Source organism: Sorex fumeus, unplaced genomic scaffold (genome assembly GCF_029834395.1).
Source record: "Sorex fumeus unplaced genomic scaffold, SorFum_2.1 ptg000045l, whole genome shotgun sequence".
NCBI classification, from domain to species: domain Eukaryota; kingdom Metazoa; phylum Chordata; class Mammalia; order Eulipotyphla; family Soricidae; genus Sorex; species Sorex fumeus.
The window spans coordinates 21248981-21320763 of NW_026606102.1; the positions used below are offsets into that span (position 1 = coordinate 21248981).

The window sequence follows — 71783 nt, forward strand, 5'->3', positions numbered from 1 at the left end:
GTCCCTGTGAATCCTCCTTCAGAAGCAGACCAGAAGAAGGGGTGTGTGGCTGAAGAAAAACCTGGGGGGGGGGGGAGAGAAGGGGTGAAGCGGAGAGTGAGAGATTTCCTGCTGAGAGCTGGGGTGGGGTGGGGGTTCCATCTGTGGACAGAGGGTGAGACCCCCTGGTTGTTTGTGTGAGTGGATCAGCTATGCAGGGAACACAGATTTCAGCGGACTCAAACACCGGCCTTGTGAGAAAACACAGCTTGGAAAGCCTGCCTGATCCTCCGGCACCTGGGGGGAGGGGCAGGGCAGCACGGGAAGGAGGCCCAAGCAGAGTCTGCGCAGAGCCCTTGGAGCGCCCTCGGCCTGCCCGGGGACCCAGGACTCTGTTCAGGTACAGGGTACGGGACTGTTGGGCCGAGCTCCCGGCCACCCGAACGGTCGACAGGTCTCTGGTCACTCAAACGTTACACTAGGCTCCCGGTCACTCAAACATCAGACCAGACTGCACCCAAGCGTTAAAGGTTAGGGTCCCGGTCACTCCAGTGTTAAACGTTAGGGTCCTGGTCACTCCAACGTTGCAACCAGGTTCCTGGCCACTCCAACGCACACCAGCAGGCCGGTCAGCGGGGGTGTGGGGTGCGTCACTTCTTCCCTTTGCCCTTGGCCAGGGCGGGGCCGGGGGCGGCCGCGGTGTAGGGCGTGTGGATGAAGTCGTGCAGCTGCCGGGCACTGGCTGCGTTGCCCAGCACGTCGGCCAGCTGCGCCTGCGACAGGCCCGCCAGCTCGGCGATGCTGCGCACGCGACTCATGAGTGCGCGGCAGTTCTTGGCGCTGACCCCGGGCATGCGCAGCAGGAAGTCCTGGGGGCCCGGGTTGTAGCGGTCGGACTCGGGCAGAGTGTCCGAGTCAGCAGTGACGGCGGCGGCAGCAGCGGCGTCGGGCTGCGGCTTGTGGCGCTTGAGCTCCTCGAAGAGCTCAGCGGCCGCGTGCGGGGACTGGCACCAGAGCAGGCGCAGGCGGGGGAAGTGCAGGGTCAGCAGGGCCAGCTTGGCCGTGACGTCGGCGCCGGACAGCTCGGGCTGCGGTGCGCCGCGCACCCCCAGCGCCAGGGACCGGCCGGGGTTGAACTCGATGAGCAGCAGGGGCCGCGGGTAGTAGCGGCCCATGGACACGCACTGACCGTACAGGCGCCCGTTGTTCAGGGAGCCGATGAGGTCGCTGAGGGTCTTGCGCTCCACGCACATGTCCGGGCTCAGGATGTAGTCGCCCACCTCCAGCGTCACGGGCTCCACGTCGATGCCCCGCCGGTGGATGAGTGCAGGCAGCTCGCTGCGGAACTCGCGCAGGTCCACCACGATGCTCTGCGTGGGGCCACCCTGGTCCTGGCCACCTGGACAAGGGTCCCGAGCAGGTCAGTCGCTGCCTCCCGGGGGAGGAAGGACGCACAGACGCAAGCGCACGCGTGCATACGCCTGCGCGCCCATGCGCCTGCAGGGGACCCAGGGAAGTGAAATGGAAATCCCTTTTTTCTTTTATTCCCCTAGTTTGGGGGCCACCTCCAGCGGTGCTCCTGGCTCTGCACTCCTGGATCACGCCTGGCGGGGCTGGTGGGGGAGCAAGTGGGGTGCGAGAGGCTGCAAATCAGGACTTCACTTTCCCACATCCAAACGTACCCCATTTCCCCGCCTTCTCCCAAGATCTATTCACCCAGCAGAGCGGGGCACTCTCCCTGAAGCTGAATGGAATTCAGGGAGAAAATGAGGCCCTGGAGGTAATTCTCCTGAGTTGGCACCCACTACCAGGTGCCACCCTTTCTCCCGTGGTGGCATCTCTGTCACCATCTCACCTGACCAGCACATCCTTAATTCCTAGAACCTGCCATGAAACAGACACTTAATAAAACCAAAACCCAAAACAAAAACCACCTGCTGAAAGATTTGGGTGATTTTGGAGGCACTGCCGACTGTATCTAGAGCCGGGGAACTGAAGGTGCCAGGGAACTGAGGCCTGGGAGGAGAGTGTGAGCACAGCGGCAGGGCACCCGGAGCTGCCTGGGGGCGGTGGGAAGTAGGCTGCGCTGGCTTGGCACCCTGGGGACCGATGCCACCGACCCAAGGAGTTCAGGTCCAGGGCATTCGCTCTGGCTCCTGAGTCCTGGAGGCAGGAGCTGGGAGTGAGACATCAAGGGGAGAGACAGGAAGGTCAGAAGGAACAGTGAGGGAGGGGGAGGAAGAGAAGGAGGGAGAGGAGGAAGAGGGAAAGGAGGAAGAAGAGGGGGTGGAGGAGGAGGAGGGGGAGAGGAGGAGGAAGGGGCCACAGGCCCAGGCGTGAGGTGGCTTCTTAAAGCTGGGCACTGGGAAGTAAGGGTCCCCCCTTCTGCTAGAGCCTCCAGCAGGGCCACTCCCACTGCCACTCTGGCCGGCCATGGCCAGGTGAAGCCCTCCCGGGCCGGGCACTGCTCCTGAGCAACTGAGAAACTCGTGTTTCAGTCACCAGTCTGTGGCCCTTTGTGACCGCAGTCGTGGTAAGGGAACAGTCCCAGCCTTAAGTGGCTGACTGCTCCCTTTTCAGAAAAACAACAGAAATCCCCAAACTGGGTGCCCCCCTGGAAATCGGCCCCACACCATGGGCCTTGGAGTCACCGCGGCGCCACTCACCCGCTTTACGCGTGTCGGGGGTGACATTGCTGGATGTGGAGCCTCTGGCCAGATCCAGGTTTGTCTCGTCGCGGCCTTCTCGTTCCTCAGGGATGACCATGCTGGCCTTCTCCCTGGGGTGGACAAACAGGTTGACACGTCTGCCAGACTCGTTTCAAACTCCTTGCTTCTGAGAACGCAGGGTGGGAAGCCAGCGGCGTGAGTGCACGGAGGAGGGGGGCAGAGGGGCAGAGCCGCGGGGGGCGGGGGCAGAGACAGTGTCACCCTCTGACCCTGGATCTGTCCCCTGGATCTGCACACGGATGGGGGAACTGGAGGGGGATGATCAGGGCATCTGGTGAGATGTGCGGACTCCCAGGCCTTTGGAAACCATCTATGTTCCCCGAAATGCCATCCTGGGTTGGGCTGGCTCAGAACCGAGGACAAGAAAATGCAGAAGGTGGCAGGGGTCTGGGTCTGATGCCCAGCAGATGAGGATGATCCCCTGAGCACTGCCAGGTGCGCCCCAAACCAAACAGATCAACACACACGCGCTCACACACATGTGCGCACACACGCGCATACACGCATCACACACATGCACGCGCGCGCGCACACACACACAGACAGACAGACAGACACACATACACACACAGAGCTCTTGATGTTAAGCTCCTTTAAGCCCCTCTCATCTTTAAAGGAAAAGTCAAGGTGAATGTAGGGAAGTAATTCTTTTTTACTGAGAATGGCTCGGCTCGGCTCTTCACTCGCTACCTGTCTGAATGCAAGGTTCCGTCCCAGTGGGAAACCTGCAGGACCGTACTACTGTTCAAGAAGGGAGACATCCATGACATTGGCAACTATCGCCCGATCTGCCTATTGTCTGTCATCTACAAGTTGTTCACTCCAGTCATCCTAAATAGGATTGGCAGAACACTAGATGAAGGACAACCATGCGAGCAAGCCAGGTTCCGCAAAGGATTCAGCACCATCGACCACATCCACACGATAACCAAGCTCATTGAGGTTTCTCCGGAGTTCAAGATGCCGCTCTGTCTAACGTTCATTGATTTAAAGAAGGCCTTTGATTCTGTTGAGATGGAAGCGGTCATTGAAGCCCTAGCCAATCAGGGCATTCAAGCCCAATACATCAAGATCCTCCGTGAGCTGTATTGCGGATTCATTACCAGGATCTCACCATTCTACAAAGAAGTAATCATTGATGTCAAGAGAGGGGTTCGGCAGGGTAATACCATTTCACCGAAACTCTTCAGTGCCACCCTTGAGAATGTCATGCGACGACTGGAATGGGAAGGAATGGGAGTGAAGATAGATGGTTGGCAACTACACCACCTCTGCTTTGCTGATGACATTGTTTTAATAACACCAAACATCAGCCAAGTGGCACAAATGCTGGCCGACTTTGACCGTGAGTGTGGAAAGGTTGGACTACAGCTGAATCTTACGAAGACAATGTTTATGAGAAACAGCCTCATCCCTGATGCCCCATTCGCTCTCAACGGAACGACCATCTCCGAATGCAACAGCTATGTGTACCTAGGTCGAGAAGTCAACATGACAAATGACCTGGCACCCGAGCTGCGTAGGAGGAAGAGAGCGGCTTGGAACGCCTTCAAGAACATCGAAAAAATAGCCAAGAGGACGAAGAACCTCCGGCTCTGGGCACATCTCTTTGATTCCACTGTTCTTCTTGCATTAACATATACCTCAGAGACCTGGGCCCTACGCAAACAAGATGAGAACGCTATTCAGGTCTCCCAAAGAATTGAAAGAGCTATGCTTGGAATATCACGTTTCACTCAAATGAGAGAAAGAATCCGGAGTTCTGACATCTGTCGACGATCAAGAATCAGGGACTCTGTCTCGTTTGCCGAGGTGTCAAAAATCAGATGGGCTGGTCACGTAATGAGATTTAAAGATGACCGCTGGACTAGAGCTGTTACCGACTGGATTCCACGGGATGTCAAAAGACCGCGTGGCCGCCCACCTACCAGATGGTCAGACTTCTTCGTGAAGATCATGAACGATCGGTTTGAGGCTCTTCATGTTCCTGGAGCAAACAGACGCCATTGGGCTACACTAGCACGCGACAGGGACAAATGGAGACGTTACTGGCGCCTGCTCGAGCAAATTGACGACTAACGGAAAGTTAAGTGATTAAGTGACTGAGAATGACTCCTCAAAAAACTTTAAAAAAATTATTTTGGATCACTGTAATTTATGAGGTCAACGGGAGGGTTCCCTGCATACTACATTCCAACACCCCCCCCAGCACCTCCCCCTGCACCAGTGTCCACTTCCCTCCTCCACTGCCTCAGGGTTCCCTCTCAAATCCTCACCCCTCCCCCTCTTTGGGTGCTCCCTGAGGGGACGGTGCTCAAGCCTGTGTGGGGGGAGGTCAGGGTGGGGCATACAGGGGGCCTCTGGACCGCATCTGGTGATACTCCAGGGATAGCAGTGGAACCAGGACTCAAACTTGGGTCACGCACCCTGACTGCTGTACTATACCTGCCAGGATCCCCCACTTTTCCTGGTGCCGTGGACAGGCTCCGGGGCCCAAGGCAGGGCCTGAACTGCCAAGTCAGTTCCCCAGCCCTGGGGGATTTGTTCTTCTGCCGGAGCACGGTCAGGGGGATGCTCGGATTCGGGTCACCTGGAGTGGTGTCTCCAGGTGCATGCACATAGCTGTCCCTGGCTTCGGGCAAGCCCAGTGAGCCCCTACCTGGGACTGACTAATCATGAATGAGAGGTACAGTCAGGAGGGACAAGCACGGAGAGAGAGATCATTGGTGTCAAAACAGCCAGCTGGGCCACCAGGATCTGGGCCTCCGGGGCACCCCGGGCTCTGCCAACGAGTCACGGAACAGTAAGGTCCAAACCCAGCACCTGGTTTTGTGGCAGGAAGATGAACCGGCACACCTGGCTTCTACCGCTCCACTGCAGGTAGGAGACTGTAATGCCCTCACCTCCAAGGATGATGATGTAATATGGGAGATCGTGATGTCCCCACTTCCAAGGATGAGGATGTAATAGACCCAAGGCGCATGCTAGCACGGTGCTGGGCACAGAATCAGCTCCGGGTGGGTGCACGTGAGCTGCCGCTATCACGAGACTCTTCCCCCAGGAAGGGTGATTCACTCCCTCACTATCCACGATTAAGCTCTAAACAGATGCAGCCCTAGAAGATGTAGCCTCAGACCATTCTACAACTGTTTCAATTAGCAGTTATATAAAACTCCTCCTTGACCACAAACACATTATGACTACAAAGTCTGACAGGGGGGGGGATACAAAGAGACTCCTAAAATGAAGCCTGAGCTGTGGAGAGCAGGGTTGGGCTTTCAGAGCCACTGAGCGTGATTAACCAGGATGGTCCTTAATGACCCTCAGCCCCTGGCTTTCAGCATCATTACTTGGGTTAATCCTGGGGAGCTGGGGGTGGGGGCGGCAGGAGCCAGAGCGGCTGAGCACGTGTCTCGCATGTGAGGGGCCCTGAGTCCCGGGTCAATGCCCAAAAGTTACCCCACATGGGGCTGGAGCGTTAGCACAGCGGGTAGGGCTGTGCCTTGCATGCGGCCAACCCAGGTTCAATCCCCGGCATCCCATATGGTCCACGGAGCACCGCCAGGCGTAATTCCTGAGTGCATGAGCCAGGAGTAACCCCTGAGCATCGCCGGGTGTGACCCAAAAAGAAAAAAAAAAGTTACCCCACATGAGCGACACAGAAAAAAGATGGGAAAATTTAGTGTTTCCATTCCTATTTCCATCTAAAGCAGTGCAGTTTGGCCTGGAAAGATGATGCAGAGGGCAGGGCGCTTGCCTTGCACGCAGTTAGATCTCGGGACACCCCACTGGGACCCACAAGCCCCACCAGGAGGGATCCCTGAGTGCAGATCAAGGAGCCCTGACTGTTGCTGGGTGAGCCCACCTGCCCCTCCAACAAAACCAAACAAGAAAGTCGCGCACCTATTTGTTCCACTTTGCTTGGAGCGTCTCTGGTGACAGGGCCTAGCTTGGATGACATGGTGAAGAAGCGAGACCGGGATGTTTCCTGCTTCATGGGGGGATCACATTTTCTAACTGCAAAATTCCAGTCAACCCAAACCTCTCCTTTGACAGGCAGCTACCTCTGCAGAACCCCGCCAGCCCGGAGAGATTACGGCTGATGTTTTCTTTTTCTACCCCGGGAGGATTTTCTTAGCGCTATTTGCCAGCACCAGCCTCTTCCTTCTCTTGCCCTTCCCTTCGCTTGCCCACACGTCATCCACTGATCCCGAGTAGCAAAACGACCCTCGGGCTACCAGTCTGCCCGAGCTGTTCCTCTCTGGTGATCTGGAAAGTGATGCGCTGTGTTTGTTCTGAAGGTTGCTCAATGGGCAGTTGCAAGCTCTCTGGCTCCCACACCGGGCAGTGCCCTCGGCACAGCTCGTATCTGTGCTGCTTTTCAAAACAAACAATCTCACACTCCCCCAGGTCTCTGGGAAAGTCAGAACCGGCTGAGTCCCAGTCTCGGCCAATGGCCCTGGGCCCGGGAGATGCTGGTTCAGAGGAAGGCAGGCGCTCACCGAGGTATGCGGGGCCAGGGAGAGGATGTTCCAGACTCTAATCTGGGAATGATGGGATGGTCGGTCTCTGCCCCGAATGTGCCTGGCTTCTTCACCTGCTGTCCCTGAGTCACTGACATCCCCTGGGCACGGCCGGCTCCTCGCCCTGGGGGTCTCGTTTCTCCTGTGTGACCCCCAAACCAGACAGAAACAGGCCAGACGAGGGAGGACGGGCACGCGATGCTGGTCCAGCGGCGGGCACTGACGAGGCTTTCACCCGTGCCCTGCGCTTCTCACCACCCACCTTCACCAAAGGTCTCCCACCCCCACTGGCTCCTCACTTGGAGGCCCTGTCTCAGTCCACCCCACCCCGCTGCGTCCCCTTCCCTCGGGAGCCAGCCTAAGTGGACAGTACTTCTGTGAGGCTGTCCCCAGCCCCAGATGGGCCTCAGGGCCCCAGACCCCAGCGGGTCACAGCCTTCCTGCGCTGCTTCTCAACTTGATATTCACAGCCACTCGGCCTTTGCCTTCCCCCTCACAGCAGGGCCCCGGGAGGCCAGGGCTTCTCCTGCATCTTGGTCAGTCCTGGCAGTGCCAGGGGCCCAACAGATGCCCAGTGCGTGTCTGTGGACCAAGCCCGGGGTGGTGGGAGGCTAAGGGACACGGTGCCCAACACCTTGCTGGCCGTCACACTCATTCTGACCATCTTCCAAGAGGCAGCTTATCCAGGGCTTCGAGGGGCCAGAAATTCTCTTTGGCGGCCCCAGGGGAGGATTTTCCCAGGGAACATCCATCCCCTGGGCAGAGCTGTGAGATGGTCAGGACGAGTATGATGGCCAGCAAGGCACCGGGCACCATGCCACTGTGCCACGGAACAGTCGAGTCTGAGATGTATTCTGGGCGGGGCAGACAGCTGGAGGGGGGGTGTGGGGGTGAGGGTGGGTGGGTAGGGGGCATGCTTCAAACTCCCAAAGCTGGAATTCAATCCCTGACACCTCACAGTCCCTTGAGCATACCACCAGGTAGGATGGTCCCAATGTATCCCATGCCCCTCCAGTCCTACACCCAGGAAAAAAATACATACATATATATATATATATATATATATATGTTTTTTTTTTAAAGACATTTTTCTGGGATCAAAGGACTGCCCAATCACTGCACGACCAGCGGCACGGAAAACCTCAGAGGCCTCCTCTGTCCCGGGGTCCCATGGTCCTTCCCTGGGGCTGAGCACCCTGCTTCTGGGAATGCTGCCTCTGAGTGGGGCACACATGTTTCATGCCCATAGGGTTCTCACAGCCCGGTCTGGGGGATGGACGCTCCCCGGAAAAATAAATCCGTCCCCAGGGCTACCAAAGAGAATGTCTGGCCTCTCGCAGCCCCCAGCAGGCTGCCTGTGAGGCCGGAAGGAAGCGTGGTGCGGTCGGAAGCCCAGTGCAGCCAAGTCATCCTTGATTCCAGGTCGGGGCTCCCTCCGGCCAGGCCTCTGCACCCCAAAGTCCCTGCCAAGACCGGCCCTCGCTTGCAAGGCCCCACAGGGACCCTCTGGGCCATTGCCCCTCACCAAACTCCCAGCTCTTGGCTGGCATCTTGGGAGCTGGGCAGATTCCTCAAACACGCGTTCTGATTCCGGACAGAAAACGCATTCAGGGCACCAAGAGTTGAGTAATTTGCACCTTCTGGAGGGTTCCTCTGCCCTTTCTATCCCCTCTGCATGCGCAGACAAACTTTACACCTTATGTCTGAGGGGTTCTCTCTGGAGAGGGTGAGCTGAAGTGACTGCAGCAGAGAAACGTTCCCCAGGAAACAGGTCGACAGTGGAAATTTTTACAAGCAAAACAAACGCTTAATACAAAGGAAAAGGAGAAATCTGGGGTATGGGGGGCGGGGTGAGAGGCACAGCAAAGGAGGGAGACAGAGGTTTTAAGAATCTATTTCTTAGGAAAAGGAGCGCTTGGTTCTGTTCTGTGCCTTCACAGTCTCAGAGGCAGGGAAACTGCTGATGGGTGTGCGGGGGCAGTGGTGGGGGTGAAGCAAGACCCACGCCCCGCTTCCTCCCTTCTCATCTTCCTCCCCTCAGATTCTGTGATCTTCCCTGGCCCCAATGGAGCCTGTGCCCCCCTTCTTTTTTCGTTTTTCTGCTTTTTGGGTCACTCCAAGCAATGCAGAAGGATTACTCCTGGCTCTGCACTCAGGAATTTCTCCTGGCGGTGCTCGGGGGACGATATGGGATGCTGGGAATCGAACTCGGGTCAGTTGTGTGCAAGGCAAACACCCTACCTGCTGTGTTCAACTCCAGCCCCCCTTCTGTTTGTTTTTGCTTTGGGGCCACACCCTGGTGGTGCTCAGGGCTGACTCCCAGCTCTGTGCTCAGGGATCGCTCCTGCCAGGGTATACAGTGGTTGACCGTGCACAAAGCAAGTGTCCTACCCACTGGAGCCTCCTTCCAGACCCCACGGAGACAGACTCTAGCAGTACCAGATAACGAGGTCACTTGCGTGTGACCACCAGCCAGGGTTTCACAGAGAATCTTGACGTCATTCCAGACACCCCATGTCTTTTTTTTTCTTTTTGGGTCACACCCGGCGATGCACAGGGGTTACTCCTGGCTCTGCGCTCAGGAATTCCTCCTGGTGGTGCTCGGGGGACCCTATGGGATGCTGGGAATCAAACCCGGGTCGACCACATGCAAGGCAAACGCCCTACCTGCTGTGCTACCGCTCCAGCCCCCTTCTGTGCCTTCTGATGTGCGCATCCTGAATGGGTTATTACCTAATGAGTTTCTCAAATGCCTCTTTCTCCTTCCGCAGGGCGGTGAGGTAGCGTTGCTCCTCGGTCGACCCCCCGTAGATAAGGAAGTAGACCCTGTGAGAGAAGACAAGACTCCTTCAGGCCCGGGCAAGAGATGGGGAGTCCTGGAGAGGAACCGGCAGCCTCCAGAGTCCCAACAGTAAATATTTGACAAAGGAGAAAAGGTTCCATTAATCACAGGCTTAGCTGAAATGCAGGGGCCCAAACCCCCACCAGTTCAGGGGTCTCGTTACCACACCGGTGTCATGTTTTATTTGTTTCTCCCCTTTTGCCAAAAGGAGGAAGAGAGTCAAGGCCAATGCTGAAACGTAACTAAGGGGACAGAATAATAGTTTTCCACCTAACTATAAACAAATCAGCAAACAAGCCACCTGGGCCGGTTTTATCTCTGTCTCTTCAAGTTTTTCTTTTGCATCTCTGCCAAACTGTCATCTCAAGTGTTGGCGTGTGGTTAGAAGGACCAGCGTATGGGAGTTTCGTGTTTGTGAAAAACCAACAAAAGGAATCTAGCCACATGACCTGTGTCTTCATGCATTATTTCTCTGCGCCTTTGGATTTATGTCTGAACAGAACTCAGTGACCAAAAGTTTCTATCACTCTGGGGACATAGGGAGCCACGTGGGGCCAGCCTCCCGCCTCCCGCCGCCACCGGCTGGTTCCCTCTCCCAGGGTCCCGCTTTCCGGCCCCCTCTGGCTGCTGAAAGGCGGGAGGTACCGCCTGCTCCACCCTCTGCCATCACCTCTAAGCTGGGGCCGCTTCCCTCCATGCCTCCTCCATTGGTCTCTCCATCTTCACTAGCCCAGTTTGTATTTCCTGCAAGCCTGGGCTGGGAAATGCTTCAGGCCCAGACAAGGTGTTCAGAGACCTCAGCTCTCCCCTGTGCACGCTGCTGTGGGCAGTCACGGTCTCTGGTCACTCGGGGGCCTCTGTCCCACTGAAACCAGGATGGACTTGACTCCTGGGTCCCTGGACTCTGCAACTGGATGGAACCTGAAAGCGCCTGACACGCCTCGATTCGGTCACCCGATACTCCGGGGCCTCAGACCAGCGGCTCACAAGCTGATGGGCAGCAAACAGCGGCAGGTCCACCAGCCTCTGATTCATGATGGCTCGACCCTGAGTTATTCGGGCCCCTCCCCCAGGCAACCCTGCGTTCGCTCGACAATGCCAAAAGGTTTCTCTTGGCTCCGGGTCTGGTTCATGCCGAGTTCAGGATATTAATTTTGCTGTTTATTTCCCCTCAGACTGCCGAAGAGCCAGAACACTATATTCTCGGGGACTCATCGTTTTCCTATCTGATATTCCCAGAGATCTTTTTCATTTGATGGTTTCTCGAGAAAAACAGGGCGCGATAATTCTCCCTGTGCGTTAGTTTCCTGAGCTGCAACTTGGAATTTCTTTAAGAGAAGGGCATTTTCTCGGGCTGGAATTACTTCTTTTTTATTTCTTTTTTCTTTTTAGCTTTTGGGCCACATGCGACGATGCTCAGGGCTGACTCCAGGCTCTGCAGCGCTGGGATCACACCTGGCAATGTTCGGGAGACCCTATGGGACACTGGGGATGGGTGGAACCCGGGTTGGCTGTGTGTAAGGCCGGCGCCTTACCTGCTGCACTATCTTTTGGGCCCCAACGGGCTGGAATGACTTATCTGGGTCATAACGACAGGAAACAAACTGCTATGTATTCAGACCGTAGAAAGTTCCCAGGGCTGGGCAGAAAACTTCCGTAAGATACAAGTGGTGCACACGAGAATCTGCACACCCAGATTCAGTGCTGCCTCAAGAGCCACCAGCCCCCCCAACTCATCCCCAAACCCCACACATCGGGAAGGACGGAGCCCTCGGGGGCGGGCGTGGGGTCCGGGCTAAGACCCCAGGCGGGGGGGCCAAACGAGGGGGCGCCGCCACTTGCCTCAGAGGTCGGCCAGGTCTACTTGCCCTGTAAATCTCGAGCTGCCGCACGAAGGTCAGCTCGGCGTCGTACAGAACCACGTATCTTGGCTCCAGCTCGTACAGAACCCTGGTCAGGGCATAGGGGTCGCTGCACCCCAGCAGTGGGTGGATGATGGTCAGGGGGTCCCTGAGGAGGCCATAGGCAGCGTCCGACGACACGTTTACGGTGAAGTCCTCAGGCGTGGCTTCTCCCAGGCAGCCTTCTGGGCTGCTGCTTGGGTCTCCAGCGAGGCCCACTGGGGCCTCCCCTTTCCCTTCCGGCTCCTCAGCCTTGGCCACCATCTGCGTAAGGGTCAGCTTCTTCCTCTTCGCCGTCTTCTCTTTGGCCGGGGCCAAAGCGCGGCCCTTGGGGTCCCTGGGTCCTTTGCCGGATTTCACTCCTCTCCTGGTGCCGTCCTCCTTCCGGAACCTCGCCCACTCCTCCTCGGCTGGGCCGTCCTTCTCCTTCTCGAAGGTTTTCTGGTAGAGCCTCAGTAAGAAGGCCTCAGCGCCGCAGGACAGATACTCCCGCAGTTGGGCACACGTCCGGTCGTCACTGGCGCAGATGAGCACCTGGCCTGGAGTCAGCACAAAGACCAGGGTTAGGTGGCTGCCCCGCCCTTGCTCCCCCCTCCCCATGCTCCCGGAGCCACCCACTCCCCCGAGCCTTGAAACATAAAGAGCATTTCCCATTTGCTCACAAAGGGTCTTAGGGGTTGCATCAAGCGCTGGCCTCTGGCAGGCAGGATCATGCAAATCTTTTAAAGTAAAGTTGAAGCTAGAAATACTTAAGTCTCCTGAATGGAGGGCCGTGGGCCACGGGGGGCTCGCAGGAAAAGCTCCTTTGATTAATCACTCCCCACCCCAGAGGATCTTATACACCAAAATAAATTTCAAATGGATTACAGAGTCAAACACTGCCTATGAAATCACAGAGAGAAAGAGAGAAAAAAAAAGGGGGGGGGGAGATGGAGATGGAGATGGTTTTCTTGGCCTAAAAGCAAGGGGAGAAATCGCAAAGAAGACTAACGTCTAGAATCTAAGATTCACTTGACAAGGATTTGAAAATGAAATGGAATATTGCAGTGAAACAGCTAAAGCCAAAAGAAGCAGGGACGCAGCTTAGTGGCAGAGTATCAGAGGCTCAAGCTGAGGTTGTTCCTGGGGAACACACACACACACACACACACAGAGACAACCTCCCCATACAGATACACACACACAAACACACTCACGTGATACCCTCCCCCCACACAGATCCACACAGAGAAAACACTCTCCCCCATACAGATACACACACAAACACACACACACACATCCACACAGAGAGAAGACACCCTCCCCCATATACACAGATACACACACACAAAAATGCACACACCCCCTAACATATATAAATACATGCACAGATACACACACGCACACACATACACATGACAAAGAACCAATGATCAGTATTCTATCCTTAATACATAAAAACTCGATACAAACTGAGAATCCAGCCTATACCCGCAGAGAGAACCAAGACGGCCCACCAGGAGAGCAAATGCGTCTGAGAAAATGGGGGGTGGACCCCACTCCAGAACTAAAAACAGGCAACACGCTGCTCCCATCAGTCGCCAAGAAGGCTGGAAGCATCTCTCTGCCCACATTCATGCAAATCATGCAAAACTCTTCTTTTTTTTTCTTTTTGGGTCATATCCAGCAATGCACAGGGGTCACTCCTGGCTCTGCACTCAGGAATTACTCCTGGTGGTGCTCAGAGGACCATATAGGATGCTGGGAATCGAACCTGGGTTGGCTGCGTGCAATGCAAACGCCCTGCCCGCCCCAATGTGCTCTGTCTTATGAACTGTGGTCCATAACGTGACTCTGGCAATGTGATACAGAAAATACGTGAAAGAAAAACAAGGTGGCCAGGGTGGTCCTGTCCCCTTCTCTCTTCTCTTCCCCTCCACCCTTTCTCCGAGGTGAGACTACTTGACTCTGGGTCCCTCCATCACAGCACCACAAGTTCTGGAGTAACATCACCAGCATGTTCAGTCACATGAGAATTGTGGGCTTGCCGTTTTGGAGAAGTTCGAAGATGCAAGCCATCATTTGGGCAGGGGTGGGGTGTGTGGGGGTGGGGGGAGTGGCGTTGGGAGTGTTTGGGGCCACACCTGGCAGTGCTCAGAGGCTATTCCAGGCTCTGTGCTCAGGGGTCACTCCTAAAGATGCTTGGGGACCGGATGTGGTGCCAGCATGCAAGGCAAGCAAGCATCCAACTCCTTGTAACTAGCTCTCTGAACTGCAAACCATAATTCTCTTTTTCTTCTATCTAGTTTTCTTTATCTTTTTTTTTCTTTTTGGGTCACTCCCAGCAATGCACAGGAGTTACTCCTGGCTCCGCACTCAGGAATTACTGCTGGCGGTGCTCAGGGGACCATATGGGATGCTGGGAGTCGAACCCGGATTGGCTGCATGCAAGGCAAACACCCTACCCGCTATGCTATTTCTCCAGCCCCTTTGTTTATCTTATGAATTCACAGATATCTGATTTTGGCTCAGGATTTTCTCCTAGCTTTGCACTAACAGATCACAATCACTTCTGTCATGCTTCTGTCATGCTCAGGGGATCATGCAGTGCCAAGATGGAACCCAGATAGGCTGTGTACAAGACCTGAGCCCCAGTGCTATCGCTGAGGCCTTGGTTTGGCCGTGAAAAACGAGTTTGTGTCTTGTCCACTGTGCCCGAGGTGGGCACGCTCATGTTTGACTGCAGCAGCCTGAGCAGCCTTTCCTGGGACTGGGCAAGGTTATGGCACTGGGCAGTTGTGGTGATCACAGACGACCACTGCTGGGGAGACATATGCAACGCTTTTCAGCATCTGCTGCTGGGACCCAGACCGGAGGCCCTGTAAACAGATCACTTGATCACTTGACTTCCCGTTAATCGTCGATTTGCTCGAGCGGGCGCCAGTAACCTCTCCATTTGTCCCTGTAGCGTGCTAGTATAGCCCAATGGAACACAAAGAGCCTCAAACCGATCGTTCGGGATCTTGATGAAGAAGTGTGACCATCTCATAGGTGGGCGGCCACACGGTCTTTTGACGTCCCGTGGAATCCAGTCGGTAAGGCTCTAGTCCAGTGGTCGTCTCCAAATCTCATTACGTGGCCAGCCCATCTGATTTTTGACGCCTTGGCAAACGAAACAGTGTCCCTGATTCTTGATCATCAACGGAGGTCAGAATTCCGGGTTCTTTCTCTCATTTGAGTGAAACGTGATACTCCAAGCATAGCTCTTTCGATTCTTCTTTGGGAGACCCAGATTCCTCTCTGGGCTCTACGAAAACAGGATAGCGTTCTCATCCTGTTTGCATAGGGCCCAGGTCTCTGAGGCGTATGTTAATGCAGGAAGAACAGTGAAATCAAAGAGATGTGCCCGGAGCCGGAGGTTCTTCGGCCTCTTAGCTATTTCTTCGACGCTCTTGAAGGTGTTCCAAGCTGCTCTCTTCCTCCTGCGCAACTCAGGTGCCAGGTCATTCATCATGTTGACTTCTCGACCTAGGTACACATAACTGTTGCATGAGGAGATGGTCATTCCGTTGAGAGCGAAATCAGGAACACATAAACATTGTCTTCGTGAGATTCAGCTGTAGTCCAACCTTTCCACACTCACGGTCGAAGTCAGCCAGCATTTGTGCCGCTTGGCTAATGTTTGGTGTAATTAGAACAATGTCATCAGCAAAGCAGAGGTGGTGTAGTTGTCAACCATCTATCTTCACTCCCATTCCTTCCCATTCCAGTCGTCGCATGACGTTCTCAAGGGTGGCACTGAAGAGTTTCGGTGAAATGGTATCACCCTGCCGAACCCCTCTCTTGACATCAATGATTACTTCTTTGTAGAATGGTGAGATCCTGGTAATGAATCCGCAATACAGCTCACGGAGGATCTTGATGTATTGGGCTTGAATGCCCTGATTGGCTAGGGCTTCAATGACCGCTTCCATCTCAACAGAATCAAAGGCCTTCTTTAAATCAATGAACGTTAGACAGAGTGGCATCTTGAACTCCCGAGAAACCTCAATGAGCTTGGTTATCGTGTGGATATGGTCGATGGTGCTGAATCCTTTGCGGAACCCTGCTTGCTCGCATGGTTGTCCTTCAACTAGTGTTCTGCCAATCCTATTCAGGATGACTCAAGTGAACAGCTTGTAGATGACAGACGATAGGCAGATTGGGTGACAGTTGCCAATGTCGTGGATGTTTCCCTTCTTGTACAGTAGTACAGTCCTGCTGGTTTTCCATTGGAACGGAACCTTGCATTCAGACAGGTAGCGTGTGAAGAGCTGAGCCAGCGTATTGATGAGTACTAACGGCAGGTTCTTCAGGGGTTCAGGTCTGACCTAGTCTGGGCTGGGTGCTGTTCATTTCTTTACTGATGAAATGGCGTGTCGGATTTTGGAAGGGAGAACATTGGGAACGACATATCCATCCTGTGGAATTTGGTATGTGGGCAGGTGGACGTGGCTATCAAAGAGATCTGAGTAGAAGTCTTGAATAATCTTCTCCATTGCCCTTCTGGAAGATGTGCTAGATCCATCAGGATGTCGGAGGGCAGTCATCTTGGTCTTGTAGTTGGCGAAGGACAGGCGGGCGTTACGAATGCTTTTCCCGGCTTCTGCCACATCTACCAGTACTTCTGCTCTTCTCTCTTTGAGGTCTTCCTTGGTCGCATCTCTGCACTGCTTTGTGAGCTCGGATCTTCGCTTGTGGTTGCCTGAGGCATGTGTCAAACCATGTTGTCGAATAAGCTCAAGAGTTTTTAAAGACAGGCATTTTTTTGTGGCTATCTCTCTCTTGGCGTTCCTTGCACAATCGTGGAGGTGCTGAACCAGTTGATTGTATTCCTCACCAATGTTGTCAACAATGGCATCTTCCCATGTTGCAGCATTAGTGCCAAAGAGCTCCCAGTTGGTGGTCGTTCTGGGAGTTCTCTTCTTAAACTTCGCAGCCCTTTCTCCCCGCTGTGTGAAGTAGAATTTTGTACGAAGGAGACAGTGGTCCGATCCCTTTTGGAATTTTGGGACAATAGCGACATTGGTCAGGCAAAACCGTTGATTGAATATGATGTAGTCTATTTTGTTGTAGAACCGTCCACCGGGAGACTCCCATGTCCAACATTAAGATTCAGCCTTCTGGAACTGTGAGTTACCATGGATGGTCTTGGTTGACATGATGAACTCAGACAGTCTCTCACCCTATTCGTTCCTTTATAGGCCATGGGTCCTAATCTGGAGCTCTTCAGCTGATCTTCTTGGTCCTATCCTGGCATTAAAATCAATGATCTTGTAGAAGGTGTGGTCTTGTTTATAGAACAGATATGTGGGGATTAGATACATCTCTAAATAGAAGTTCTAAGAACACAACCAGTGGAATAAAAAAATCCCAAACCTGCTGTTGTGAGTACTTAATGATTCAACCTGGAGAAGGTCCCAGCCAATGGATGGCTGGGCACACGGCTTAGCAGCAAAGCTCATGCCTTGTACATAGGAGAAGCAGAATTGAAGGGCAGGGAGGAAAAGGAGGGAGAAGGGAGGAAAAAGGACAGAAGGAAAGAAGGAAGGATGGATGGAAGGAAGGGAGGGAGGGAGGAGGGAAGGGAGAGCGGGAGGGAAGAAGAAAGGAAGGATGAAATGGAGGAAAGAAGGAAGTAAGAAAGGGAGGAAGGGAGGGAGGAAAGAAGAAAAGAAGGGAGGAAGGAAAAGAAGGAGGGAAGAAGGAAGGGAGAACGAAAGAAAGGAAAGAAAGAACAGAAGGAAGGAAGGGAGGATGGAAGGGAGAGGGAGGAAGGAAAGAAAGCAGGAAGGGAGGGATGAAGGGCGGGAGGGAGGAAGAAAGTATAAGTAAGCAGGCCTCTGTGAACAGGAAGAAGGCCAGAAGGCTGCGAGGATTTCAGAACCTGACATTTATCCTCCGCGATGCAAGAGTAGTCTGGCAGGCTGGAAGCTCCGATGACACCACTCACTCGGGAAAATGACTGTCACCCGCTGGCTGCCCTACCTGGACCCCCCAGGGCTTCGCTCTCCTGGTTCTCTGCCTCGATTTCCTTCAGCACTTCCGTCAGGGCTTCCCACTTGGGGCTGCTCTCGAGGACCAGCTCCCTCTTTGTCTCTGAAGGGAAGGAAAGGTGAGCATGAGCCGCCATCCCGGCTAACACCTGCTCCAGACGCTCAGGCCACTGAGCTCCCTGCCGTCCCCACCAGCGTTTTCCCCATCCACAGAGGAAGCCACTTTCTTGGAAAGGGTCTCCTTGCGGTCTAGGTCAGATAGATCAGAGGCTCCCAGACTGAGCTAGTCTACTGCCCCCTCTCTTTTGGGAGTGGGGGAAATCATTCCGTGTACCCCTGGAAATTCATCTTTAAATGAACGGAAAGGTCCTCACCCCACCCCACCCTACCCCACCCCACCCCACGGGTGCCTGAGGCTCCTGCCGCCCCTCAGGATGGTCCCCACACTGCCCACCATGGGGCAGGCACCCTGGTGTCCGGAAAGACTGGCCTGAAGGTGGCCACTTGGGCCAATAAGGGCTTCCTCACCTCAAGTGAAGGGGTTGGAAAAGAAGGACGGTGGCTGCCCACCAGTCCTCAGATCCCAAGGTTTCCACAACCTTGAGCGTGGAACTTGTGGAGGTGGCCACTGATTTCTCTCTCAGAACTCAGAGCCTTTCCCCACAGGCCGAAGCTTCTGTGACGGCCAGACCCCATCCCAGGCCCTAAAAATATCTGACTAATTTACTGCACCTACAAGGTATGGGGGAGAAAGTTCTTATTTGTCTCATTCTACTACGTTTCTGTTCCCTAACAAGCTAAAAGGGACATTAAGGCACTCCACTAAAATGTTAAGTGCCTAGAAATTACTATCAAGTGGGAAGAAAAAAAAAAAACCCAGAATGATCACCCTGCAGTTCCCATGGGAACAGTCAGAATATTCTAGATGGGCGCTGGGCACTGCTTACTTAGAATAGATGCTACGATGTGCCCGACAGCATGTACCTGACATAACAGCACATATGTTACACAGAACACTCAAGCACACATTGTATGCATGGCTGAAGAAAATGTACGAATACAGTCATCTTCTGCATGCTACACGGTTAAACCAAAGACGCAGTGAGAGACGGGCGCCTACGAGATACCTTGCTTTTCTTTCATCTCCACTTTTTCTGGTATCTTGTCCTTTTTGTTCAGTTTGGTGTCTGGAATACGGTACACCCGTGCTCGAGCATTCACAAACATCGAGGAGCTGGCATCAAGAAATAGCCACCCTGGGAGGGAAAGGAAAGCCAAAGAGACTGTTGAGGGCCGGAGAGATAGCTCAGTGGGTAGTGCACTTGGTTTGCATACGAGGTTTCATCTCCAGCACCAAGCATGGTCCCTGAGCCTGCCAGCAGTGATTGTTGATCAGAGCCAGGAGTCAGCCCTGAGCACTGCTGGGTTTGGCCTTCCACTCCTCCCCTCCAAAGTCAACCCCCCCAACAAAACAAAAAAAAAACACCCTGGAACAAGTATGAATATTTATCATTATACGTAACTGAAACCAAGGAGGAGGAAACACTTGGCATCAAATAAAACCTCTATCCCTGTCCTCTGAGCAGGACCCGGATCCAGAGACTATCCCGGTGTTCCCCATCCCCGGGGCTCTGGCAGAACGCAGCGCTGTTGTCACACCTGCTCCGTAAGGGCGGGGCTTTCAGCTCCTACCTGAATTCTGGCCAAACGCCTTCTCGGTCGCCCTCAGTGACTCCAGGAGGTTGAGGAAGGTGACGCAGTCATACTGAGAGAGATATAGCAGCAAGGTGCGTAGGATCTTCAGATCCTGAACCAGGGACTTGGTCTTGGCTCCCAGCTGATGCCACAAAGGGTCCAAGTAATGGCGGATGGTCTGAAAGAGGATGGAATTCAGGAACTCTAGGCTCCATTCAACCAGGCTGGTCATACAAATGATAAACCTCTGGCCACCGTTACCCTGTAAACACCCTCAAAATAGTTCCCATTTTATGTTTATTTTATGCTTTATGTTGTGTATATTTAGTCACGATAATAAAGAAAACCAAAAGAAAAAAACAAAACACTAAGAAAGAAATCCCAAACGTTATCCCCCGAGGAAATGAAGGGAAACAATAAAAATCTCATTTCATTAGATTCTAACCCCAGTCTTTACATTTTCTCATGTCAAGCAGAGGGCACTAATACTGGATCCTTCCGATCAAACAGGAGCAAATTCACTGTCTATATCTGCATTATTTGCTGGGAGAGAAAAGCCCTGCTAAACGCCAGCATCTCAATTCTTTTTTTTTTTTTTTTTTTGGAGAAGTGAGGACACGTGGCTCAGACACATTTTCATCTCTGTCCTTGCATGGATGCAGATGTGGGGCCCCACCGGCCAAGGACTCAAAGCCCGACACAAGGAAACAAGATACCAATCGGAAAACAACGCCACATCAGCCTCTTCCGTGGACGTGGCAACAGAGAGATGCCTCTGTCTGGCTTGCTTGGGGGCCACAGGGTCCTGTGATCAGGACTTACTCCTGGCTCTGTGCTCAATGATCACTCCTAGTGGTGCTCAGGGGACCCACCTGCTGGGGTGCCAGGGACTGAACCTGGACCGGCCACGTGCACGGCAAGTGCCCTCCCCGCTGTCCTATCACTCCAGCCCTTTTTTTAATTCAAGTCTGATTCATGGACGGGAACATTTGTTTAATTAACAGTTTGTTCAATTAACAGTGGACTACATGGAAATAAATCTTTAGATCCTGAAAAGAGGAGAGGCTGAATGTAAATCCCATGTGGGCATTTACATGTCTATAGTAATGCGTGCGCTCGCGCACACACACACATATGCAGGAACACACACACTTACACCCATGTGGACACACACATGCACACATACACACATGCACGCACACACTCTCCCGCACTTTCTTCACACACCAGCTCGGTGTGAAGCTGAGGAGAACAGAAGCTTGTCTCACCACCTGAATACTGAACAGGGAGACCCATCAACAACAGTGAGGGCCCTGTCTGGGCTGGGGCACTGGTGACGACATGCAGAGGCCTCGACCCCTGCCCCAGGAGGGTATGCCTCTTCTGTGGAACCTCGTAGCAACAGTTCTCTTTTCTAACAAGACGGGAGTTATGGGGCTTTCGAGATTTGATGTACTAATACGCCCCGAACAATTTTCTGCCTCTGACTGACCAGCGGGGGTGATAAACAGAACTGGAGCACGAGAAGCAAGTGCTGGTTTGCTCTCGAAGGGGAAGTATTTCCTGTTCAATTTTCTTTCCCACTCAGTATTCATTTATCTATAGTCCTTACTGAGGCCAGGCTGGGTTTTAACATTGTATGTTTACGGAGTACAAGTTTACCTCCTCAAATGTTTCCATCAAAAAGAATGTGACATTTAAAAAAGAAAAAAGGAGGAGGAGGCAGAGCAACAGTACAGTGGGGAGGGCGCGTGCAGTGCACATGGCTGACCCCTTCAAGCCTTGGCACCCCATATGGGCCCCTGAGCCCTGCCAGGGTCTGGAGTTAGCCCTGAGCACTGCCAAATGTGGTCCCAGAACAAAACCAAAAAATTTTTTTATCCTCACATAATAAATGATAACATGTGCAGAGGAACAACGCTTGAGATATTAGTCTACTATATTATTATTTCATAACAAAATGACTTTTAAAGAATTGAGAAATTAGGGTCAAATTTTTCCTAAAAGTGACTTTAAAAATAATCATTATGCATTATTTTCAGTGACAGAGTGATTCGGGGGAGAACAAAGCTGCCTGGAATATTAAACATTCAGCATTTTCTGGATCTATAATTCAATTTCAGGCATTTACATACCTATATTGACATTAATCTTTGATAAAAAAATGAGAATAAAAAATCCTTGGAAGTCTTACCTTTTTTTGCCCTAGAAAGCAATTTTAAGACAAGCTTCACATTCCTCAGTAATGAAAACTCACCCGAATGATTTTCTATCCTCCAAAAGAGACAATAAATTTACATATAATTATAAAGCATTCCTATAAAACCTTGACCTAGAGATATCCAAACGTTGTCATTTCAGAGAAAAAACATATACTCCTCTCAATTCTACCTAAAATAAGAGATTATTATTCCATCATTGCAGAGGTAGGGGAGCGATCCTGCGTCTTTTATGGCCAACAAGTCGCTACTTTCCGGTAAACCAAAGAAACTATATTTTGAATCATTCCCGCTTCATTCTGAAGCAACAGCAAATTCCTATCAGGAACACAGCGAATCTGAAAAATAACTGGCATTCTTTGAAGAGAGAACACAACAGGCCGTGCTTAAAAAGGAAGGGAAATGGAGCACCTTGTCAAAAGGTTTCCCAATCGCATTTTCTAGGGATAAATCTTCCACTTCGAGCGACGGGTTATGGCACTTGAGCTCCTTGAGACACGCGTTCAGGATGTCCAGCAGGGCAGTCTGGATGGCCAGCATGGCCGGCGTCATAGAAACGTGGATTTCTACCACCTCAGGTTTGTGCTGTTCCAAGAATGAGTTCACAGCCACATGGAACCTAAAGCGACAAACAGTCTTCAAGCGGTCTTATTTTCTTGAGCTTGAAGGGCTATGACGCTTGAGTCTGATCCTTTTTATTCTTTTTGGGTCACACCCAGGATGCACAGTGGTTACTCCTGGCAGTGCTCGGGGGACCCTATGGGATGCTGGGAATCGAACCCGGGTCAGCGGTGTGCAAGGCAAACGCCCTACCTGCTGTGCTATCGCTCCAGCCCCTGGGTCTGATCCTCTTTCATATTTATTTGTGGTAAATGCATTTAGGAAAGGGGTGCAGGGGAAGGGAGGAGAGTGACATGACATTGTTCTCAGGAACGCTTTTTAACCTCAATAAATGGAAGTATTCAAATAAGGCGGAGGTCAGAAAATGAAGGGCTGGGCCAAACCCAAGTTTCTGTCCCTTGCAAAGCTGCACGCGCTGCTCATGGGCTGTCTGTGGCTGCCTGCAATCATAGCGACCATCCGAATTTGTCCGGGGGATGTTTGCTGTTCAGCCTTCTATAGGAAGAGCATTTCAATCCCAGAAAGTAAAACCAGCAAAGGAGACAGACCATAACCACCGCTCACAGGTGGAATGACATGTTAGCATGGGCTGTAAACGGTTTCACAACCAAAACCTTCTGTTTTTCCTCAAAATTTACGTAAGTTTTTCAAAACCATTGTGCCTCGTTCCCTGATGGGTAAAATTTCCGAAACAGGAGTGGGTGTCTTGGCTAGAAATCTGGACTCTGCCGCAATCTCAAGTTCCTGACACACCATTCCGTGTCCTGGGGTGTGTGTATATGTGTGTGTGTGTTGAGAGGGGTGGGGAGGCTCATAAAATGCACAAGAATGAAGGGGCTGCTGGGAGGGCTGCAGTCAGCAACCAGAAGAAAAACAATTGCCAAGTCGCTCTTTTTAAAAAAAAAAAACGGTCACATGTGTGGTGACCGTTTTTTCTTCGTTCAATCCAGATTGACCGGCCTAGGAACCTAACTACCCAGTGTTAAATTCAATCAAACTGGTCATTAAAGCGGGAAGTCGGGGTCCCGGAGAGATAGTACAAAAGGTAAGAAGCTTGCCTTGCATGTGGCCAACCCAGATTTTTTTTGGGGGGGGGTTGGGGGATTGCGCCTGCAGGAAACTTAGCCCTCCCCACCACAGCCTCTGTCTTCCTCAAAACTGCTCCCTGTTCTCAAGGGGCCCGAGACTGGGGCAGAGGACAGCAGAGCGCCTTCAGTGGGGCTTTTAGGGTTCTCCTCCAAGTCGGTCTCAATTGCTGCAGACTCAGTTTCCTCTCCAGCTCACCTCTCAGGTCTCAGGCACTGCCAGGAGTGATCCCAAAGCAGAGAGCCAAAAGTCAGCCCTGGGTGCGGCCTGCTGTGCACCCCCCACCCAAAACCCACAAAAAGCGGGCAACCAAAGGCCAGCAGGCTGTCTCCCAGAAATGCCGCTCACCTGGGCCACAGGTAGAGCTTCCGGACAAAGAGGTTTCTCATCACCCTTTCCACGTGGCAGAAGCCAGTGTCAAAGGCCACTGCGTTGTCTGTGAAGGCTTTGATGAAACCACGTTTGTTCTTCTGGCGAAAGAGGCGCAGGATGAAGGCTTCCTGACAGGACTCGATGATCCTGTGAGCTCGGTACACCAAGATGCCTGGGGGTGGGGTGGGGGGGGGTCAGGATTCGAGCCACAATGCAGACGGGACCTTCACGGTCACACGGTCACTTGCACCCACCCATTCACCCACTTTCCCTGGTGACTCTCACTGCTCTGGGGGTGAGCTTTGTGCTTGGCTGCAGAGAGCTGGCCACAGAGGGGACACAGACCACATGAGGCCTGTGCGGGTCTAGCAGGTACGCTCTGGACACGGAGAAGTGAATCAGAGAGAGGAAAGGGCCATGGGCAGTGTGACTCAGGGTGGTCCCAACCAGGGCAGTTGTGGGCAAAGAGGAGAATGGAGGGACCCTCTGGGTCAAGAGTTTCAGGCAAGATTGGGACCCGGCCCATAGTACATTGGGGTGGGCATCTGTCTTGCATGCAGCCAATCCGGGTTCAATCCCCCGCACCCAATATGGTCCATAGCATTGCCAGGAGTGATCCCTGAGCAACAGAGCCAGGAGGAAGCCCCAAGCACCATCAGGTTTGCCCCCCCAAAAAACAACAGCAAAAAGAGTTCCAGGAGGGAGAGTATGGGGGTTAAGGTGCCTGCCTTATGCTCAGTCAAATCTGGTGGGATCCCGGGGGCACTGCCGGAAGTGATCCCCGAGCACAGATCGCCCCTGAGTACTAGTGGGATGCACCAGCCCCTCCCCCCCCCTTAAACAGCAGAGAGAATGAGAAGGGCAGAGGGTGGGCAGAGATGGGCACAGCGGAGGGGGTGGAGGAAGAATTTCTGCCAAGGTTCCTAGTTTTCCTTCCCTGTGTGAATGGAAATAGAGCCTGGGTGACACAAAACACCCAAGCTCTACGCGTGGGTTCAAATCCCATCCTCGTCGTCCGGGTTACCCCACTTGGTGGGGTGGTGAGATTTAACTCTAGTTAACAAAAAAGCGTCAAAACTATTCCTTTTTTGGTGGTGGGGGGTGGGGTGGGGGTGGGGGCACAGGAAGACACTTTTGAATCGCAATGATATTCAAAACAAAGAAAACAACATATTCCCATAATTATTAAATGGACCTGATGATTATTCTAGGGCTATTCTCAATTTTAGACCTAAATCATCTATGTTCTTACGACAGGTACACTTGCACAACTTTGCACCACATTATCATTCCAAGGACCTAGAAAACAAAGCTAATAGTTTTAGCTTGTCCCTTTCAAATAGTCCAAATACGCCCCAGTTTGATACCCAGCATGTTCGCTCTTGACTTTTTTATGTAATTCCTCGGTATGCTTTTGTTTGTTTCACGTGTGCATTTATTGTCAATTACAGCTCTTTCTTGTTTTTCTTGCTTTCTTTTTTTTTTTTTTTTTTTTTTGCCTTTTGGGTCACACCCATAGATGCACAGGGGATACTCCTGGTTCTGCACTCAGGAATTACTCCTGGCCATGCTCGGGGGACCATATGGGATGCTGGCAAACGCCCTACCCACTGTGCTATCGCTCCAGCCGCTCTTTCTTGTTTCTTAGCAAACTCAAATTACATAGGCTTTCAAATCTGTTATATGAGTTATTATATGTAATATTTCATTACTGGAGAGAACAAGCTAAAACTCCTCATTCTATCCATTCGATAGGATGAAATTCTTCCTCTGACTGGGTCAAATTCCCATACATATTATTAGTAACAATACTAAATCCACACACCCTTTTGTAAAACAAACAATTACACACACACACACACACATGCGTGCGTGCGCAGAGAACACTATTCCATATTGACTATTTTGCTGCTTAAACTGTGCATTGAGGGGATGGAGCTCTAAGTGTACTCTAGCTAAGCAAATGACTTTTCAAATATGGTAAAGTTCAGAGCATTCCTTTGGAATCTGTATACAAGGATTGTTCAACAACTCCAATGCCCATCCATGACTAATTTCTCTGCGATACAGGCCAGAACTCTCTGGAAAAAAGTGCCCTGGGATGCACTTGCCGGCCTGGCTGCAAAATACCCTGTCAAATTACAAAATATCAGAAACAGATTGACGAAGAAAAGGTGAACCACTACTTAGGGAAAAGTGCCGGAGGGCTGCAAGATGGTGCAAGGGATGCGGCGCTGTGCCTTGCAAGACGATGACCTTGGTTTGGCCCCCAGCACTGCATGGCCGCCTGTCCTGCCAGAAGTGATCCTTGAGCACAGAGCCAGGAATAGCCCGAGCACTGCTGGTATGTCACCCCCCCACCAAGAAAATGCAGTGGCTAGCATTGTTCTGGAACCCAGGAGAGTTGACAGTTAACCCTCACCCCCGAGACACACACACACACACACACACACACACACACACACACACACACACTGGTGTTTGCACTTTTTGGATTTTAATTGTATTTATTCTACCAAATACATACTATTACGAGACTTAGAAGGTGAAGCAACTCAAACATGGTCAGTCAGTAAGTAAATGGGAGATGAGAATTCCAAGGGAGGCAAATGGGAGAACCAGGCCAAGCAGCTCCCTCTAACGTGAGTGAAGGCAGGGGGGCGGGGGGTATGCATGGGAAGTCTGGGTTCCGGGGGGCAATGCCAGTCCCAGAGCCCACTTTCTCTCCCAGGCTCGGGCATTTGCTCCATGCCTGATGGGAGGGCTTCTCAGCACCTGAGGGTACGGGATCAAGAGGTCAGTGAGGGCACTTGAAATCCAACCCCGGGACAGGCAGCCATGTTAGGCTGAAAGCACCAGCCAGAGTCCGACTCAGAGTGGGCCTGAGCACCAGGAGGGGAGAACCTGAACACCCCTCCACCCCCCTGCACCACTGCTATGTCTCACGAGTTAAAAATTTAAGAAAAACAGAAAAACCTCTTAGGAGTTTCTGCTATTTTTTTGGGGGGGAGGGGCACACCCAGCGGTCCTCAGGACTGAGTCCCATCCCTGCACTCAGGGATCACTCCTGGCGGAGACCAGGGGACTCTATGAGGTGCTGGGAATCGCACTCGGGTTGGCTGCTGGCGAGGCCTTAAGCCCTGCACTGTCTCTCCAGCCCCTCGTGAGTATCCAAAGAAGCCCGCTTGGGGGGAAGGACCTGATGATGGCATCTTAAAAGCACCCGCCAAATGTGGGCCATCTCCGACTCTGCCGGGGTCACTCTGGACCGTGTCCTGGAGTCCCAGCAGCCAAGAGCAGCTGAGTCTGTCGCCTAGGAACTTCACCTTTGTGGGGCTCCCTCACCCTCGGAGTGACCTGGCCTGTTTTCAGGGGATGGGGGGAAATTGAGTCAGGCAGTGAGCCGGAAGCCAGCGCAGGGGCATCCTGGGGGTGTCTCTGGGAAGGGGCCCCATGTGGAGAGCTGATGGTGCTGTGTCAGCCCACCCAGCGCCTGAATAAGGGCTATCACAGGCTCAGGCAGACCTGGGCACCACACAGTGGGCACCAGTCAGGGGAAGCCTGGAGCCTGGGGAGACCACTCAAGGTGTGGGCACCGGGCACTTACAGACTCCTGAGGCCCCTGACATCTCCTGGGCGTGGGGGTAGGGGTGCTGAAGGACTCAGGCTGGCTTTCCTCTGCGCTGTGCTCAGTCCAGCAGCAGGGTCGCTGGTGGCCAGGACGGTGAAACCCAGTAGACTTGGGCGTTTCCACCTGGGGACTGGCAAGCCCCCATGGCGTATTCAATATGCCAAAAACAGTAACAAGTCTCTCAATGGAGACGTTACTGGTGCCCGCTCGAGCAAATCGATGAACAACGGGAGGACCGTGCTACGGTGCCACCTCCCAGGATCCAAGAAGGGCAGCAGGGGAGCAGATGTTTCCAGCACTGCCGGGTGGCACTGAGCAGTTACCAGCATGCATGGGGCCGCCCTGACCCCTAGCAGTGCTGTCAGGAACTGCTTGTTTGTACATGAACTCCGCCCTACAGACTGCTGGCTGCAGACATCCTCTCTGGCCCCAGCCCCTCCAACCCCAAAAGGTAAAAGACAAGGGTAAATACGAGAATAGAGAGGGACAAAGCGAGCCCAGCTGTAATTTGCAGCACCAGAATGGTTGCTGAGAAATGTCTCCTCCTGCACCTTGCGCGAAGGCCCGAGTAGCCCAATCTTCTCGTGGTGACTAGGTTTGAAAGACACAATAAAAGAAGGGTGCAGAAACAAAGAGACCAAAATGAAACTGAAAAAGAGGAGAGAGGAGAGGGAGGAGAGAGAGAGAGAGAGAGAGAGAGCAAGAAAGAGCAAGACAGACAAGCAAGAGATAGAGCGGGAACAAGGGAGAGAGAAGAGAGCAAGTGCAAGCACCTGACCCTGGCTGCATCCTTGGCACCCCAAAGAGCCCGAGCACGGCTGAGTGTGGCCCCCAAAGCAGGGTGCCGAGTGGGGGCGTGGCGGCAGTGAGTCCTGTTACAGAAGAGATGTAACATGTGGACCTACTGTGAGTGTTTAGATAAATGCAGGAAAGGTAAAGGGTAAGAAAGGACTTTCCTAGGGCCTGCAGAAAAATCCAGGTATGCGGAACCCGTGACTGAGACCTCCAAGCTCACTCGGAGTGGGAATTGGGCCTCCTCCCCACCGGCTCCCCAGTTTTCCAGTAGCTTCGCAGTCATACCTACAAACTGCCCCGGCACCATATAATCTCAACAACGGCCAACATGAGAGCAACATAAGGCCTTACCCATGAGTGAATCTGCTCTATAATCATATTCTAAATTTCAGAATTCCTGGAGCAACCTCTCATAATCGAGCCCACTGATGTACCAAAAGTAGCACACCTTTGTCTGGGTTTAACATACATGCTTGGAATCCCTAAGACAAGAGCTTAAATAGCCCCAGGATGAAATACAACAATCTCCACACACTTTCCTCTTGTGGTGGTGGGAAGGTGCACAGTGGTGGCATTGGCATTTGAATATTAAATGTAATGAGTTATTGTGAACAACTTTATAAAACAAACAAACAAAAAAACAAAAAAAAGACTCTCTAGAAAAAAAACAACACACCAAGGTTTGAAAAACAGGCCACTGAGAAGTATAGCACTGAGAGCAGCATCTGGTCACTCAAGGCCCAGGCCACTGCTGCCACCAAGTGACCACTGTGATCAGGAAGGCAGAACGGAGCCTCCCTGGGCTCCCCGAGAACCTTCCAGAGAAATCTCCAGGGTCTCCAAGGCTTGGGACAGTGTGGCAGACAGAGAGGAGGGTCCAACTGGGAATCTCACCACATCTAACCTCTGGAAGCTTATTAGGGACGCTGATACCTTGTTCCTCCAACAGGGCTGCTGGGTTTGGCCTAGGTTTAGAGCAACTTCATGGAGGAGGGAGGCAGAGACATAAACAGACTAGTAGAAGCAGGATTCTGTTTTGCTTCGGTTTCTGGGGTTACATGCGGCTGTACTCGGGGGTGACTCCTGGCTCTGTGCTCAGGGATCACTCCTGGAGGGCTTTGGGGCTTCGAGCCCAGGTCATCCTCAATGCGAGGCTTGTGCTGGGGGTCTCCAGCCTGGAAGTGAGATTCTGGCTGAGGCAGCTGGGGAGCAGCATGGGGTGACACCAGGGTGCAGGCAGAGGCCCGAAACGGATGCTGGGGGGTGTCAGAAAAGGCTTCGAGAAAAGGTTTCCGAAAGGCCAGATTATGACGAAAAACCACTGCTAGTGATTCTAGTGAAAAGCAAGCCACCGTACGGAGCAGTCACTTTGAGCCTTGTTTGAATCTGAAACTGTTAGGGAGGGGGTTGGTGAAAACTCCACAGGGGAGAACAGAATTTCAGGAAACATACCCAGACAGACACACTGTAAGCCTCACTGAGTTCTGAAAGCCCGCAGAAGGGACTGAGCAGGTCGGGAAAGCCAGCCTTCGAGAAGCTTACTCAGGCCCTGCAAGGGCAGGGAGCAACCAAAGTGGGTCACATAAGGTCACGTGTCTTTAAGGCTGTGGTCACGCCACATCCCCTGAGTTTGTATCAGGACAGGAGTGCAGTGATGAAACTGCCAGGGTCAGAGAGAGGCCTGTGGCACCAGAAAGCCCAAGCTGAGGCTCCCCCAAAGCACATTTTTATTTGTGTGACTTTGGGGCCGCCCTCAGCAGTGCTCAGGGCTTACTCCTGGTCCAGGGCTTGCTCCAGGCTGGACTTAGGGGCCCATCTGGGTTGTGAATAAAGCGAGTGCCTTAAACCCCTGCCTATGGCTTGGACCCCCAAACACGCACATTTATATACCCAGAGGAGGATGTTGTTATTCCTCACCAGTAATTAAATCGGAAGGTATCCTGTCCGTCAAGAAATCAACCACGAGGATCCGGCTGGTGGCAAAGATCACCCCGCCCTGCGTGTACACCTCGTAGCGACTGTTACTAGCAATTTCATTGGTCACACGGCGGGGGAGGTGGTTGACGCCATCCAGCTTCAGCTGGTTGATAAAATGCTCCTAAAGCAAAGCAAACTCGATTAGCAGTCACTTTAAGCCCAGGCAATTTTATTACCGCTGTTATTATCATTTTAAAATCATAACAATCTTTTATTGAATTACCGCGAGATAGAGCATTACAAAGCTGTCCATGATTGGGTTTTAGTCATACACTGTTCCACACCTGTTCCTCTACCAGTGTGTATTTCCCAGCACCAGCGTCCCCAGTTTCCCTCCCACCACCAAACACCTCCCCCACCTCCCAAGCCTGCCTGCCGCTATGGTAGGGACTGGGACCTCTCTCTTTCGCTCTCTCTCCACTCCCTTTGAAGCCTAGGCAATTTTTTTCTTAAATTTTAATGTAGGAGTATTGCTATTTATTCAGCCATTGATTAGGCGGATTGAATTTTGAATTGGGCATGCATGAACTCCACCTTACTTCTTTTTTCTTTTTTATAAATTTATTTATTGAATCACCGTGAGAGCAGTTACAAAGCTTTTGGGTTTATGTCTCCGTAATACAATGATGAAACACCTGTCCCTTCACCAGTACCCATTTCCCACACCCAAAGCCCCAGTATACCACCCTCCCCCCATCCCACACCCTTCCTCTACCTGTGGGACAGATGATTTCCACATTACTCTCTCTACTTTGATTACAGTCAATATTTCAACACCAGACCCACCATTATTATTTGGGATTTTACCCCAACACTCAGATCTGCCCGGCAACTTTTAATAGCTGGTCTTTGAACTTAAATAACGTGCCATATTTCTCAGATAGTGAACTTAAAAAAATATTTCTATTTTATTTTATTTTGGGTTACACTGGAGATGTTCAGGGCTTACTCCTGGCTCTGCAGTCAGAATTACTCCTGGAAGGCACGGAGATCATAGAGGATTCTGGGGATCAAGTCTGGTTCGGCTGCATGTAATGACAGTTCATCAGAGATAGTAAACTTAATGAAGAAGTCCCACTTAATAATTTCTACTTTATATTGATCAACACACTCATCAGGCTACACTTCACGGCACTGCTAGTTGGTTTAGATGTTTACAAGGAGGTATCACTACCCTCACATTATCATGAATATCTGTATGTTCATTGGCTTGTTCTGGGCTGTGCTCAGGGCTTACTCCTGGCCCCCTGCCCAGGGCTGACTCCTGACAGTGCTTGAGGGACCCAATATGGAGCCAGGGATGGAACCCGAGTCAGCAAACCTCTTAACCCCTGTACTATCTCTCTGGTATGTTTTAACAGTCACATAAAAAGTTTTAAATGCCAAGTCTGAATCATACTGTAAACCTGGAAAACAATTCCTGCCAAAGCCAGGTTTGCAGGGCATCTAGGACGTGAGCAGACTGACACCGGGCTGTTTCCATGCAGCGCGGACCCCGAGTCTCGCCCGGTTCACCCCAACAGGGACTTCATGCCAGGGGCCCCTAGACCCTGTGCACCCTCATTTTAATGCTATTTTACTGGGGGTTGGGTCCCTTCGACAATAGCTGACTTAGGGTGTCTGACCTAGGAGTTCCGGGTCACACTTCTCAGCTGACATTCCAGCAGCGCTGACCACTCTCAGTAAGGGGGGCTCCCCTCCCTAACCCGGGCCGCCCTAACATCTTCAACTTTTGCTCCTCCTCCCAGAGGAGGATGCCCTCCGCTTGGGGGACCCCCTCCTCTCAGCGGGGTTCCCCCTTCACATCATCCTATTAACCTCCATTCCCCCCTTTTTCCCTTTTAGGGGTTTCCCCCCACATCATCTGCGAGTCCCCATTAACCCCAGATTCGGGGTCCTCTCCTGGCTCAACAGGACGTCTCCCCATTGCTCCGGGGGTCCCCCCAGCCCTTCCTTCTCCAAAGAATTCCCCTTGTCCTCTCTGAAGCCCGCCCGCCCTCCCGCGGGGGTCCCCTCCCACCCTTTTGGTGTCCTCCCGGGCCCCTGGGCCCCCGCTTTTGCCCTTGGGACCCCGTTCAAATCCCCCGTCGCCCCGTGGGTGGTTCCTGCGTGGTTCCTCCGAGGCCTCGCTCGGCTCCAGGAACTGCACCCACGCGGGGTCCCCCGTGCCCGCCCCGCTCTCCGCACCTCCTCGGCCGGCTGCGTGTTGAGCACCAGCACCAGGCACGCCGGGTGGCTGTGCAGCCGGAGGAAGTGGTAGAGAAGCCGGTCCGCGCCGAGCCCGCGGGCGCACACCACCAGCCCGTCGGCCTCCAGCAGCTCCAGCACCAGCTGCCGCTCGTACTCCAGCAGCGGGGCCATGGCCAGGCGGGAAGCCGGCCGTCCCGGCTCCATGGGAGCGCTTCCGGGGCCGCGGCCGAGCGCGGCCGAAGAGAGCCGAGCCCGAGCCGAGCTCCGCCCGAAAGAAGCCGGAGACAACCGAGCGGGGGCCGAGCTCCGCCCGAAGGAAGCCGGAGACAACCGAGCGGGGGCCGAGCTCCGCCCGAAGGAAGCCGGAGACAACCGAGGGGGGGTGAACGGGCGCTGAGGGAGCGGTGCCGAAGAGAGCCGAGCCCGTGTTGACCGGCACCCGAAGAGAGCCGAGACCGAGTCGAACGTTATCGAAAGAAGCCGAAGAGAGCCGAGCCCGTGTCAAACGTCGTCCGAAGGAAGCCTAAGCGAGGCGAAGCCGTGTCGAACGTCACCCGAGGAGAGCCGAGCCCATGTCGAACGTCACCCGAAAGAAACCGAAGAGAGCCGAGCCCGAGAAAGCGAGCGTTGACCGAACGTTGCCGAAGAGGAGCCGAGTCCAAGCCGAGCAGCGCCCCAAGCCGGTCGCAGGGAGCCGATTCCGGGGACGCGCGTGTCGGCCGGAGTTGGAGCGATCCGAACCCGGGCCGACGGAGACCCGGGCAGGTGCAGTCCCGCGGGTATCCCCGCCAGCGCAGCGTCCACCGCTGAACCTGGGTCCCCTCCGCTCTGGACAGTCGAGCAAGGCGCTTAGAGGGGAGACCGACTTAACAGGCGAAAAAAAGTGCCTTGGCCAGTGAGTCTGGAATTACCAGCACCGGGTTCCCACAGTGAGCCCCCTCCACCAATTTATTATTTATTGGTTTGGGGGGGTCACATACTCCCAAATCCACCCTGAGCGGGTCCATCATCTGCAGTGCTGGGAGTTGAACCCGGCCTTCTTCCGGCACATCACCTCTCCAGCCTGCCCAGCCCCTCACGGACCCCCAGTCCGTCTCCCTTTGAATAAGCAATATAGTAACTTCCGACTCCAGTTTTTTTTTTCTCGAAAGATCTGCAGCACTGTAAACTGTGTCTAACCCAGTGGCAAGCTGGCGTGGCCCGCAGCGGCCTCGTCCCATGTCCAGTAGAGGGACACCTTCGATTGTGTTTGTTCTCCACGCAGAAAGGCTAGAATCCAAACTCAAGGAAAGTCGGACTTGAATCCCCTTTCCCCACCTTTCACTGTTATAAGATGGAAAATAAAAGTAGCACATCAGAATCCCGTTATTCCGTTGCCTCAATGTACCCACTATGGACACCATGAAACCCATATTTTAAGCCTTTCCCCACCCTTATTTTTCTATCAACAGCTCTCACTGTACAGTCCATTGACTGAACTCCTCCCTGACCCTTCAATTTGTCACTACTTTTTTTTGTCAAACCCTGAGCACGGCCTTTCAGGTCCTTTTGACCAAATCCTCTTGCTGTGGGGGAATGAAGGCTCACCTCCACCTTCCCCTCCAGTGTGATAAAGCACACCCTACAGGAACTCTTTGTCCATAAATTCTACCTTGCCCCTAAGAAGCACTTCAGAAATGGATGATTACTGGAATAAAGAGAACAAACTTTGCAAAGGCTCTTCATGACCTCCAGAGTGCCATCTGTGTCCTCCAGGACGCTGCAGATTTACATTCATGCCGGCAGTTTTAAGAGGTTCATGTCTCTACCCCACCACCACTGCTGAACCCAGGGCTTTTGCTTACATTTTTTACAGATGCATGTTGGAATTCAGATTAAATGGGAAGAAATGACTGCAGACGCTCTTGCTACAACATTTCCTAGGAGAGAGATTTTCATCTCTTCAGCTCTGCAAAGGAGAACTGTGTGGTGAGGCTTGGGGGAAGTTATGTAACTTGGGCACCATCACCAGGCTAGTTACTGTTCTTCTTTGAGTTGGTTCAGGACATGGCACATAGTAACACTGCACATATTTAGGATGTCCACAGGGAAATGAGTAAGACAGACATTCAAGATAATTCCCAGCGTGTGCTAGGCAGAATAATTGCTGGCCACCACTGTCACAATGACCCTGTCTTAATCCCTGGAGGTGTGTGAATATGTTACCTTATGAGGCCTATGAGACCTTGTAAATGAGATCAAATTAAGGACTTCAAGGGTCCAGAGCAATAGTACAGCAGGTAGGATGCTTGCCTTGCACGAGGTCCGCCTGGGGTCAATCCCCAACACATCCTACAGTCCCTTGAGTCCACCAGGAGGTCCTTGAGCGCAGAGCCAGGAGTAAGTCCTGAGCACCACTGGGAGTGGCCCAAATACAGAAAACAAAGACATTTAATTTGAGATGATGGAATCATCTTGGATTATTGAGTTGGGCTCAATGCAAGCACAATGCAATCAAAAGGGAAAGAGAGACACCAAAAGGACATAGAAAGAGGAGGAGATGTGACAAGGCAAGGAAGATCCCAGTGATACGGAAGGATCACAAGCCAAGGAACACAGCTCCCAGAAGCTGAAAAAGACAGGAAATGGATTGCCTCTGAATGCCTCTAGCCCCCACTGACCCATTTGTTTGGGTATCTTTTTTTTCTTTTTGGGTCACACCCGGCGATGCTCAGGGGTTACTCCTGGCTCATGCACTCAAGAACTACTCCTGGCAGTGCTCGGGGGTCCATATGGGATGCTGGGAATTGAACCTGGGTTGGCCATGTGCTGCTGTGCTATTGCTGTGCTATTGCTCCAGCTCTGTTTTGATCTTTTTATTTGTTTGCTTTTTGTTTGTTTTTGTTTTGGGACCACGCCCAGTGGTGCTCAGGGATTACTTCTGGCTCTGCACTCAGGGATCACTCCTAGTGGACTTGTGGGACCCTATGCGATGCCAAGAATCAAACCCAGGCCTGCAGCCTATAAGGCAAACGCCCTATCAGCTGTCGAATTTCTCTAGCTCCCCTTTGGGTCATGTGAACTCCAGGATAGAGAGACATCAATTTGTGCTGCCAAACCACTCCACTTGTGGTAGCAATGAGTGATAGCAGCCTAATAGAAAATCAATGTAAGATTTCACTAAGTTGACACTGAACGCGAAGATGAAGTCCTAGCTGATTCAGAGAAAACACAGATGGGCAAATACAGGAAGATGCTCTTTGAAACATGGTGGGTCCACCACCATAGAATGATTTCACTCAATGTGATACCTTAATGTTCCACCCATGTTGCAGCAGGCTATACAATGTCATCTTCTCTTCTAGCTGTATAGTACTCCATTGTGTCTCTATGCCTTCTTTATCCACCCATCTGTCACTGGACATTGGGGTTTTTTCCATATCTTGGCAAGTGTACTAAGCTCTGTGATGAATATAGGCATGCACATATTGTTTTGAATGAATATTTTTGTGCTTGGGGGTGAGCAGGTGTCAAAAGTGGAATATGTCTTAGGGATGCTCTAGTCTTACTTTTTGGAGCAATCTCCATAGAATTTACATAGAGACTGACCCAGACGTTCCCACCAACAGTGAAGTTTCCTTTTCCACCAAATCCCCGCCAACACTGACTAGCTCCAGTCTTTTTGACATAAGCCATTCTCACTGGTGGGAGACAATCTTTGTATTGTTTTGATTTGTGTTTCCCACATAATCAGTTACAGTGAACATCTTTTCATGTCTACTGGCCATCCATATGTCTTCTCTGGTGATGTATTTATCTTCCCTCCCCATATTTATTTATTTATTTATTTATTTTTGCTTTTTGGGTCACGCCTGGTGATGCACAGGGGTTACTCCTGGCTCTGCACTCAGGAGTTACTCCTGGTGGTGCTCAGGGGACCATATGGGATGCTGGGACTCGAACCTGGGTCGGCTGCGTGCAAGGCAAACGCCCTACCTGCTGTGCTGTCTCTCCAGCCCCGCCCCATTGTTTTTTTAAATGTAGGAGTACTACTAATTAGTTAGCCACTGATTAAGCTGATTGAATTGTCTCCCCACTTTTTGACAGGATATCATTATTATTCTTACTGTATTTTAAAATGCTTATTAATTTGATTTGTTTATTTACTTTTGTTTTGGGGCCACACCTGGCCATGCTCAGGGGACCATATGGGATGTGATGGATTGAACCCTGGTCTGCCACGTGCAGAACAAATGCCCTACCCATTGTAGTATCGTTCTGGTCCTATGATAATTTTCTCAGCAACCGAAACTTTTCACCTTTAAATGTGAAAAACCTCTGAAGTCAGGTCCCAATCCTGCAGATTGTAGTTGGAGCAGAATTTCCACATGATTCAGTAATTCATGCACCTAAACAGTGTCTGTGAATATCTGAAAAATTTTAGTATTTGACCTTGAGACCTTTGGTTCCTTCTGCAGGTCACAGTGGATGCTCAAGGGTCCAGGGAAGCAGTGATAAAATCTTTTGAGTTCCACGTGGGTTGAAGTCCACGGAAAGCTCAGCGGTGCATATCACTTTCACAAATCACAAATCATCCTGTTATTCGTCGATTGCCTCAAGCAGGCCCCAGTAACGTCTCCTTCATCCTAGCCCTGAGATTATAGTCAAGGCTCTTTAGGAGAATGAGATCCATCATTGTTACTGGTATTTGGCATATTGGATACGCCACGGGGAGTTTGCCAGACTCTGCCATGTGGCAGGCTACATTTGGTAGCCTGCCAGTTTGTCCTAAGTAGGAATGAGATAATAAGATGTCGCGCAGTCGCGAATGCGGTCCCGCGGTTCTGGGAGCTGGTTTTTATAGTCTCTGAGTCTTGGCCGTTGATGGGATTACACGGCGCCAGGGGGCCAGTTGGTGGGTGTGACCCCAGCCTACTGGAATTGGGAGGATCTGGGTGGAGGATGCTCGGCCCAAATCCGAGTAGGCTTGGAGATCTCGGCCCCGGAACCCGCGTGACTTTGTCCCTCTGCCAGTACCTTCATGTGTGCGGAGAGTGGTCTCAGCATGGTGGTGGTCCTGGAGGTCTTTGGCTGCTGGAGCTCTGGTCGGGGCGGGGAGGAAAGCTCAACCTCCTCCTCTCCAAGGGGCCCCGGTGAGGACAGCCACATCACTTACTTTAATTCTCTGAAAATGAAGTTACCTGTGTTCTAATGCTGTGGCATGTGTCCACCGAGAACAGAACTTCGTATTTGGTTGACTAATTGTTATTCCTCAAGGCAGAGGGAATTTAATCATTTCTCTTGCAAATAGGACTTTTGATGACTCTTAATTGAAATAATTTTCCCGTTTGACAAGATATTCATCATTAGAGGAAAAGAGGGGCAAAGTAAGAATGAAGCTAAATGGAAAACCAATTACCTGCCCTTCGTTGCAGTGATAACTTGCCATCTCAGAGAATGATTATAGTTCTTATGGACCAGGCAATTAACCTTTTGTAGGGATTTATGAGGCGCCTAAGGAGGCACTTCAGGGATGGGTGGGTGGGTGGGTGGGGGGGCTGATACTTAAATCAGGCAAGCCATGTGAAGCGTGTTTCTCCTTATTTTGGAAGACAGTCTATTGTCTCTGCGGTGTTCTCCCTGTTAGGATGTATCCTGCAAAGGGGCCCAGGTCAGGACTGGGTACAGGGATCCCTGGAAACTGAAGCAAAAAGGAAATGACTCACCTTGTTCCAAATGTACTGGGTCCTGCAAAACATTAACTGCAGAACTTGTAATCAAGGTTGTGCTTCCTGGGCCCGGGGACCTTGTGGCTAAATAGGCCGTGTTCCTGCTCAGCCCTGGCCAACTACCTTGACCTGTGCAGGGCATGCAGTAGGAATTGTGGGCATCAGAAGTTGCTACTGCAGATCCTGATGTCATCCTGTAGAGGCTGATACCTCTTGAAGGTGAGCAGAGGCTGCTTCCTGGGCTTCTGCTTCCCAAGGAGACTTTAATAATAGACTTTGTTTTTCTCACCCACAGCAATATTTTGGTTTTGCTTAGATTTTGGTTTGGGGGCCATATCTGGTGGTGCTCAGGCCTTATTCCTCACTCGATGCTCAGGGATCACTCCTGGTTTGCTCAGGGGACCACCTGGGGTGTCAAGATCAAACCCAGCTCAGCTGCATGCAAGGCAAATGCCTTGTCTGCCATATTTTCTCTCCAGCCAGCAGTTTGGTTGAAACTAGCTATATACTGGTGATCACTCAAGTGGCAATCACCAGTAGAGTGAATCCACCAATTGCAAGGGATTCACACAATGGGATGCTACATGTCAATGAAAAGGTACAAATTATAGGGAATTCCCAGTACCTTACACTGTCTGAAAGGAGGCAGGGAAAGGATAGTACATACCAGATGATCCCATTTGTAGTTGTTATTTTTTTCTTTTCCATAAGAATTTTAAAGAATTTGGGACTGGAGAGATAGCACAGCAGTTAGGGTGTTTCCCTTGCATGCAGCTGACTGGGCATCCCATATGGTCCCCAAGCACCGCCAGGAGTAATTCCTGAGTGCGAAGCCACCCCTGAGCATCGCCAGCTATGACCCAAAAAGGAAAAAAAAAAAGAATTTTAAAGAATTTAAAAGAAAATTCCTCTAAAGAATTTCTTTTTTGGGGGTGAGGAGAAGGTTTTTGGGTCCACACCCAGGGGTGCTCAGGGACTATTCCTGGTTCTGTACTTAGGAGTGACCCCTGGCAGTGTTCAGGAAGACCAGGGGTTCTCAGGTAGTACTGGGGATTTGAATCAGGGCTACAGATGCCTTGGCTGCACACAAGACAAGTACCTCACCTCCTGTCCTTTCTCTCCAGCCTCTGTATTTTATTTATAAACACTGTCACTGTCCTCCCATTGTTCATTGATTTTCTCGAGCGGGCCCAGTAATCTCTCCATTGTGAGACTTTGTTGTTACTGTGTCTGGCATATCGAATACATCACGGGTAGCTTGCCAGGTTTTGCCGTGCGAGCGAGATACTCTTGGTAGCTTGCTGGGCTCTCCGAGAGGGGTGGAGGAATCAAACTCGGGTCGGCCGGGCTGGCTGCGTGCAAGGCAAATGCCCTACCCACTGTGCTGTCGCTCCAGCCCATTTATAAACAAAGAAAAATAAATATATGATGATAGAAAGCAAACTACAGAATTGAAAATGGTCCAAGGATACTTCTGGGAGAGTGAAAAATAAATATCTTTCTAGGATGTGGGTTACACTAACGTAAGCATTAAATGTAAACTTGGGGGGAGGTAGCTCAAAGGGCTGATGGAACCTATTTGCATGTGTGGGGGGGCTGAGTTTGGGACCAAAGAGTCCCCCAAGTGCTACAGGGGGTGTGCCCCAGGACAATTTTGTGTGTGGCCCCAAAGCCCAAACTTATAGGAATAGTAAAATTAATGCAGAGTGGATGTCTTCTCCTAGTCCTACTCCAGGCTGGGAGGGAGAATCTTGTGCAGAGGAATGATGGGAGAAAACCAGTTTGGCTCTGGTTACTGGATAACAGGGATGGTAAGGCCTCGTGACTTCACATTAGAAAAGAAATAAAGAGCAGTCAAGATAGTACAGAGGTTAAAGTGCTTGCCTTGCGTGCAGCCTGATTCCATCTCCAGCAACACACACAGTTCCCTGAGGATTGCTGGGGTGAATCCTAAGCACAGAGCTGGGAGTAGCCCTCCGCGCTGCTGAGTGAGGCCCAACCCCCATCCAGATAAACAAGGAGGAGATAAATCATGTAATTTATTGTCATTGCAACGGAACATGGATACAATATTAGATCTGTAAATCATACCTAATGCAAGTAATGCATCATTGTCATCTCAAGCATACTTGCAATGATAATTTGATTATCAAAAGCTCCTGATCAGACTTTGCTGCCAGAAAATCATTCTCAAACCAAAACTTGGTTTCTCATTAGCCAAAACCTAATTTATCTTTATAAGATTTTGTTCTTTCTCCTTAGAGTGCCAGGGATCAAACCTGAAGTCACACATGCAAGACAAACGTTCTGTTGCTGAGCTCTGTCTCCAGCCACCACCGCCGCCGCACACCGAAATCATCCCGTCTCTCTCTCCCTCCCTTTCCCCCCTCCCTCGTCCTCCCTGGTACGTTCTACATTTCAGCGAGCCTCCGCTTGGCTGTTCCGGCTACTCAACCTCCGGGGCTCCAGGCTCTGCGCTCCGCGCTCTGCTCGCTCCGCGGTTCTCTGCGTCACTTCCGCAGTCCGCTCCTCCCGCTCGAGATCCTCCCAGCGCAGACTTCGCCTCGCCGCGCCTCGCCGCGCCTCGGGTCGGTCCGTCCGGCCCTCGGGCACTCGGATCTCCTGTCTTGCGAGCGGCGCTGACGGCTGGCGGCTCCCCTCCCCCCTTTCCTTCCTGCGCCTTTTGTTTTTTGGGTTTTTTTTCTAGTTCTTCCTGCAGCTCTTTTTTTCCCTTCCCCCCTCCCCTTCCTGCACCTTTCTGCCCCCTCGTGGCCGCTTTTCTATTTCTTCCCCACCCCCATCGGTGGGGGAGGGGGCGGCAGGGAGGCCGCCTGCGGGCAGTATTCCAGGAGGGGGAGGGGCGGGGACAGACCGGTACGGTAAGGTACGGATCGAGGATCGGGGTCGGGGTCGGGGTCGGGGTGGCGGCGGAGTTGTTTTCATTTCACTCCCTGAGCGGCCGAGCGCGCGCGACTGTATGACAATGACCAGCTCTCTGAGAAAGTCCTTTGGTTTCTCTTTTGCTTGATTTTTATTTGATTTGATTTTATCTATTGATTCATTCATTCATTCCCCCCCCCCCCCCTTTGGGGCGGCGGCGGCGACGTGGAGCGCTCTGGGAGTCGTGGCCCACCCGCCCTCTCCGGCTCTACGGGAAGACGGACTCCGCCTCGAAACCGGTCAGGCCAGAACAGACACGCCCGCTTTCGGTCCCACCCCCACCCCCACCCCAAGAAATCAATAAATCAATCCATAAATCGATCATTCGTGTGGTCCGAGTCATCATCCGCGCCGCCAGGGGTTGGTTGGGGAGAGGGGGAGTCTCTGGAGGGGGGGAGGGAGGGAGGGATCCCAGAGGTTTCCTTTCTCGAGAAGAACTCCGAGGGAGTTCTGCGCGGGAGGCCACTCCTATTTGGGTCCAAAGGGGAGTGAGATGGCATTCTGAATTCAAGAAACCAACGGGACCTACCTGACCTGCCTGACCTGATTGTCCACGAATGAGTTCATGGAAGGGCGGGGGGCGGTGGGGGGCGAGGAGGCGAGCGCGTGGCCCGGGGAACAGTGCCACGGGGCTTCAGCATAGAGCACTTTCCCTGGGAGGGAGGCGGAGAGTGTGGCACCAGGAGAAGAGGCCCAAGCTAAGCGACTGCGACAGGCCCTTGAACACTGCACCCCGACTTCAAGGGACGGGCATTCCTCCCTGTCGACACCCACTTCATGCTTCCTCCCGGTACCTCACTCACGCAGCTTTTCTATTTTGCAAAGAAAAAAAAAACTTTTCCATTTTGTCCTGTCTGTACTCAGGATGTGCTCTTGTGCCCGCGGGCTTTTCCTCTTTTTTTTTTTTTAAATCAATTTCTTCAGGATGGATCACCCGGAGGCACAGGGACAGACTGACAAACTTACGTGCTCCCGGGTCCGTCAGACCACGACCCGGGAGGGAGTGAGTGCGTACCCGTCCGTCCACCCCTGCCGTGGCTCCACCAGCAAGATCCAGATCCAGGCCCTGTTTTTCTCTTTGGTCCTGTCTGCGCTCGGGATGTACTTTTTGGCTGGCTGGCTTCTCTCTCTCTCTCTCTCTCTCTCTCTCTCTCTCTCTCTCTCTCTCTCTCTCATATAAATCTATCTTTTTAATAAATCACACACACACACACACATACACACACACACACACACACATATTTCTCTTTTTGGTCCTGTCGGTACCTCCTCAGGATGTACTCTTTTCCTTGCCGGCTTGCTGGCTGACTGGCTGGCTTTCCTCTTTTTTTTTTTTTTTTTAATTTTTTCACGAAGGGACAAGCTGGAGGGACAGGGACAGATGCTCACGTGTCTGTCTTACCATGATCGGCGACATACCATCATCCAGTACCCATCCCTCCACCCGTGCCCATGCTCCACTGCCCCTATCCAGGCCCTGCTTCTCTATTTTGTTCTGTCGGTGTTCAGGGTGGACTCTGTCGCTCGCTTGCTTGTTTGTTGCTTGCTTGTTGGCTGGCTAGCTTGCTGGCTTGCTAGCTTGCTAGCTTGCTAGCTTGCTTGCTTGCTCGCTTTCTTGGCTTTGCTGGCTTGCTTATTGACATGAACTCACGTATTTTTTTTTAATGTAGTCATTATTACACGATTCCATGAGTCAGGATGCACTCTTTTCCTTGCCGGCTTGCTGGCTGGCTGGCCGGCTGACTTTCCTCTTTTTCTTTTTTTTTTTATATAATTTTTTTAAATAATTTTTTTTTTCACGATGGATCACTGGGAGGCACAGGGACAGACTGACAAATTTTCGTGCTCCCGGGTCCGTCAGACCACGACCCGGGAGGGAGTGAGTGCGTACCCGTCCGTCCACCCGTGCCCGTGCTCCACCAGCAACATCCAGGCCCTGCTTTGCCTCTTTGGTCCTGTGTGAGCTCGGGATGTACTCTTTGCCTGCCCGGCTGGCTTCTCTCTCTCTCTCTCTCTCTCTCTCTCCCTCCCTCCCTCCCTCCCTCCCTCCCTCTCATAAACCTATTTTTTTAATAAATAGCTTTTTTATGTATATAATTCTCTATTTGGTCCTGTCGGTATCTCCTCAGGATGTACTCTTTTCCTTGCCGGCTTGCTGGCTGGCCGGCTGGCTTTACTCTTTTTTTTTTTTTTATCATTTTTTTTTAATAAATTTTTTTCACGATGGATCACCGGGAGGCACAAGGACAGACCGACAAACTTTCGTGCTCCCGGGTTTGTCAGACCATGACCCCGGGAGTGAGTGAGTGAGTGAGTGAGTACCCGTCCGTCAACCCGTGCCCGTGCTCCACCAGCAAGATCCAGGCCCTCCCTACTTTCCTCTTTGGTCCTGTCGGCGCTCGGGATGTACTGTTTGGCTGGCAGGCTGGCTTCTCTCTCTCTCTCTCTCTCTCTCTCCTATTTCTTTATTTTATTTTATTTTATTTATTTATTGAATCACCGTGGGAAAGGTTACAAAGCTTTCAGGTTTAGGTCTCAGTCATGCAAATATCAAACACATTTCGCTTTAACAATACTTATTTTTTACCATGAAGAATCCCAATAAAACCCCACCCCCACCCCTCCCAGTCCCTGTGGGGCAGATGAATTCTAGGTTAACACTCTATCTGCTTTGATTAGATTCATTGTTTCAATAAAAGATTCACCACTATTATTTAGAGTTTAACCCCCCCCCACCCCAAATCAGACATGCTGAAAAAGCATTTTGAAGTGATTTGCTTTCTACAGCTGGGTTCAAGAATTAAATGTTGGTTTTGGAGTTCTGCTATTTTACTTATTGACCCTGGAAGTATTTCTACTGAAAGTCAGATAGTTAAGAAATTGGTTTCTGTGCTCTGGAGTCGTGGCCGTGCTGGAGAGCCACTAGTGGGGGGCAACTGGTGGCCTCGGTAAGGGCGGACCGAAACGCCCCCCTTCCCATGTCTCTCCTATTTCTTTAATAAATCTTTTTTTTTTTTAATACAAAATTTTCTTTTTGGTCCTGTCGCTACCTCCTCAGGATGTAGTCTTTTCCTTGCCGGCTTGCTGGCTGACTGGCTGGCTTTCCTCTTTTTTTTTTTTTTTTTTAAATTTTTTCGCGAAGGGACAAGCTGGAGGGACAGGGACAGACTGACAAATTTTCGTGCTCACGTGTCTGTCTTACCATGATCGGCGACATACCATCATCCAGTACCCATCCCTCCACCCCGTGCCCATGCTCCACCGCCCCCTATCCAGGCCCTGCTTCTCTATTTTGTTCTATCGGTGTTCAGGGTGGACTCTGTCGCTCGCTTGCTTGTTGCCTGCTTGTCGGCTAGCTTGCTAGCTTGCTAGCTAGCTTGCTTGCTTGCTTGCTTGCTTGCTTGCTTGCTAGCTTGCTTGCTTGCTTGCTTGTTTTTGCTTGCTTGCTTGCTTGCTAGCTTGCTTGCTTGCTTGCTAGCTTGCTTGCTTGCTTGCTTGCTTGCTTGCTTGCTAGCTTGCTTGCTTGCTTGCTTGTGTTTGCTTGCTTGCTTGTTTGCTTGCTTGTGTTTGCTTGCTTGCTTGCTTGCTTGCTCGCTTGCTCGCTCGCTCGCTCGCTCTGCTGGCTTTGCTGGCTTGCTTATTGACATGAACTCACTTTTTTTTTAAATGTAGTCATTATTTTTTACACAAACCGGCAGGCTACCGAATGTCATCTGCCCACACCGCAGAGTCTGGCAAACTCCCTGTGGCGTACCCAAATATATGCCAAATACCAGTCACAAGGATGGGTCTCATTCTCCTAAGCCTGACACTGCCTTGAATATGGCACTTTTTAAAAATCTCAGGCTGGGGCCTGCTCAAGGCAAGAGAGCTTGCTTGCTTGCTTGCTTGCTTGCTTTCTTTCCTTCCTTCCTTCCTTTCTTTCTTTCTTTTTTCATTGTCGAATTATTTTATCTCATTTTATTTTTTTCGAAGGACATGCCAATGGACTCATAGAAACAAACTTCAGGCAAAGGTTGGGGAGAAAGATCAGTCACACTCATACTCTAAGTCTTGGAATCAAAGGGCGCATGCTTTTGCTTTCTTTGGCTTGCTTTTGCTGCAAGTGTGTGTTGGGGGCGGGGGGTGGCGGGGGGGGGGGGGGGCGTGGGGAATGAAAGCCAGTGCCTGCGATCAAGCTGAAGCCTCTCTTTTAAATCTATCTGAGATGCTTGCAGGACTTTCCTAGGAAACCCCCGCCCGAATTCTCTAGCCGGAGGGTGGCCGGGGGGGGGGGGGGGGCGCTTTTCGGGTGGGGGGTGGCGGTGGGGGAGAGAAGGAGAACGAGAACGGACAGGAAGGAACGGACACGGCGGGGAGGGGAGGGGAGGGGGAGGGGAGGGGAAGGCGGCGGGAACCATCTCGGTGGGCAGTGCCCGTGGCCGTGGCAGCCCCAGAGCTTCCCGGGAGTTGTGGTCCTTGAACCAGGGTTTTGGTTTCATTTTCCTTCAAAAAAATCAATCAATCAATCAATCACAAAGATCCGTGTCCTCAGAGGCCAGAGGGAACCTGACTCCAAGCCGGCGGGCCTGGTCGCCTCTTTTTGCACGACAATTGCCGCCCGCCCGGGGCTCCGGGGCTCCCGGGCTCCCGCCGTTCCGCCCCGCCCCGTCCCCTCCCGCCCCCCCCCCCCCCACGACCGTCCAGCCCGCCCAGAGGGTGAGGGCGGGGGAAGAGGAAGAGATGCCGCTCTCTGTCGGTATCTTACTTGGAGATAAGATCTGCTAAGCGCTCTTGGGTGGGTGTAGGCTTTGGACACGCACCTCAGAGGTGGGGTTGGAATGGGAGGTGGTAGGGTGGGTGACCTCTTTCAGCTTGTCGCTGGCGGGCGGGGGAGGGGAGCAGGAGAAAGGGGAGCAAGAGAAAGGGAAAACCGCGGCTCGGGAGAAAGCTACTCCCTCCTTCCTGGGCACTTCAAGAAACAGCCTTCGTGGAGGCCAAATCAATCCTCCTTGACTCTGCAGCCCTGGTTTTCTCGATGTAAAGACCCGCCCCCTCCGCCCTCTCCGCCCCCTCCGCCCCCCCCACGCCTCCCCCTCCCCCGTGGGCTGATCAAGTGACACAAAGCCTGGGGAGAGGTGGGGCGGGGGGGCGGGGCGAGGGTGGTGGTGGTGGTGGTGGTGGTGGTGAAGGAACTTTGGTGAAGATGCAGTAGCTTCAAAGTACTGTGAACAGAAAACACGTATCATTGATAAAATTCCCCGGGGGTGGGGGGGGGGAAGGAAACCATGGCACTTTTTTTTTTTAATTTTATTGACTCACCTGTGAGATCTTTACAAGCTTTCATGTTTGGGGGACAGTCACACAATGATCAAACACCCATCCCTCCACCAGTGCACATTTCCCACCACCAATATCCCGGGCATTATAACCCCGCCTACACACACACACACACACACACACACACACACACACACAGAGGCACACACCCTCCCCCTGCCTCCCTGCCTCTGTGGCAGACACATATTCCCCATTCTCTCTCCCTCACCCTCTCCCTCTCCCTCTCCCCTCTTTTCGGGGTTTATGCTTTGCAATACAGACACTGCGAGGTCATCATGTTTGGCCCTTTTTCTACTTTCAGCACACATCTCCCATCCCGACCGGTTCCTCGAGCCATCATTTTCTTCGGGATCCAAGATCCTTCGTACCCAATAGGCCAAATACCAGTCACAAGGATGGGTCTCATTCTCCACCGCCCCTATCCAGGCCCTGCTTGCTCCTCTATTTGGTTCTGTCGGTGGTAAGGGTGGACTCTGTCGCTCGCTTGCTTGTTGCCTGCTTGCTTGTCAGCTAGCTTGCTTGCTTGCTTGCTTGCTTGCTTGCTTGCTTGCTGGCTTGCTCTGCTGGCTTTACTGGCTTGCTTATTGACATGAACTCACTTTGTTTTTTTTTTTTTAAATGTAGTCATTATTTTTTGTAGTCTCATTCTCCTAAGCCTGAAACAGCCTTGAATAGGGCACTGTTTCAAAATCTCAGGGTGGGGCCTGCTCCAGGCAAGCGACGAACAACAGGATGGTCGTGGTCGTGGTCGTATTCGTTATTTATTTAAATAAATACGTACTCTTTCTTGCTGAATGAGTGATTTCCATGACCCCTTGGAGTGCCAGGGACCGAACCTGGGTCCACAGCCACCCAAGGCCAGCCATACTCAGGCCAAGCAGCTCTCCTTTCCATGGACTGAGAAGTCTCCATACTGGCTCCACCAGGCTGAAACGGACATCATTCGGACCAGCAGCGAATTCTCCAAATCCTTTTCGTGTCCCTATTCCCTATTCACGGCCGTGAGGGAGGGAATAGGGACACGAAAAGGATTTGGAGGGTTTGCGGGGATTTGGAGGCTGGAGCGCTAGCAAAGCGGCAGGGCGTTTCCCTGCCACTCAAGCCGCCGCCGCAGCGGGGGGGGGGGGGGGGGGGGGAGGGGGGGGCCGCCTGCCTTGCCGGCTTCAACTCCTCCGCCCCTCCCTCCAGGGCGAACGTGCCACCTCTTGACAGGCACCCCTGTCAAGAGAAACTTCCCTTCTCTCTTCCAGCTGCCTTCTCCCCTTGGCTCATGAGGCAGGCTTCCAGCTAGGGAGCAATCTTCTCGTGCCGGCCGGCTGTGTATCTGCTCTCCTTAGGTGTGAGCCTCATGGGATGTGGTTGGACACTCCACCCACGAGTGCAGTCCTTCTCCGGCTGTCCCTCTCTTTCTGACTCATTTCACTTAGCATGAGACGCGCTGCGCGTCTATCCACGGACTCGCACTCTTTTTGCTGGCTGACTCGCTTGCATGCTTGCTTGCTTCCTTCTTGGCTTTGGCTTGCTTGCTTGCTTGCTTGCTTGCTTGCTCGCTCGCTCGCTTATGGTTGCTTGTTTTTCTTTTTATACATACGTACGTACGTACGTACATATGTATGCGTGTATATTATATATATGTGTACATATATATGTATTTTTTTTTATAAATGTCTTGAATGAATCGCCGTGAGGTACAGGGACAAACTGACAAAACTTTCTTCCCTCCCCCCGTCCCTCCCCATCCCTCCGTCTTCTCTCCGTGTCCATCTCCAGAGATTCCAACCGGGGTCACGGGGTGCAAGCTGCCCATAGTTCACGTGTGGCACAGGTGCCTGACTTGACTCCCGTTCTATTTTTTTTTCTGCCATCCGGACCCGGACCCCTCGGCTATGTCCCCAGCCTCACGTGTCCCTTAGGTTCGTGGTGTCACGGCTCCATCTCGAGGTCGTTTTAAAATGCATTAAGCCACGTGAAACACGCACTCGCGCATGCACCCACCCACCCACCCACTCACTCACGCCCGCCCGCCCCGCAACACCACCGCTTCACAGTGACCGATTCGGGAAATGTTGAAGAGAAACGAGCGGGTGGTCGTGCGCTCTCTCGATGTGGGCGCCGCCGCGCCACACTGCACAACGTCCTGCATTTAGCTTCGCGAGTGGCTACGACTAGGGTGTGCTCGTTCCCGAGGGTGCCCGTTCGCCCGAGAGGGCCACGGTGCCGGTTCCTTGGTGGAAATTTCCACGAAACTCCGCCGGGCCGAACCCGAACCGCTCCTTTCTGCGGACCCAGCTCGGATGATTTCCTAGAGCCGCTTCATGTCTCAGGCCACCGCCACCGCCGCCGCCGCATCTTCTTGTCCCCAGGGAGGGAGCCGGGGAACAACGAACCGGAACGCTCTCTCTCTCTCTCTCTCTGTCTCTGTCTCTCTCCCTCTCTCTCTCTCTCTCTCTCTCTCTCTCTCTCTCTCTCTCTCTCTCGGGTTGCGTCGCCTATTCCTCCAAGGAGGTTGGCCCCTGACAGACGGACGGGTCCTCCCCGGTCTTTTCGTCAAGTTCATCGGGATTGGGTGGATCTTCTGAGCTCTGGGTGCCTTGTCCATCCAGTCCGCTGTGAACCCCAAACGGGCACGCAGAGGCCGAGAGGGAGACGGAGATGGACACGGACGCACGCACACAGACACAGAACAGGCAGGCGGGCCCGCGCGCTCAAACACACGCACTGAGTGGTGGGGGGTGGTTTTAGTTTGTGGGGGTGGGGGGGAATTGTCCTCCTCTCCATCCCCAACGGCCCTGCCTGTTTCTCGAGGGGAGGGAGGGGCGGTGGGATTTAGTTTCCCTCCACAGGAGTCGCGCGGGGCGGGGTGGCGATCGATCGCGCTGAGGTTGCTCGGGCGCCACCTGCCGTCCGCTTTTCTATGGCGCCGGAGCTCCTCTGGGCTGACGGGAGCGATTCGCTCGCACTGCCCGAGGCGGCGTTCCAGGATGTCGGCGTCCGAGTCGACTTCGGGCCCGCTGTCAAGGCGCCACCTGGCGAGGAGCGACGGTGGAGATTGGAACTGCAGGTTCTTGAGGGAGGCCGTGTTGCCTTCGCAGCCGGGTGCCAGCGCTAGGGCTGGCTGCCCGGGCGGGTCGACCAGCACCCCGGCGGCGGGTGGCGCCGTAGCTCCAGGGTCGGCAAGCAGCCCGGAGCGGGGCCGAGGGCCGGGCCGGGCGCGGTGCGGCCCGGGCGCGGGGCCCGGCGCTCGGCCGGCGGGTGCCGCGGAGCTAAGCCTTCAGAACACTGTGGAACAGAGTCTTCAGTGGTGTAACAAAAGACTGTTTGGAGTGCAGATTCAGATGAATTTTAGATTCGCAGTGAATGAATGGAACATCCTTTACTGGAGATAAAAATGATTTCTGAAGGCTGGGTTGTGAGTACAGGGAAATGAATCACTGACCATGGTTAAATGGATAGCCCATTGAACTGCACTGTTACTAGTCTGAACATGCCACTGAAATCCAACATTGGGATACTAGGATATTCTCCAGCGTTGTAACTAAAGTCTGTTATACGAATGAATGGAACATTCTTCAGTGAAGATTCCAATGATTGCTGAAGCCTGTGTTTTGTGGCCAGAGAAATGAAGAGCTGACCAGGGTTAAGTGGATACCCATTGAACTTCACAGCTGCTAGTCTGAACATGCCCCTGGACTCCGGCTTTGGGTTACTAGGACAGTCTCCAGCGGTGTAACCAAAGCGGCTTTGCAGTGCAGATTCATATGAATTGCAGATTCACAGTGAATGAATGGAACATTCTTTAAGTGAGATTCCAAAGGTTTCTGAAGGCTGGGTTGCGGGAACACAAAAATGAAGAGCTTACCCGGGGTAAACAGGATAGCCAATGGAACTGCACAGCTGCGAGACTGAACATGCCGCTGAAAACCAGAATTGGGTTACTTAGACATTCACCAGTGGTGTAATGAAAGGCTGTTTGGAGTGCAGGTTCAGATGAATTCCAGATTCGCAGTGAATGAATGGAACATTCTGTAGTGGAGATAACAATGATTTCTGAAAGCTGGGGTCTGTGGACAGTAAAATGAGGAGCTGACCAGGGTTAAGTGCATAGTCAATTGAACAGCACAGCTGCGAGTCAGAACAGTCCACTGAAAACCAGTATTGGGTTACTTGGACATTTACCAGAGGTGTAACCAAAGTCTGTTGGGTGTGCGTATTCAGATGAACTCCAGATTCGCAGTGAATGAATGGAACATTCTGTAGTGGAGGTAAACATGTTTTCTGAAGGCTGGGTTGTGTGTATAGAGAAATGATTCGCTGACCATGGATAAATGGATCACCAATTGCACTGCACTGATTCCAGTCTGAACATGCCACTGGAAAGCAACATTGGGATACTCTAGGAAAGTCTCCAGTGTTGTAACGAAAGCCTGTTTGGATTGCAGATTCAGATGAATTGCAGATTCGCAGTGAATGAATGGAACATTATTTAAGTGAGATTCCAATGATTTCTGAAGGCTGGGTTGCGGGGGACACAAAAAGAAGAGCTGACCACGATTAACAGGACAGCCAATGGAACTGCACAGCTGCGAGACTGAACATGCCGCTGAAAACCAGAATTCGGTTACTTAGACATTCACCAGTGGTGTAATGAAAGGCTGTTTGGAGTGCAGGTTCAGATGAATTCCAGATTCGCAGTGAATGAATGGAACATTCTGTAGTGGAGATAACAATGATTTCTGAAAGCTGGGGTCTGTGGACAGTAAAATGAGGAGCTGACCATGGTTGATTGCAAAGCCAATTGAACAGCACAGCTGCGAGTCTGAACATGCCGCTGAAAACCAGCATAGGACAGTCACCAGTGGTGTAATGAAAGACTGTTTGGAGTGCAGATTCAGATGAATTCTAGATTCGCATTGAGTGAATGGAACATTCTTTAGTGGAGATTCCAGTGATTTCTCTATTCTGGGTCTTGTGGACAGAAAAATGAAGAGCTAACCAGGGTTAAGTGCATAGCCATTTGAACAACACTACTGCAAGTCTGAACATGCAGATGAAAACAAGTATTGGGTTACATGAACATTCACCAGCGGTGTAATGAAAGCGTGTTTGGAGTGCAGATTCGGACGAATTTCAGATTCACATTGAATGACTGGAACATGCTTTAGTGGAGATTCCGATGATTTCTGAATCTGGGTCTTGTGGATAGAAAAATGAAGAGTTGAGCAGGGTGCGAGTCTGAACATGCTGCTGAATACCAGCATTGGTTAGGAGGACAGTCTTCAGTGGTGTACCAAAAGACTGTTTGGAGTGCAGATTCAGATGAATTTTAGATTCGCAGTGAATGAATGGAGCATCCTTTACTGGAGATAAAAATGATTTCTGAAGGCTGGGTTGTGAGTACAGGGAAATGAATCACTGACCATGGTTAAATGGAGAGCCCATTGATCTGCACTGTTACTAGTCTGAACATGCCACTGAAAACCAACATTGGGATACTAGGATATTCTCCAGCGTTGTAAGGAAAGTCTGTTATACGAATGAATGGAACATTCTTCAGTGAAGATTCCAATGATGGCAGAAGCCTGTGTTTTGTGGCCAGAGAATTGAAGAGCTGACCAGGGTTAAGTGGATACCCATTGAACTTCACAGCTGCTAGTCTGAACATGCCCCTGGACTCCGGCTTTGGGTTACTAGGACAGTCTCCAGCGGTGTAACCAAAGCGGCTTTGCAGTGCAGATTCATATGAATTGCAGATTCACAGTGAATGAATGGATCATTCTTTAAGTGAGATTCCAAAGTTTTCTGAAGGCTGGGTTGCGGGAACACAAAAATGAAGAGCTTACCCGGGGTAAACAGGATAGCCAATGGAACTGCACAGCTGCTTGTCTCATCATGCCGCTGAGGACCAGCATTGGTTTTCTAGGACAGTCTCCAGTGGGGTAACAAATGCCTGTGTGGAGTGCAGATTCAGATGAATTCCAGACTTGCCGTGAATGAATGGAACCTTCTTTACTGGAGATAAAAATGATTTCTGAAGTCTGAGTTTGGTGGACAGAAAAATGAGGAGCTGAGCAGGGTTAAGTGCATAGCCAATTGAACAGCACAGCTGCGAGTCAGAACAGTCCACTGAAAACCAGTATTGGGTTACTTGGTCATTGACCAGAGGTGTAATCAAAGTCTGTTGGGTGTGCGTATTCAGATGAATTCCAGATTCGCAGTGAATGAATGGAACATTCTGTAGTGGAGGTAAACATGTTTTCTGAAGGCTGGGTTGTGTGTATAGAGAAATGATTCGCTGACCATGGATAAATGGATCACCAATTGCACTGCACTGATTCCAGTCTGAACATGCCACTGGAAAGCAACATTGGGATACTCTAGGAAAGTCTCCAGTGTTGTAACGAAAGCCTGTTTGGATTGCAGATTCAGATGAATTGCAGATTCGCAGTGAATGAATGGAACATTATTTAAGTGAGATTCCAATGATTTCTGAAGGCTGGGTTGCGGGGGACACAAAAAGAAGAGCTGAGCACGATTAACAGGATAGCCAATGGAACTGCACAGCTGCGAGACTGAACATGCCGCTGAAAACCAGAATTCGGTTACTTAGACATTCACCAGTGGTGTAATGAAAGGCTGTTTGGAGTGCAGGTTCAGATGAATTCCAGATTCGCAGTGAATGATTGGAACATTCTGTAGTGGAGATAACAATGATTTCTGAAAGCTGGGGTCTGTGGACAGTAAAATGAGGAGCTGACCATGGTTGATTGCAAAGCCAATTGAACAGCACAGCTGCGAGTCTGAACATGCCGCTGAAAACCAGCATAGGACAGTCACCAGTGGTGTAACGAAAGACTGTTTGGAGTGCAGATTCAGATGAATTCTAGATTCGCATTGAGTGAATGGAACATTCTTTAGTGGAGATTCCAGTGATTTCTCTAGTCTGGGCCTTGTGGAGAGAAAAATGAAGAGCTAACCAGGGTTAAGTGCATAGCCAATTGAACAACACTACTGCAAGTCTGAACATGCAGATGAAAACAAGTACTGGGTTGCATGAACATTCACCAGCGGTGTAATGAAAGCGTGTTTGGAGTGCAGATTCAGGCGAATTTCAGATTCGCATTGAATGACTGGAACATACACTGACATATGGAGAGACGCATATAGACATACACATATAGTAAACATACGAACACAGGCAAACATACACTCAGACATGCACATATCATACACATAGACATATACCCAGAACACACAGACAGCAAACATACAAAGACACATACATAGGTAGACACACAGACACACAGAGACATACACAGATAGTCACGCACATGCACACACAGACACTAAATATATATACACAAACACACATACATAGAGACATGGACTGTATTCACAGAGATACAACTGTCACAAACCCCTATGCACACAGACAGACTTGAACGACATATACACATGTGCACACAGAAATATACACAGATACATATATACACACAGACACACTCAGACATGTACAGAGACACACGAAGATACACAAACAGAGATTTACACAAACGCAGACAGATACATACACAGATATAGACTCTGATCTACCTGTGCACACGAAGACATACAGATGTACAGACCTGCTCACACATGCACATATAGACACACATATACACACAAATATACACAGAGATAGATACACAAACATACACAGGACACATCTAGTGCAAGACAAAGACACAAACAGGCGTATACACATGCACACAGGCATAAAGACATATATACACACAGACATATACACACAGTGACATAAACAGACACACAACACAATCAAACATGTACACAGATACAAAGAGACACATAATATATACATAACACGTGCAGACACAATCACACATAGACACACATAAATGTATACACAGACATACAACCTATGCCCAAACAGACACGAACAGACATAAGGTAGACACAATCGGTTATAGACACAGACACAGTCACATACAGACACGCTCACACACAGAGATACAGACATCCCCAGACACACCCGGAGCACGCGTGCACACAAAGAGACACAGACATGCACACACAGACACGTACATACACTTACACCGACATAAATACAGAATCTCAGACACTCAGACACACACATCAACACACATACTTCTAGAGATTCAAAGTTACAAATACACAAGTGCACACAGACACACACACAGACTCATACACTTATGTACACAGACACACAAACAGGTAGTCACACAGACATATGTACAGAAAAACATTCCCCACACACGTCCAGAGGCACAGACTTCCACGTAAAATACATGAGCACAGAGAAACAATACAGACATATATAGAAACACACACAGTGCACACGCACATGCTCACCTAGACATACACAGACATAAACAGACACACACAGATAGACAAATTCACACAGTTACACATAGTATACACACAACGCAGATACGCACACACACAAATACACACAGACATACACTGGCACAATCATAGACACATTCACGGAGACACACAGACATACACAGGCACAAGCATATACACATTCACAGTCACACACAGACACACCCACACACGCACAGACACAACAAAGATGTCTACATAAACTCACACACATGCGCATATACAGAGAGACATAGACACAGACACAGAGAAACAGATATATAACACAGACATATGCGGACGTATGTGCACACTGACGTACAGAGACACAAACATACACAGACACATAGGAGCAGAGACACATGAACCCATAGACATACAGATAGACACACAGAGACACATGATGCACATACAGACTTACACACAGAAACACACCCATGTGTGCACACACACACAGCTGTACAGTCCCACACCCAATGAGACACGTATTCACAGACATACACTCATGCACAGACATACAGACACCCACACAGACATATACACAGATGCATATGTGAAGAGAGACACAGATACATACAGAAACTCATAGACACTGTATGCACACAATAATGCTGACATACAACAAATGCACATGCACACAAAAGAGACACACATACAGAGATACACGCAGACACACAAATAGATGTAGAAACAGATACATAGACACATACATGCACACAGAGACACAGAAATATACACAGACATACATACTTGTATACACAGAGACTCACACAGACATATGATATATAAGCAGATACACGCACACACATACACACAGAGGTATATGCACAAGTGCATCATAGACACACTGATACAATACATATTCAGCGGCACACACGTGAACACAGACATGTACACACAGAATATACACAAACACATGCACACAGAGAGACACACAAAAATACAGACACAAAAACACGCACATACAGTTACACCAACACACACAGACACATATACACACAGACACAAATATGTGCACACAGACATAGGCAAACTCAGACTTATAACAGACACATATTCACACCCAACGCAGACATATACACAGACTCACACCCATGTACACACAAACACACATATAGATACAGATACACATGTGCCCAGTCATGAAACACAGACATCAATAGCACACTCAGACACACACAGATGCATATCCACACATGCAGAGAGACACACATGTACACACACACAGCCACTGCACTCTCCTCCCATTGTTCATCGATTTGCTTGAGTGGGCACCAGTAACGCCTCCATTGTGTGACCTGTTGTTACTGTCTTTGGCATACTGAATATGTCATGGGCAGCTTGCCTGGCTTTGCCGTGTGGGTGAGATGCTCTCGGTAGCTTGCCGGGGTCTCCAAGAGGGGCGAAGGAATCGACCCTGGGTCGGCAGCGTGCAAGGCAAATGCCCTACCCGCTGTGCTATACACTCAGATAGATACAAACACATATAGACACAGACACTTATACAAACAGTCATATACAGAGACACACAGATATATACATAGAAACACAGACACTATCAACTAGACACATACACCATGCACGCCTTATAAACGAATGTATACCAACACAGACACACAAAACAAATGCATAAACACCCACATGCAGAGACACACAAATGTAAACACAGAAATACACATTGTCAAATTTAGACACACATAGAACAGACAAATATACAGACTCAGACACACATGCACACATACAGAGACATGCCGATATATACACAGACACACATGGTGTAAACACAAGACACAGATATATGCACAAACATATACACAGACACACATACATTTATACACAGAGAAACAATCATACACACAGCACACCTACATGCACACACAGACACATTAGCATAGACATCAGACATATATACACACGGACTCTGACACACACAAATAGACACACAGACTTATACACTGACACACAGACAGAGCTAACCATAGAAACCATAGAAACATAGGCACACACACTGACATTTACACAGACACACACGTACAAAGACCTACAGACGTACACAAAGGAACACAGACACAGATATTTATATGGACACACAGACACATGCAGATACACACAGATATTTATACACAGATATACATTCATTCAGCGACACAGACTGCTCACATCGACAGTACACCCATATGCACAGACATATAGTTAGACACACAAAAATAAGACATATTCACAGACAACACACACCCAGAGACACTCACTTATATAAACAGAGACACATAGGCACGTTTCTGAAACTGATATCTTTTGCTACAAGCTGTCATCCCCACGGGAGTGTCATCCCCAGGGGAATGTCATCCCCAGGGTAATGTCATCCCCAGGCTGCCCAATTAATAACTAAGACTCTCTGGGAAGCCCCCAGCTGCCAACTCCTTGCCCCTTCCACACACATACACACACACACACACACACACACACACACACACACACACCAATCCTGAACTCTTTCCATTGTACATACACAGAAACAAACCTCCCTGGCGCTGCACCATGCAATCCCGCAAACATCCTGAACTCTTTCCTTTGTGCATACGTGCATACATGCACACACCCCAATCCTGAACTCTTTCTCAAAAAGCCCTTATTCCTGCGTGGGTGAGCCCTGCCAGTCCCTATCGCTGCTGGTCTGACCCTCCCAGGTACGCACGTCTGTCAGTGTGCCCCACCTCACGAACCCTTGTCCCACTTGTGTGACCCTGTCCTGTGTGTGTTACTGTGACCGAACCCAGGCCTCTGCCTGCTTCCCTAGCTCAGAATCTGCCGTCCTGTCTTGGGTGACAGCCAACAGAAGCATGCCCCTGTTCTTTTAACCCCACATCAGAGCTTCTTGTCATGGCCCTGCTCACCCTATGTAAGACCATCACTAATTTGACCCAGAGCCCCCGGTCTCCACTTCGTGACCTCAACTCAGTGTGCATGTCCCTGCATTCCAGCATGATCTCAGAAAAGAAACTGGTCTCACCATAGGCCTCTCCCCACAGGCAACTCAGAGTCCTCGTACCTGACTTTGTGACCGCGACTTCAGAGACTTTTCCTGTGTGACACAGGTTTGTACTCTACCTTTGATGTGACCCACCTTAGTCCATGCCGTCCTTATCTGACCTTACCTCAAAAACCCGTGCCCTTACCTTTGTCACAACCCCTCAGACCCCATGGTTTTGCCTCTGTGACCTCCACAAGGACCTTTGAGCATGACGTTTTGTGACACACTTCAGATCCCCATGACCCTGCTTGTGTGACCCCACTTCAGACCTTATCTCTGTTTGTGTGACCTCACCACAGAGTCCAGTGATCCTGCCCATGTGATCCTACCTCAGAGACCCTTTTCACTGTTCGTGTGACCTCCCACCTCAGAGCCTCGTATCTTGCAGTTGTGTCCCCATATCAGAGCCTTGGATCCATACCTGTATGATTGGAACTCAACCCTCATGTTGTTACCAGTGTGATCATCCACCTCAGATCCAGTCAATGCCACCTCTGATCCCCACAGCCTTGCCTGTGAAATCACAACTGAGCATCCCATGTCCCTGCTTTTATGACCTCACCTCAGAGTTATATGTCCCTGCTTGTGTCACCTCACCTCAGAGCCGTGTACCCTGCTTGTTTATCCCCACTTTAGAGTACCACGCCCCTGCTTGTCTTTGAGGTCCCTGTTCTGCGAATACACCTCAGTGCACATATTCCTGCCATGTGGCCCACCTGAGTCATTTGCCCCTGCCCGTGTGATCCACTGTAGTGTCCCATGTCCCTGCTTGTGTGCATCTCCTCAGAGCCCTGTCCCAGCTTGTGTCGCCACCCCTCAGAGCCTTGCTTTTGGGACCCCTCCTCAGCGAGAGTTCCATGTCTCCACTACTTTGACTGACCTCAGAGCCCTGTGTCCCTGCCCATGTGACCTCAGATTCCCATGACTCTACATAAGAGACCCTACCTCAGAACTATGTACCCTGATCTTTGCCCGTAATCAGAGCGCATGTCCCTGCTCGTGTGACCCCCCACTTAGAGTCCCACATCCTAGACATGTAACCTCCCCTGTGTTCTGTGTCCCTGCCTGTGTGATCTCAACTTAGATCTCTGTGTCAGAGCTGATGTCAGTGGCCTATGTCCCACACATGTGACCACCCTTCAGAGACCCTTGTTCTTACCTGTGTGCCCCCTCCACAGATCATGAGTCCCCAACCATGTGATCCAAACTCAGAGCCCTATGTTCCAGTGTGTGTGAACCTTCCTCAGAGCCCTGTGTCCCTCCAAACTTGAACCCATCTCAAAAGTCCGTGTCCCTGCCTGTGTGACCACACCTCAGATTCCCATGACCCTTCATGTGCGACTACACTTCAGAGCCATGGACCCTGCTTGAGGGTCCCTACTTCAGAGAACCACATTCTTGCTTGTCTGACCCACAAATGTCCGATGGATCTGTTCTGTGAGGCTACCTGTTTCCCTGACAACTGACCCCCACTGAGTCGGATAACCCTGCTAGTGTGATCCTTCCTCAGAAACCCTGGCCCTGTGACCTGTCCCCAGAGCCCTCTCTTCCTGCTTGTGTGACCCTTGCTCAGAGCCCCGAGTCCCTGATTGTGTGACTTCAACTGAGAGCCTCTTACTCTACTCATAAACCCTCCAACCTCAGAGTCCCATGTACTCATCATGTGACCCCCCCCACCCATTTGTCTTCCTTGCCGGATGATTCCATCTTAGAGCCCTGTGTCCCTGCTTGTGTGACCCCCACTTCAGAACCCATGTCCCTCCCTATGTGCCCCCTCTTCAGAGACCCGTGCCCATACTTGTGTGACCTCACCTCCGAACCCCTGTCCCTGCCTGTTTGACCCCTGTTGAAAGTCCCGTGTCCCTCTTTCTCAGAGTCCCATGTCCCTGCCTGTGTGACACCTTCTCAGAGCCTGTGTCCTTGCCCATGTGACCTCTTCTCAGACTCCGTGACCGTCCTTGTGTGATCCCTCCCCAGAAGCCCAGGTTTGTCCTCTGTGACCATATTTCAGAGCTCTGTGTCTCTCCCCTCACACCACACCTCAGAGCCCCGTATTTCTACTTATGCGACCTGTTCTCAGAACCCCTTGTCTCTCCCTCTGTGACCTCTCCTCTGAGTGCTGGACGCTACTTTGTGACCCACCTAAGAGCCCTGTGGCCCTACCCTGTGACAGCCCGTGACCAGCTCCTTGTGACCCTCTACTTTGTGTCCCTCCTTTGTGTCCCTTTGTGTCCCCCCGTGACCATCCCTTTGTGATCCTCAGCTTTGTATCCCTTTATGACCACTCTTATGAGGAGTGATCATAAGTAGGTTCAGAGTCCCATGTACCTACTTATGTGACACCTCTTAAGAGGCATGTGTACCTCCATGTGTTACCCTTCCTCGGAGCCTCCTGTCCATCCCGTTACCCCTGTGTGACCCAATCTCAGAGGTGCGTACACCTAATTTTGTGACCCCTCCCTAGAACCCTGTGACACCCCCCAGAGGTATGAGAACCTACTTGTGTGAGCTCTCCTCAGAGCCCCAATCCCTTCCCTGTGACTGTATGTCAGAGCACCATGTCCCTACTTGTTTGACTCCTCAGAGTTCCCTGTATTTCCCTGTGTGACCCTTCCTCAGAGCCCCGTGTCGTCCCTGTGTGACCCTTCCTCAGAACCCTATAGCCCTCCCTGTGTGAGCCCATCTCAGAGCCCCCGTGTCCCTACTTGTGTGAGCCCACGTCTGAGCCCATGCCCCTTCCCGTGTGACCCCACCTCAGAGCCGTGTCTCTGCCCGGGTCCCGGAGGGCAGGACCATGGCCCACCTTCCACTTGTCCCAGAGGAGCCGGCCGCTTCAGGAGGAGACAAGTGTCTCGTCCGCAGGTGTCACTCAGGTTCCGTCAGGGTCAGGATGAGCCGTGGCTGTGCCGTGCTCAGTCACCCCCTTGAGTCCCTCCCAGCCCCTGGGTTTGATTTCTCCACGCCGAATCCGGCTCCCGGGTCCCAGTCAGCCCGGCCCCTGCAGTGGGGGCTGCTGACGGTGAGCAAAAATCTGTGCAGTCCTCGGGGAATGGCGGGCGGCCCTGGGGTCTGCTGCCTGCGGCCTAGAGGCTTTAACACAGCTACTGATCCCTCCCACCCCCTCCCCTAGGAGTTGATCAAAGTACTTTCAAGTTTGGCACCAGCGCCGGTGTTGCTCAGGGTCACCTCTGACTGTTCTCTCGGGAGTTACTCCTGGGGGCTGGGGGCAGGTACGGGGTGGAACCCGGGTGGGCCTTGTGCCAGACCAATGCCCGCCCACTATCCTCAGGCTCTGGCCCCGCCCCCAATGTCTCAATCCCAGTGTTGGAGGTGTTTGGATTTGGGGCTCACGGGGAGTGAGCCCAGGGCTGTCTCTGCTATGCGGGTGCCTCCACCAAGCCCCCGCCCCGTCTCTCCCCCTGGTCCTCAGCCATTCTGCTGCTTGGCTGGAGAGCACAGTGGTGCTTAAGATGGGGGAGGAGCCTGGCCTGGGATGGGGCTGAGTAGAGCTGAGGCTACCACCAAGGGGCAAGTACCCTCAGCATGGAGGAGCGGGGAGACGCGCTGAGCTTCTCAGCGCTCAGAATGGGGAGCACTGCAGAGCAACCGGCTCCTCCTTGCCCTTCCTCACCCCGACGGGGCGATGCCCGCTCACCTGCTCGGAGAGAAAAGCAGAGTGCACGCTCCACACACTTTGCAACAACTTTATTTTAGAGAAAAAAATATGCTATCATATTTTCTCAGGTAAAGAACAGATTATATCATGTGACTCATACAGAGCAGTTGATCCAAGTCATTTCTGGAACAATATGGATGATAATGGGAGGTGCTGAGAAACCTTTCAGACTGGGGGGCCCCAGGGTGTCTGAGTGGGGGTGTCTGACCGTGAGGCCTCGGGCCATAAGGGCCCCATAGGACCGCAGCCCCTGAGCTCTGGGACCCCTATCGCCTAAGCTTCCGGGCTGGGGCACCCTGACGCTGCTGCCCATAGGGGGCAACAAGTGACTGCTGGTGCCACACCAGCTGGGTGGCACTGGCGCTCGAGCCCTGCTGGGTCACGCGAGGGGGCACACGGTGCCACGCAGGTGGGACCTGGTTGGCATGATTGATAAGTGCCTGCTGGTGCTGTGCGTGTTGGGTGGCACTCCTTTTCGAGCCCTGTGGGGGTGCGGGCACATGGGGGGGCACAGGATGCCATGCAGGTGGGACCTGGTTGGGGGCCGCCACAAGTGGCTGCTGGTACCACATCAGCTGGGTGGCACCACTGGCTGAGCCCTGCTGGGCTGCGGGCCTAGGCTTCAGAGTAGCAGGAGCCACAAGTGGCCGCTGGTACCCGCCCTGCTGGGTGGCAGCACTTTTCAAGCCCTGCTGGGGTGCGGGCACATAGCGGGGCACAGGGTGCGACACCTGTGGGATCTGGGTGGCGGGTGCAGGCACAGGTGGCCCCTGGGTACCGCGTGGCCCTCGTGCCTTGGGAGGCACAAGCTGCCTCGGGGGTGCAAAGTGGAGCACTGGTCCGCCCTGGGGACCACTTAGCCCCGGCACGTTGGGAGGCCCGAGCTGCCGCGGAGGTGCGAATCGGAAGGCTGGCATGCGTGCAGGGGCACCTTGGGTGCCACTTGGTCCCGGAACATTGGGGGGCACGGGCTTCGGCGCCGAAGGGAGCTGCATGGCAGGCACAGGCACAGGGGCGCCCTGGGTGACATTGGGGCCCGGTCCAGCGCCCGGCTGGTGTCTCTTACTTTGTGGGCCTTGTCGCTTCGCACGGTTGTTTCTCTTCCTCTTCGAGCGCTGCTGCGATATCCCTGTGGCCTGGACGTGGGTCGCCTGGCCCTGGGGTGCAGCCATCGCAGCGCGTGGCTGGGTCATGGGGACACTGGGTGGATCCACCTCCATGTCGCTGAGTGGTTCCCCTTGGGATTCAGCGTCCATGTCGCTGAGTGGTTCCCCTTGGGATTCCGCATCCATGGACTGAATGCTGCTCCCGCAGGACACAACTCCCATCGATTCCACGTCACTGAGACAGGCCTGCGTGTCCTTGGTGGACACAACCTGGCCATCGTCAGGGGCTTGTGGCCACCCTATGACTGCGGGTGCAGCTGGGGCGGGCACTGCCACCGGGAGCAGAGGCGGAGGGGCCTCCTTCTGGGGCACTGGGGCCCCCTTCTGGGCTGGGGCGGGGGTCACCGCCCGGCCATGAGGGGTCTTGTGGCCTAGCAGGGCCTGACAGTGATGCGTGCCCCTCTGGAAGCAGGGGGCTTTCCGTGGACAGTAGACCACAGCCTCGCACCAGTCTTCCTCCTTTCGAACGGGCCATCCATGCTGGTCAGAGGGTACTAACTGGTGACCCTGGCGGCGAGCCCGCTGGCCATAGTAGCCATGTCCATAGGCCCCTGTGGGCTGGCCACTGGGCCCCGGCCATGGGTAGTAAGTCGGCGGGCCGTGGACATAAGGCCCTGGATTGTAGGGATAAGGGGCGTGGGGCTGAGGATGCCCCACAGAGCTGGGCCCACCGTAGCCCCGTGTGCATGGCGCCTGGGCTGGTCGCGGCGTCCCCAGGTCCTGGTAGAACCACATGTCGCACGGTCTCCGCGTCATCCCGGGTCAGGGCTCTGCAGATCACAGGCCACACTCAGACCCTGGCAGCCCAGAGACGCACACCCCCTCCCTGCCATTGGGGCCCTTTATGCACCTTTGGGGTCCCCAGGGGTCACACAAAAACCATTTTATTGTTTGGTCAACTTTGGGGCCACGCCCCATGGTGCCCAGGGCTGACTCCAGGTCTTCCTCAGGGGTCCCTCCTGGTGGGTCTGGGGGCCCATCTCTGGAGCCCGGGAGCGAGTTCGGGTCATACAAGTCTAGTGCTGTCAGCCCAGAAGACACCTCCTATCTGGGGACTCCCATCCTCCTCCCTATGGGCTCCCTGGACTCCTCCCTCTGGACTCCCCCCTTCCTCCCTTGGCATTTCTCACCCTCCTCCCTGGAGACTCCCACCCTCCTCCATAGGGGCTTCTCTACCCCCCTCTTGGACTCCCACCCTCCTCCCTAGAGACTGCTTGGCGTCTTCCCTCTGGACTCCCGCCCTCCTTCCTAGGGGCTCCACACCCTCCTCCCTCGAACTCTCACCCTCCTTCCTAGGGGCTCCTTGGACTCTCCCCTCTGGAATCCCACCTACCTACCCTAGGGTTTCCCTCCTTTCTCATTCGAGACTCCCACTCTCCTCCCTAGGGACTCCTTGGAGTCTTCCCTCTGGTCTCTCACCCTCCTCCCTGGGGACTCTCCACTTCCTCCCTCACTGTTCCCCATTCTCTCTGGCAATTCCCATCATTTTTCTAGGGGCTCCCCACCCTCCTCCCTTGTGGCTCCCCACCCTCCTCCCTTGGCTTCCCTCCTTCTGTCCAGGGGCTACCACACCCCCTCCCCTGGGGCCTCCCTCCCTCGGGCTGGCCCCGTTTCCCTGACCCCTGGTCCCCCATCCCCGCAGCCCCAGGTCTCTGTCCCCCCCTTGGGCACTCACCGTGGGCGGAAGGGTCTCAAAGGGGGTGATCGAGCTGCGGACAGGTGCGGGTCTGTCGCGGAACAGTCAGCGGGCAGCCCCAGGCACTGGGAACCAAGCTGCGTCTGGTCTGATGGAGGAATTCACGTCCCGTCCCGTGTTGCCGACTAGCGTCCAAGACTAGCGTCCCAGTGGGAGTGTGCCAGTGCGGCGCATCCCTAGGAACCAGCGTTCCTTCCTGGATACCCTTAGTGATGTAGGGCGTGGCCTCAGAACTCTGGGTACGGGGGTCCCGCGCAGTGGAACCTCCCCATGCCCCCCCTGCCATGTGCGCGCATGGTACGGTCGGGCGCACAGAGCAGAGGGCGTGTGGGCTTGGGCTCGTGCACAGAGCGCCCAGGCGAGGGGTCTCACTGAATTAGAATCTTCCCCGGGAGCCTCACACACCTGGTACCGGGTCAGGCTTCGACCCGTTGGTCCTGCACGTGCTGGGCCTTCCCCTTCCCACTAGGAACGTTGTGCCCTCACGCTCTGCGGCCGCCTCTGCGCACTCTTTGCATCCTTCGAGCAGTGCAGGGTGCGCCCAACAGATAGGCATGTTTAAGACGGGAGTCCTTGAAGTCGGGTCCCTTGGATTCCCTCTTAGGATTTTGGGCAGGGTTTGGGCAGTACCGGCCACTGCCCCCGGAGATATTCAGGGGACCGCAGCATAGAGGGAATTGCATGGGACCCTCTGTGATCTCTCTGAGTCCTGATATGGATTAGGGTCCACGTCATTCTGTCCTGGGGCTGCCACGCCCCCTCTTCTGGGCTGCCACGCCCCCCTTGGGCCTGCCTCCCTCTGGTTCATCCCATTTCCCTGAGCCCTGGTCCCCTTTTTGTATCCTGGAGTCCCCATTCCCGCTGCAGCAGGTCTCTGCCACCCCCACAGAGGTGGGGGCAATCACCGTGCGCAGAGGGGTCAGAAAGGGGGTGATCAAGCTGTGGGTGGGTGCGGGCCTGCGGTGCAAGAGCCAGCGGGCAGCCGCAGGCGCAGGGCACCAAGCTGGGCCTGGTCTGTAGGAGGAATTCAAGTCCTGTTTTGGCAACTAGCGTCCAGGCTGGAGGGTGCAGGTGAGGCACGTCCCTAGGAACCAGTGTTCCTTCCGGAATACTCTTAGTGACGTGGCGCGTGACCTAGGACTCGGGGCTCAGGGATTCTGCGTGGTGGAACCTCCCCGCACCCCCCACCATGTGCGCACATGGGACCGTCGGGAGCACAGAGCGGAGGGCGGGTGGGCTTGGGCACGGCCACGAGGTGCCTGGACGTGGGGGCTCGCAGAGTTGAGCCTCCCCGGGCTCCCCACCCTCTGGGGGGTCGGGGCGTGGGTGAGGCCCTATGGGAACGGGCTTCAGTGGACACTCGGGGCTCATCGGGGGAGCTGGCGGCCAGCCAGGGAATCCAGGCCTGAGATGTTGCTGAGGGGCGCACCGCACGCGGCTGGGAGTTTTTGTTTGCATCCGTTTTGGGGTCCCTCCCGTTGAAGAATACGAGTTGACCCTATTTCTCTTTGCGGATAACAAACTTCAGTGTGTCTTGCCGTTGTACCTTTTTCTAGTAGGGAAGGATGACGGTGTGGGTGTTTTGCAACAAGCAAAGTGTCTCTGTCAAGTCCAGCCGTGGTCCAAAGCTACAATGACCCAATCCTTGAGTGAGTGACACCCTGCCCTCTCCAACTCAAACACTGTTTGTGACAATCTGATGTGTTTAGTATGGGTGAAGACAGCAACATAGCCTAAGCAATATGGCACTTATTTTTTATGTTATTTCTATTTTGGGCCCTTCTGAGGACTGACTCTTGGCTCTGTGCTCAGGTATCACTCCTGGCAGTGCCAGGGGCCGTGTATGATGTGAGACTGGAACAGGCGAGCACCCTCCATCCGTGCTATACTCTCTCTCTAGTGCCTTTTATATTTCATGTGAGTCTGAGGACCGTTGTTTCTCTCTACAGAGAGAAGACTAAAGCCTTCAAGTAACACATCTCTGCATATCTGTATCAGTATGTGCTAAATATATATGTCAACCTACCTGCTGTATGCATACACACAGGAAATATATAGTGGGCTAATTATTCATAGTTATAGGATAACAATAAAATGTTATTTTGTAAACACTCATATAAACTTATATAAACGCTCATTTCCTGCTGTTTAAACTCTATGTTACATAAAGCGGAGCAAGGAAAACCTTCTAAAACTCGTGGTACTGGAAAAGCTGGCAGTCACTGTCAAAATATGAACTCACCCATTTCTAAAGCCGTGCACAAAATAAAATCAATAGGAATTAAAGACCTGGATATCAGATCTGAATCCATAAGGTATATAGAGGAAAAGATTAGCAGAAATCTCCGTTATATTGAAGTTAGCGGCATCCTCAATGAGGCAAGACCACTGGCCACGCCAAACAAATCAAGAGAAACAATTGGGACTACATGAAATTCAGAACCTTAGGGCCAGAGCGGAGGGATAGGCTGCTTTCCTTGCATATGGCTGACCGGGGTTTGATCCGCAGGATCCTATATATTTCCCCGAGAACTGCTAGGAGTAATCCCTGCACGCAGAGCCAGGAGTAGCCCCTGAGCATCGCCACGTGTGACCCAAAAAGCTAAATACATACATACGTACATACGTACATACATTTAGAAGCTTCTGAACTGCAAAAGAAACAATGACCAGAATACAAAATTGGCCCACTGAAAATGCGTGATGAGAGTAGACTATAGACCGAAAAAGATTGCCATTCAATGGCTCTTTTGCAAACCACGGCACTCAAAATGAGAAAGATAACAAAAGGGAATGCCCTGCCACAGAGGTGGAGTGGGTTGGGGGGATGGGGGAGGGAGGGATACTGGGGCTGGTGGTGTTGGAGTATGGGCACTGGTGGAGGGATGGGTATTCGATCATTGTATAACTGAAACCCAAGCACAAAACTTTGTAAGTCTACAACTGTACCTCATGGTGTCTCACTAATAAAAATTTAAGAAAAATAAAATGGCCCAATGACAAGTGGAAACCATTCATCTGACTTAGGATCAATCTCCAAGTTATATAAGGCACTGGTAGAACTTTACAAGAAAAAAGAAATCCAACCTCATCAAAAACTGGAGAGAAGAGATGAGCAGAAACTTCCTCAAAGAAGAAATACAACCAGCCAAAAGGCGTGTGAGGAAATGCTCAACATTGCTCATGATCAGGGAGATGCCACTCAAAACAAGATGTCATCTGATGCCAAGAGGCTGGCACACATCCAGAAGAACGAGAGCAACCGGGCCTGGAACGACAGCACAGGGGAGGGCGTTGGCCGACCAGGGTTTAATCCCCTGCACAACCATGTGGTCCTCTGAGCACCGCCAGGCGTAATTCCTGAGTGTAGAGCCAGGAATAACCCGAGCACCACCAGGAGCAGTAATTCCTGAGTGCCGATGTAGGTTATTCCTTGCATCTCCAGGTGTAACCCTGAAAGCCAAAAACAAGCAAACCAACCAGAAGAAGCAGTGCTGGTGTGGATGCGGGGACAGGAAGCCTCGTGCTCACTGCTGGGGCAGTGTCTACTGGCCCGGACTTTTAGGGAGACAACAGGGACCTTTCTCAATCAACTAGGAATTGCACTTCCATATGACCCAGCAGTAGGTTATATACTGGGGTCCAAAACCACAATGCAGAAAAGACTTCTACGCTCCTGTGTTCATTGCAGCACTAGTCACTCACAGGAGCCAAAATGTGGAACCAACCCAAGTGCCCAAGAGCCGATGAGTGGATCGAGGAACCCTGATACACAGTGGAATACTACTCAGTCATAGGAAAGATGAAGTCATGTCATGTGCTACCACATCAGTGGTTCTGGAGAGTTTCAGGCAAAGTGAAATGCGTCAGAGGAAGAAGCACAGACATGAATGGTCTTCCTACCGTGCAGGATATGAAGAAACAGAGTCGGGGAATAACACAAGGCAACCGAAACAGAGAATGAGAACCAGTTTCCAGCAGAAAACTTGCTAGTTGTAGGGGCTGGGGCAGGGGAGAACAGGCTACAATAGGCCATTGGCGGGGGCAGCGGTCACTTGGAGCAGAATGCAGTGCTGAAAAGAGGCAGACAGTGCGTCCACGAGAGACAGGCTCAGGACGGAAACTGGGGACACTGGTGGAGGCATGTGAGCACTGGTGGGACTGGAATGGAATATCCTATGCCTGAAATTCAATGATGAGTAACTTTGCAATTCACCATGACTAAAAAAGTACGAAAGAAAGGAAGAAAAGAAGGAAGGAAGGAAGGAAGGAAGACAGAAAGACAGAAAGAAAAAGGAAAGAAAGAAAGGAAGGAAGGCAGGCAGGCAGGCAGGCAGGAAGGAAGGAAGGAAGGAAGGGACACCATCCTTTTGGCTACAAAAGGATAAACCTGCTGTGAATACTAGACAATCAAATTCTCTACTATTGTGTGTGATTATAGAGAAGAGCGTGTAGGGTAGGTAACCATCTCTGAAGCAATCGCCTTAAGGACACATGCCAGGAGCACCCAGTGCAGAGTCTGACGTGGGTTCCCAGTGTTCCCACAACCATCATGGACGTTGTGAGAAGGTTCATGCGGATGCTGGGTGCGGTGGGGAAGGGCAGCCATCGACGGGGGTGCAGGGCAGAGGGCGCACCCATCCCCTTCCCCGTCAGCCCGCGCTGGGGAGGTACAATCCCTGGCACCGGAAGAACAGCCTAACTCTTCCCAGCTGCAGCCTCTTCCCGCTTTGCAGCCTGGATGCGGGGCGTTTGCAAGGTCATTTAATGCTGAGTTTCCTGCAGACCAGTCACGCAGCCCAACCTGCCCCCCCAAAACCTGAGCAGCTGCTCAGTGGAACAGGAATATCTTGGCATTGATGGGAAGGGGGAGCCGCTTGGCTGAAGGGCAGGCGCTGTTCCCGGCTCAGCGCCCCCGCTGGGCCCTAGAAGGAGGAAAAAGGCCCGCAGCGTGGACAGCGGCCACTGAAGGCTCCTGCTGGTGGACGCACAGATGGTGTGAGGACACGATGTTCAGGGGGCAGTGAACGCGCCTGCGGGCATCTCCTCCAGGTGTGCGGGGGCGCGCTGAGGTGGAGACAGCCGCCATCTGCCCCCTACCCGGGGGCACAGAGGTCCCGCGCCATGGACTCTGAGGCCACTGCCGGGTCGGACACCCCGAGAAAGCACCCGCAGCATCCTTATCCATGGGTGCAGTACTGAAGGCACAGACACGCCCACCCACAGCTGACCAGGCTCCGGAGTCTCAGCAGGGCTGGAGCCCCCAAACACTCGGTACTCCGTGCTCAGGGCTGGGCTCAGCTGGCCCGGCCACACTCGGTACTCAGTGCTCAGGGCTCAGGGTGGGCTCAGCTGGCCTGGCTGGCCCAGAATTTCTGGAATTGGGGTTGGGGCTCCCCTGCCTCAGACAGACATACAAGCCAAGGAGAGAGACCCCCTAGGATGGATGTGGGGCCATATCTAGTGCCTTTACAGCCCCATGCACGGATTTTTCCCACTGAAGACAAGTAATGGCCCAATCGCTTTCTTGGCAAGACACGGTAAAATTGCTTCTGGTTTCTTGGCGTGTGGGGGTGGGTTTTCCTTCCTTTTTGGTGCTCGCATTCATTAGGCTGATTCTTGGTTTCACAGGTATGCCAGTGGCTGGGCATTCTTCCTGGCTTTCCTGTTGAGTTTGCTGTGCTTGTGGGTGTGACAGTGTCGTCAGTGCTGGTGGTTGTATCTGTGTTGCTCGTGGTTGTGCTGTTGTGTTAGTGTTGTGGGTGTAATTTTCATTGTTGGTGGTGTCAAACCGGGCCGAGATCTCCCCAGAGCACTCACACGAAGACAAGTTGCGATACAATAAGCAAAGGGTTTTTATTAGCTAGCTCGGCTAGCTCAAGCTAGGGCCCTCATCAAGCTCACCGACACAGTGGCAGCCTTCTCAGAACGAGTGGCCCCGAGTCTCAAAACTGAAGGACTTTTCTCCCATAGTATCATGGAACAGGGACTTTCCGCAGACTACCATTTCAGCTGCAGTATGAGGGGTTTCTCACTACTTGTACTTAGCTGATTAGGTATAAGTTGGAGTTACATAGGGAAGCTTGCCTACCAGCACCTGATTGGTAACCCATCATTGACCTCACCCAGGCTATCTCGCTTCAGGGAAATCATGACTCAGTTCCAGTTATCTGTGCCCAATTCGCAGGAATTCCAGAACTGAAACCTACGCCCAGCTTTTTCTGGCTTCTGTAAGAGCCTGTCATGGCGCTGCCTTTGCTTCTCTGTCTCTCATTCCTCCCTTTTCTTTTATGCCCATGGTTGAGCAGGGTCAATCTTGACCCCTACAATTGTTTCAGAGGGAAATACTTTTCTGAGTACTTTAAGCTGAATGGTACTGACACGTTCTTTCACAAACTCCATGCCACCAACTCATCCAGGAAACAGGGGCCCACAGTCAGGAATAGAAGCAGAAGCACTAGGGGTCCCATGAGGGGTGGGATCAGGGTGAGAAGTTGACCTTCCCAGCTCCCCTTCCATAACAATATGCCTGTACCGGAGTCAATGAGATAGGAAGGGGACAAGCCAGACGTTAGGTCATATGTGCAAACAAACCAAGTCTTCTAGCTGACCCTTGGTACAATTGCTGGGAGTCTATCCTATATTTCTGGGTTAAAATCGGCTCAGCGGGGGGAATCTTACAATTTATAGGTCCCTAAACAAACACAAGTCCCAGGACGGGCCATAACTGGTACAGACCAAGGTGAAACTGTGCAGTCTCCATCTTTCCTGGGTGTCATTGGCTATAATTCTACCCGTCATAGTGGCAGAAAGTACCCAGTGCCAAAATTTGGGCTCATAGTGAGTTTGCTTCACAGCTGAGCAAACAGAAGCAGAGAATAACCCGTGCCACTCCCTAGGATCCCTTCAATCACTTTCTTCAGTTTTATCTTGGAGGGAGAGGCTCCAGTTGGCAGGACACACCACTGGCCGTTGTCGTCCTGTCTTCAAGGGGGGAGGCAGTTTTCACATGTGAAGCATGGACCCAGGCTTTGATTCTTTCCACTTTCAGAGTGAACGGCATGATCAGGGTCATGGGATAGGGACCTCTCCACTGAGGTTCAAGGATGGCAGTCTAATGTCACCGAACCTAGACCAGGTCTCCCAGTGAGTATAGGTGAGGAGTTACCGATGCTTTGGTCATACACTCAAAGCCCCATATGGAGCTGGACCTGAATGACCTCTAGGGCCTGTCATAACCTAAGGTTTTTGGGGCGACCTCTAATCGCCCTTGTAGGTGTTACCATATTTGAAC

The 71783-nt window shown here is 52.1% G+C and overlaps 1 protein-coding gene across 1 annotated transcript; it reads right to left on the minus strand.

The window, feature by feature from the left end:
- Positions 1-619: 619 nt before the first annotated feature.
- On the minus strand, positions 620-32861 carry ERCC4 (ERCC excision repair 4, endonuclease catalytic subunit). Its single transcript, XM_056122293.1, has 11 exons — positions 32572-32861; positions 30325-30505; positions 23958-24153; positions 22314-22521; positions 19681-19861; positions 19116-19244; positions 17981-18091; positions 11916-12513; positions 9965-10057; positions 2646-2758; positions 620-1378 (listed from the first exon to the last, which is right to left on the minus strand). The coding sequence occupies exons 1-11, from the start codon at positions 32776-32778 to the stop codon at positions 630-632; spliced, it is 2766 nt and encodes a 921-aa protein (XP_055978268.1). The 5' UTR covers positions 32779-32861; the 3' UTR covers positions 620-629.
- Between the last annotated feature and the right edge of the window lie 38922 nt (positions 32862-71783).

Excerpts from the sequence above, each read along its gene's own strand:
- ERCC4 (XM_056122293.1), bottom strand. The coding sequence starts at position 32,778 with ATGGAGCCGGGACGGCCGGCTTCCCGCCTGGCCATGGCCCCGCTGCTG. Across the intron at positions 24,154-30,324 it reads ACCTTCCGATTTAATTACTG|GCATCTTGGTGTACCGAGCT; the intron begins GTGAGGAATAAC and ends CCCCACCCCCAG. Across the intron at positions 2,759-9,964 it reads GCATTTGAGAAACTCATTAG|GGAGAAGGCCAGCATGGTCA; the intron begins GTAATAACCCAT and ends TGTCCACCCCAG.